General features: G+C 36.7%; 3 protein-coding genes across 4 annotated transcripts in view; 1 reads left to right on the forward strand and 2 right to left on the reverse strand.

The window, feature by feature from the left end:
* Positions 1-220: 220 nt before the first annotated feature.
* Positions 221-3,583, forward strand: c21h10orf53 (chromosome 21 C10orf53 homolog). Its single transcript, XM_051647572.1, has 3 exons — positions 221-335; positions 1,458-1,577; positions 1,665-3,583. Exons 1-3 carry the CDS (start codon positions 242-244, stop codon positions 1,727-1,729), a joined length of 279 nt encoding a protein of 92 aa, XP_051503532.1. The 5' UTR covers positions 221-241; the 3' UTR covers positions 1,730-3,583.
* Positions 3,584-3,705: 122 nt separating this feature from the next.
* On the reverse strand, positions 3,706-36,122 carry ogdhl (oxoglutarate dehydrogenase L). Its single transcript, XM_051647551.1, is given in 20 exon segments — positions 3,706-3,938; positions 4,024-4,177; positions 5,541-5,656; positions 6,450-6,521; positions 15,332-15,482; positions 19,682-19,810; positions 21,463-21,565; positions 22,649-22,801; positions 26,318-26,497; positions 26,618-26,746; positions 27,269-27,445; positions 27,548-27,638; positions 27,718-27,864; positions 29,225-29,379; positions 29,667-29,782; positions 32,849-32,930; positions 32,932-32,958; positions 33,570-33,737; positions 34,482-34,630; positions 34,633-36,122. Coding segments are annotated over 17 exon segments (2,055 nt in total). The 5' UTR covers positions 34,685-36,122; the 3' UTR covers positions 3,706-3,938; positions 4,024-4,177; positions 5,541-5,656; positions 6,450-6,475.
* A 4,059-nt stretch (positions 36,123-40,181) lies between these two features.
* Positions 40,182-72,089, reverse strand: part of parga (poly (ADP-ribose) glycohydrolase a) — a 44,783-nt gene continuing 12,875 nt past the window's right edge. For both annotated transcript variants that reach the window (XM_051647550.1, XM_051647549.1), the window contains exons 8-18: positions 66,119-66,211; positions 64,829-64,983; positions 58,046-58,125; positions 57,740-57,800; positions 57,397-57,472; positions 52,131-52,278; positions 45,018-45,096; positions 44,715-44,823; positions 44,349-44,454; positions 43,108-43,236; positions 40,182-41,182 (exon numbers count right to left, since the gene is read on the reverse strand). In XM_051647550.1, coding sequence (XP_051503510.1) covers positions 41,001-41,182; positions 43,108-43,236; positions 44,349-44,454; positions 44,715-44,823; positions 45,018-45,096; positions 52,131-52,278; positions 57,397-57,472; positions 57,740-57,800; positions 58,046-58,125; positions 64,829-64,983; positions 66,119-66,211 — 1,218 coding nt within the window. In that variant the 3' untranslated portion in view covers positions 40,182-41,000. The remainder of the gene's footprint in view (positions 41,183-43,107; positions 43,237-44,348; positions 44,455-44,714; positions 44,824-45,017; positions 45,097-52,130; positions 52,279-57,396; positions 57,473-57,739; positions 57,801-58,045; positions 58,126-64,828; positions 64,984-66,118; positions 66,212-72,089) is intronic.

Below are 72,089 nucleotides of genomic sequence, written 5' to 3' on the forward strand. Positions count from 1 at the left end.
TCTGAATGTCTGAGTATTTATTGATGTGTGGTCTAACAATTCAATTTGAATTTAACGTGGCTTGCATTTCTATGTGCTTGCTTCCTGTGACCTGTTTGAATGCTTTGTTGACTCTCAGTGGTTACTATGGAGAACAGTACACACACACAAATATTTAGTTTTGAGAACACAGCCTTTACTTGTGCTGGCTTACAGATTAACTGATTTGATAATAGTTTAAAACAGTCAAGGGTTAAAGGAAATGCCTTCAAATTCAGTGGTAATAATACAATATGGTCCATATGAGTCGTGTGGTATTGTCAAGCACAGGACATTTCGCCTGGCCGGTTTACAAGGTAAATGTTACAAAGATTTACCCTGATAAATACAGTGCAGTTATTGTTTCTGTAAACTATAAAACCATAACAAACTAGCTTATTATGTGATCTCCCGGAGACATTAAAGATCTTTTCAGTCATTTTGTTTATATTTTTAGTTTACAAAGTTGGCTGTTTAAGATTTTAAGTTTTAAAAAGTTTACCAAGTTGGTTCTAAATGCACTAGAGGTGATGGCACTGATATTAAAACACAAGTACTAGGGGCCATTCACACCAAATGCAGAATTCAGAACGCAGGTGTCTTGAGACGGGTTTTTAAAAGTTGTAGTTCTTTTTAAATGAATATTATTGGTTCTCAATACAAGTTCAGCTCAATCGACAGCATTTGTGGCAAAATACTGATTACCACAAAATATTATTTCGATTCGTCCCTCCTCTTTAAAAAGAGCAAAAATCGAGGTTACATTGGGACACAATGGAAGTGAATGGGGCCAATTTTTTGAGGGTTTAAAGAGAAATGTGAAGCGTATAATTTTTTTAAAGCACTTACATACATTTTTCTGTTAAAACTTGTGCATTATTTGAGCTGTAAATTTGTTTAAATAATACGTTTTACAGTTGTTTAAGGGGTTTGTTGACATTACATCATCATGGCTACAAAGTTGTAAAATTGGCTACAATTTTACACAGAAAAGGTTAGTAAGACATTTTATCACAAAATCATAACACGTATATTGCTTATGTCTTGTGGCTTTACTTTTAAAACAGTGAGTAATTTATTGTTTACAAATTGGTCCCATTGACTTCCATACAGTGCCTCACTGTATCCCAGATTTTTGCTATTTTTAAAAAAAGAGAAGGGCAAGTCAAAATAATTTTTTGTGGTAATCAATATTATGCCACATATGCTATCGATTGAGTTTAACTTGTATTGAACCCCGAATATTCCTTTAACATGACAGAAAACACAACGCAACGAAACGAAAAAAAAAAAAAACAGCGAGACGTAGCACAACATTTAAAGACGTCTGTCTCTTGCATGTTGTTTACATACTAGAGAAACAGTGTAAAAGCAGTGCAGATTAGCACAAAAACGTGTTCAATGTGAATGTCCCCTTACGTTTCCCCCCCCACTTCTAGCGGCCCTAAAAGACGCTGGCAACAAGTGTATCCTTGAGGAAACTGATGACTGGAATATCGTACAGCTCAGTGTCAATGGAGAGCGCGTCTACATGTGCAACATTACTGACCTTGAGTTTGGTAATTTGCGTCAACATTTAGATACCTCTGCATTCTGAGTGCTGGATGATATGGAATGTACTCATGTCTTTCAAACTCCTTTCAAAGGGGGTGATGGACGACTTGATCCGCTGTGCAAGGAGGCAATTGACGCAGTGAGGGACGCATTCTGAACATCGGGACTGTGGCTCACAACCAAGCGTGCTACCTACCTAGACAGCATTTTTGGGTATCATATGCACGTTCCGAGTCAGCTGACTATGGTGCTCTAAAAGACCATACTGTATATACAGTATAGGCAGTACTGTTTGAGATAGCAGGTGTGAGCACACAGGTAAATGATAAATTATATAACCAAACAAACTGTGAGTGACATGGTTTATTGAATTATTGCCAAGAAAGGTACATCATCCATCACAATTTATCAATCAATCATGATGCGTTAAATATATGATATTAAATATATGAAATATATGATTCTTTCCCAGAAATGTGTAATATATATGAAGTGCTAAAACCTTCTGCCCTTTACGCTATGTAACATTAAAAAACTTTAAATTCACTATTAAAGTGTCTAAATGTATACATTATAGCATAGAAAAATCAAGTACTTGTAACTGGATTAAATTACACTTTAAAATACTCATAATCAGATTACAGTTACTTTCTTACTGATTACATGTTAATTAGGCATCAGCAGTATATTGTTCATTATATGGAATTTGTTCTCTTTTATAAATCTTTTACATTTTTCACTAACTACAATATATGTTCAGTAACTCTTCGAGTGTTTTCGGAAGAGAGGGAGGGTTGTCAAACTGCATACAGACCTGATACTCATCATTAGCCAGCTGAAGATGGAGCGGTCTAAACCAGTGTTTGATCATTGGATGTACAGAGATAATTTCACTTTTAAGGTGACAGGGGAAAAAACATCACTGTGTCTAAACTCTTCCAAAGGTTAAAATTCTGTCAACTGCAAAGGATTCAACATCAAATTTAAAGAGGCGTTTGAAGATTTGTTTGCATGTTTTCTTAACCTAACTCCTGACAAACCCTTTTTAAGTATTATTTATTTGATCACTCTGTGTGTAATATAACCACGTGTCACTGTGTTTGGAAGGGTATTGTCCATCAAACACATCAAAATGCCCAAATACACATCATTACATATTCGCAATGTAATACAATAGATTAGCAGCGTAAAAAAAGTTTTCGTTTCGTGAATTGCTTTTGTACTCGGCTTCAAAATTTACTTTTGCTTTAGCGATAACTTTGAGGCCGTTTTTGTGACGTTGATTCCCAAATATAACTGGTCTGATCTATTACCACACAATGATGGCGCTTGTAAATTGCCGAAATGACATGACCACATTTGTGTAAAGCACCCCGGGAATGTGTCCATATTTCTAGAAACTTTCATAAGAAATGCAAGTGACATTAAATAAAAGAGTTAGGTTAGAAGTAATCCAAAAGTAATCGGATTAAATTACCCCAAAAATGTAATCTGTGAGATTACGTTACTGATTGCAATATTTGTGATGTAATTTGTAGTCAGTACCCGATTACAATTCATAAGTAATCTGCCCAGCACTGCCACGCACAATTAAAAGTAAAGTTTTAGTGTTACTTATTTCAGCTTGTGCTTGTTTGTTTAAAAGCAGTGTGCTGACAGTAACATTTCACTAAAAGATATTGCATCAATACACTAACAATTGTGTTTATTTGACTGATGATTGTTTTTTACTTTTTTGTAATTTGTTTACGTGTTTATAGCATTTCAAAGTGTTGACGTTATAGTTGTTCTTATTCCCACAAGCCTAAAATGCCAAAATAACCATAAAATCTAAAAAGGAAGCATATTTTGTGGAAGCTATAGAGAATATTGCCCCTGCCACTGAGAATATTTTTACTTGTCTACATGCCATCTGTTTTACGTCTCAGGATGAAGCCAAGTGTGACAGTTAAGAACGACAAATAAATGAATAAGAACACAGATTATTTAACACAGTTAAAGGATTTCTGGTGCAAATCTACACTTCGATAAATCAGCTATAAGGGATTTTTGCACAAATTGACACAAAACAGTACACATATTATTATCTCCTGTCATGTTCTATATTGAAAGTGATTGAACAATTTATTATACTTTGGTTAAAATGGAAACTTTATTAAAAACCTACCACATACAATATTGTGCACTGATAGCGAGACCTACATCATATGTTATAAATATTATTTTAACATCTGACAGCATAGCATCAAAAACTCCTGCCCTGGAATGCCTCAAGGTTAAAAGCAGTGTCCAGAACCTCTTCAGCTCAGCCAGATGAGAACTTGCTGCCTGTGGCAGGGGCTGCAGCAGGGTCACGGGCAACATGCCTAAGAGCGAGTGTAAACATTTCCTTTTGATACGTATAGATTTGTTTTGGCTGTACCATATCTATACCTGAATCCTGACACTCACCATATTGGATTCTTGTTCAACAGCACTGTGCAGAAGCATGGCTTACATAGTCATAGAAGCCCATGTTCTTATGCTCTTCTTGACACCATATGAGTTCAGCATTGCTATACTGCTCAAACTCAGCCTTGATGAGGTCAAAAGGGAACTCCGATATCTAAGAGGGGGAAAAGTACTTGATTTTGAAAATGTTTAAAGGAATAGTTCTCCAAAAAATTAAAAATCTGTCACAATTTTCTCATCTTCATGTTGTTTTAAACCCATATGACTTTTTCTTTCATGGACCACAAAAGGAGATGTTTATCAGAATGTTCAGGCTGCTCTTTGCCAAAGGGGACTGTGGCTGAATATTTGAATGTACTCGAACGAGAATTATATTTGAAAGCTAGGGCAGAGTAATTTTTAGTGAATAATGACTTAAATTTGGTCTGTTTCCTAATCAAAGCTTTAGTATTGCTTCAGAACACATCGTACTATAGCACATAAGTCATATGGACAACTTCAGTGGTGCTTTGTGCCATTTTTAGAGCTTGACAGCAGCAGTCTACATTCACTTTTATTGCATGGCAAAGAGTTTGAGACGGCTTGAGTGAGTAAATATTGAGAGAGAATTTGAATTTTTGGGTGAACTAATCCTTTAAAGTCATTAAAGTGATAAAATGATTTGTACCACAATTTTGTACCTGTGAACATCTCAACAAAACTGGAGCGGGCCTCTGGCAGCCTCAATAAGGACTTTGGTGTGAAAATGATCAACTGAATATGGATATGAAAATGTGATAAGTCAAATGAAAACACTGTATTTGACAATCAACATGGGGAAACTTTTAAAACAGTCTAAGGGGATACAAATAATAATAATAAAAAAAAAAAAAAAAAACACAGCTGTGAATCCAAGCAAAACAGTAAATTAAGAGCACTTTCATACAAAACAAACAATATCATCCCCAGATGCTCACAGTTTAATTTGCTCAGGAAGAGATTTTCTCATGCTCCACAAACCTCTGCATTTATCTACAAGAGGGAATCATTTTAGACAATTACAGTGGCTCCGAATCAAAAGAGCGTGGGGAGGTACTTCAAACTTTCCATCAAACCTCAGTCGTGTTTATAAAATCCATCAAAACTGCCACCAAGCCCTTTGCTGTTTACCACAGCAGCTGTGTTATTAATCTCATAGCTCATGGGTCTAAATCAATAAGCAAACTTAATACCAAATATAGCACCAAGTATTAGAACTCTCAATATGTGAATTACAAATTAATATAATTATTTGATATAATTAATATAAAAATAGCTTCATCATAACATTTCTTTGTTTTACTTTTGTTTTTTTTTAAATCTATTTATTCGCATGTTCAAATTAGAATTTGAATCCCTGATTTTCAATGTGTTCTCAGACTTCTGGACACTAATGTATATTATATCATGAATCATGTAAGGACAACATTTACATCATACAGTAAATCCAGTTAGATATTATAAATGCTGAATACACATAGAAGCAAAAAATGGCTTACTGAATGGTAACAAAATTTGCCTTCTTAACACATGAAAGTAGCTGGCAGGTGTTGAGCAGTTGACCACAATCCAATTAGTCATAGAGCTGTTGGACCTCGAAGTCTCCAGTGAATTCCTGAAATGAGGAAAATAAAACATAGCTCATTAAAGTGATCTATTAATAAAGCATTTATGCAGATTTGTAAAATCTGTAAAATTATATTTCGATAGATGTCAATTTTATTATTTGCATACATTTATACATATTAATATATTATAATTCATTTATATGTTAGTATATCAGAGAACAAGATAGCACAACGTTGTTGCCAATTATGATTTTCACATTACAAAAGACTTCCTTGACAGCAAAAGGATATTATTGTATTGAACTTTTGTTTAGTTAGTTTAATCCATACCTTGTTTAATGATTGCTTCTTGTAAATACTGATCAGGGTAGTAGTTGGTACCATTCATGTGTTTAAAACTAATGTCCTGCCTTTTGGACAGACATACTGCTAGACCAAATAGGAAAGCAGTGTTAACAAGAACTACATTAAAGGAATAGTTCACCCAAACATGAAAATTATTTAATTGTTTACTCACCCTCATGCTGTTCCAAACCCATATGATTTTAATTCTTTCAACAAATAAATAAAAAAAATTGATTTTATGATATTAATTATTTTTAATTGTATGGAAAAAAGATGCAATGAAAATGAATGGTGACTGAGACTAATAGAGAAAAAAGAAAGCCATATGGATTTGGAACAACATGAGGGCGAGTAAAATTTGACTTAATGTTTATGTTTGGGTAGACTATTCCTTTTAGCATCAACCAAATTGGAAATCAGAAAGTTCCAGTGAAGTGCCCACATTTTAATCTCCCTGTGCCATCAACATGAGGCAATGCAGGAAAGGCCACTTACCGGATAGCGATCAGAGTCGTCCTTGTTCATCTGCAGGAAGCGCTCAGGCCCTGCTGATGAATACTCTGGACCCTGCTCATTAGTACAAACACACAAGCGCTAATGAGACAAGGTCTATAAAACGGCACACTAAGCTAAATAATTACACTCATTTATTGGCTCAGACTAAATTTTATTAATCATTATTGATCCTAGTACAGCTATTTTGGCCTTTAAGGAGTAAAGGGTTTGAAAAAAATAAAAACAAGGTCACAATTAGTTAGGTGGTCAGTAAGACTCTTATAACTGTCTCTACATAACTGACTCTTAATATAACACCTCTTTACCGTAGCTTTGATATGGATTAATGGGGCAAAGGCAGAAATACTGGAAGTTAACAACCATAAGTGATTAAATCATACATGATATTTATGCTGCTGTCTTGTATAATTTAACTATATGCAAGTGGAGAAGCTTTAAGAAGAGCTTTGGTTCTAATCAATTTATAAATACAGTTATTCAAGTACAGTATATTTGCTGTATGAAGGTGTATAATGTACTCTGTTTACCAACATTGAAGTCAGAAGTTTACATACACTTAGGTTGAAGTCATTAAAACTCATTTTTTAACCACTCCACAGATTTAATATTAGAAAGCTATGGTTTTGACAAGTCGTTTAGGACATCTACTTTGAGCATGACATGAGTAATTTTTCCAACAATTGTTTATTGACAGATTGTTTCACTTTTAATTGACTATATCACAATTCCAGTGGGTAAGAAGTTTACATACACCAAGTTAACTGTGCCTTTAAGCAGCTTGGAATATTCCAGAAAGTTATGTCAAGCCTTTAGACAATTAGCCAATTAGCTTCTGATAGGAGGTGTACTGAATTGGAGATGTACCTGTGGATGTATTTTAAGGCCTCCCTTCTAACTCAGTGCCTCTTTGCTTGACATCATGGGAAAATCAAAAGAAATCAGCCAAGACCTCAGAAAAAAAATTGTGGACCTCCACAAGTCTGGTTCATACTTGGGAGTAATTTCCAAATGCCTGAAGGTACCACGTTCATCTGTACAAACAATAGTATGCAAGTATAAACACCATGGGACAACGCAGCCATGATGCCGCTCAGGAAGGAGACGCATTCTGTCTCTTAGAGATGAACGTAGTTTGGTGCGAAAAGTACAAATCAATCCCAGAACAACAGCAAAGGATGTTGATAAGATTCTGGAGGAAACAGGCAGACAAGGATCTATATCCAAAGAAAAATGAGTCCTATATCTACATAACCTGAAAGGCTGCTCAGCAAGGAAGAAGCCAATGCTCCAAAACCGCCATAAAAAGCCAGACTACAGTTTGCAAGTGCACATGGGGACAAAGATCTTACTTTTTGGAGAAATGTCCTCTGGTCTGAAGAAAAGGGTGAGGCTTGCAAGCCAGAGAACACCATCCCAACCCTGAAGCATGGGGGTGGCAGCATCATGTTGTGGGGGTGCTTTGCTGCAGGAGGGACTGGTGCACTTCACAAAATAGATGGCATCGTGAGGAAGCAAAACTGTGTGGATACACTGAAGCAAAATCTCGACATCAGCCATTAAGTTAAAGCTTGGTCGCAAATGGGTCTTCCAACAATGGACAATGACCCAAAGCATACCTCCAAAGTTTGGCAAAATGGCTTAAGGACAACAAAGTCAAGGTACTGGAGTGGCCATCACAAAGCCTTGACCTCAATCTGATAGAAAATGTGTGGGCAGAACTGAGAAAGCATGTGCGAGCAAGGAGGCCTACAAACCTGACACAGTTACACCAGTTCTGTCTGGAGGAATGTGCCAAAATTCCAGCAACTTATTGTGAGAAGCTTGTGGAAGGCTACCCAAAATATTTGACCCAAGTTAAACAATATAAAGGCAATGCTATCAAATACTAACAAATTGTATGTAAACTTCTGACCCACTGATAATGTGAAGAAAGAAATAAAAGCTGAAATAAATGATTCTCTCTACTAATATACAACACGCACGGTCATGTAAACGCAATAAACCGCGTTCCTTTATCGGCGTAAAGGCCATAAATGGCTTATGAATAACTCGATTGACACGGGTAGATTTTTGCACATTACGCCGATTTCGCATGCCATGTAAAAACCTTGAGGAACATAGCAAGCAATTTGTCATACTAAGTTCAACAACATCTACAGTGTTGTACTGCCAAGCTCTCAAGGTGGCTGGAGTAGTATAGGTGCTAGCGCAGAAGAAAGAGACAGAAAGAGACAGACTTATTATTATTATTTATTTATTTTAAGGCAGAAGTGTTAACTTACAACTTTATAAAAGCACTTACAGTACATTAATTCTTCTGTTAAAATGTATTATTTGAGCTGGAAAGTTGTTTAGACTCTGAATTAGCAGGGAGTAATACACTGATGCCTCATGACCTTTTCCAAAAGCAGTAATCACCACTTCCAGAGTATCTGCCACTTTAGGGGGGTGTATGCTACTCCCAAAAATAATACAGAGCAGGTGGCGCAGCTGTAAATACCTAAAGAACTGAGATCTGGGAATCCCAAAATGTTGAACCAAATTTTCAAAGGATCTCAACAGTCCACTCTCATATAGGTCACCAAGTGTATTAACCTCAACAATCCACTCTGGGGGGCCTGGGTAACTCAGTGGTAAAAGACACTGGCTACCACCCCTGGAGTTCGCTAGTTCGCTAGTTCGAATCCCAGGGTGTGCTGAGTGACTCCAGCCAGGTCTCCTAAGCAACCAAATTGGCCAGGTTGCTAGGGTGGGTGGAGTCACGTGGGGTAACCTCCTCGTGGTCGCTATAATGTGATTCGTTCTCGGTGGGGCGCGTGGTAAGTTGAGCGTGGATGCTGCGGTGGATGGCGTGAAGCCTCCACACGCGCTATGTCTCCGTGGCAACGCGCTCAACAAGCCACATGATAAGATGTGTGGGTTGATGGTCTCAGATGCGGAGGTAACTGGGATTCATCCTCCGCCACCCGGATTGAGGCGAATCACTATGCCACCACAAGGACTTAAAAAGCGCACTAGGAATTGGGCATTAAAAATTGGGTGAAAAAAAAAAAAAAATCCACTCTGACCAGCAGAAAGGGAATTATTAATACATAATTTTGGGTTCAGCCATATGCTTAAGGCAACATTTAAATAAATGTCCAAATTAAACACTCTGGACACTTATGTCCATACCGTGTACAAATGCGAGATAACGGGGTGTAACTTAACTTCTACGTTTTGTTTGATAGAAAGGCTTTGTAATGGCGAAATAGGGGCAAGAACTTCCTGTTCAATACAAAACCAGGGAGGGACTCTCTCAGGTGGAAGCCATAAATGAGCCAAATGTCTGAGACCGAATGCATAATAATAAAACAAAATCTTGGGTAGGCCTAACCCACCTTTGTCAATCGGCCTATGCAATTTACTGAAATGTAATCTGGGATGTTTACCATTCCAAATGAAGGACTTCGCTATGCTATCAAATTGCTTGAAATAAGAGAGGGGGACATCTATAGGCAGAGACTGTAGCAGGTAGTTGAATTCTGGAATACAATTCATTTTAATAACATTAACCTTCCCAATCATAGATCATAATGAAGCCCACCTGTCCACATCGCTCGAAAACCTTTTTATTAAATGGTCAAAATTAGTGCTGGGAAAAAAAATACCCAAATACTTAATGCGCTGTTTGGGCTACTGGAAGGCGCCCGGATGAAAAGCCGTTACCGGGCAGTACGCTGTCAGAGCCAAAGCTTCAGATTTAGACCAATTAACTCTGTATCCCGAGAACTCAGAAAAGGAATTAATAATTCTGTGGAGGCAAGGCATAGATCTAGTAGGGTCAGAGACGAATAATAAAATATCATCTGCGTAAAGCAAAAGCTTATGCGCCACACCTCCCGCCACCACCCCTGGAAAATCATCCTCCTTTCTTATTGCGGCTGCTAATGGTTAGAGTGCAAGACAGAACAATAATGGGGAAAGAGGGCAACCCTGCCAGGTGCCCCTATCCAGAGTAAAATAATCTGAAATTAATCCATTCGTTTGTACCGCCGCTACCGGGTGTCTATAAAGTAACTTAATCCAACCAATAAAAGTATTCCCAAACCTGTACATTTCCAAAATCTTATAAAGATAATCCCATTCTACCATATCAAACACCTTTTCGGCATCAAGTGAGATGGCAGCGACCAGAGTCTGATCATTCGCCACTGACCACATGATATTGATGAAACGCCTAATGTTATCAGAAGAGCTACGGCCCCAAATAAACCCCACCTGATCTATATGTATAAGAGATGTCATAACTTTACTTAATCGGTTAGCCAAAATTTTGGACAATATTTTAACATCTAGTTGGATCAGGGAAATTACACTCGCTTGGATCTTTGTCCTTTTCAAGAATCAGACTGATCCAGGCTTGCGTCATGGTTGGCAGAATCTTTCCGTTCTTTAATGATTCCGTATAAACTTCTAGCAAATATGGAGCCAATTCTGTAGCATAAGATCTAAAAAACTCAGCGGCAAAGCCATCTGGCCCCGGAGCCTTGCCAGTAGGCAAGGCCTTAATTACCTCGCCAAGCTCCTCCAAGGTTATCTCAGAATCAAGATAATTTTTTTGCTCTGCCATCAGTTTGGGAAGTTCTAATGGTTCCACATAGTTTCTAATACCCTCATCAGTGACGAAGACATGGAACTATAGAGATCAAGATAGAATTCTTTAAAAGCATTATTAAAGGATACCTATTATGCCCCATTTTACAAGTCTCAGGTGTCCCCAGAATGTGTCTGTGAAGTTTCAGCTCCAAATACCCCATTGATCATTTATTATATCATGTTGTAAATGCCTCTTTTTGGGTGGAATCAAAAACACGCTGTTCTCGTGTGTGTCTCTTTAAATGCAAATGAGCTGCTGCTCCCCGCCCCCTTTCCGGAACAGGGCTGTGCCTTTACAGCTCGTGCTTCGGATACTATAACAACAACAAATCAGAACCAATATGACTGACACCGTAAATACCGGAGTGTTTTTCAGCCATTTAGCAATGATGGATGAGCAACACAAAAATAAACAGTTATGACGTTAGCTATGCGCTATAATGAGACATGACATTTTAGGGGGTTGTCTTGCATCATGCGATTTGCAAACATTCACAAAATATAAAGTGCGATACTTACATCTTCAGGATATAAAGCTGAAACACGAACAGTTGGTACTGATCCATGCTTGAGAATCAAATATTTAGAAAAACCTGCTTTATATTGACCCTCACTCACAAAGCAGTCTGGTGTAAAATGATTTGCTCAAACATACACAAATTTTGGCATGTTTTGGGGAACATTTGGGGAACAAAACTGGTCCACTGTGTCTTCAGTGGCTCTGATGCAGGGAGTACATGAAGACTCTTATGTTCACTTTTACAGCCTACAACAGAACACGTATGACGCTTATGAAGCTGGGACATTATTCTTCTCACTGTAGCTGCTCCAGCGTGGAAAGAAATGGTGGAATGTGTGTCGATCACTCGAGAGGATCTATGATAACAGGGTAGAGTCCGTCACCAGTCGTGGGCGAGGCCTGCTCTAAAGTGACGTCACTCTACCATTGACTTAATGAAGGACATTTTTGGAGGGTTAAAACACAGAAATATGAAGCTTAAAATTTAATAAAAGCATTTACATTAATTCTTCTGTTAAAAATTGTGTATTATTTAAGATGTACAGTTGTTCAAATCATAATTTTTACAGTCATTTGAGGGCTTTAGGGTTGTTGACATTACATCGTCATGGTAACAAAGTTAGTAAGTGTTAGTAAGTGTAAAATAATGTTAACATGCATATTGTTTATGTCTTGTGGCTATTATTTTGGAACAGCGTACATTTTAATGTTTAAAAATTGGTGCCCATTCACTTCCATTGTAAGTGACTCACTGTTACCCAAGTTTTTGCTTTATTTAAAGAAAAGGATGGATGAGTCAAAATTTATTTTTGTGGTAATCAATATTATGCCACAAACGCTGTTGATTGAGCTTAACTTGTATTGAACCCGGAATATTCCTTTAAGCCTACTGTTGCGTCAAATCTCAGAACTGAGGCACTCTAACTTTTTTTTGTCCTATCAGAGGCCATGTGCGGCAGTGGAAAGGAAGTGCTGGGATTTCAGACAGGAGATGTAATACGTTTTGCTGGGTTACTCTGATGCGATGTCCAAACAAATCCAGTGCGATTAGACAATCCCTTAGTCCCTTAAATATTACAGTAATGATGTCCTGTGCAGGCCATCTCCAATTCCAATGTGTACATAAGCACTACATAATAATTAAATACTACTGGTCGCATTTGACAAATGTATGCTCCTCTGTTATATGCCCTTGTGAAATGGAGAATTTAACCACAAGCAATATGTTTGGGCTAATAGGGATCTGTTTGCTATGCTCATTTAATCACAATTGTGAGTCAAAGGTGGCTCTTTAAGTTAAAGTGCCCTGTCCCTGTGGGGCAGCCCAGGAAACAGAGTCTTGGGAGTAAACAGTTTCCTCTGTGCATCAGCTCTGTGTTGGTTTCATAAATCAAGGGACCAGAGCACAGTATTCAGTGCATTCCCAAACACAGTAGACTGAATCAATTACTCATCACCATTAACTCCCCAAGTAACAAGCAGAACCAGCAGACTGGAGCACACCAATATGTTCATTCCTCCAGCCTTGGCATGAGATGGGGAGAAACAAAGATAGCACCGAATACATCCACTTGCTATGAGCCTATTTATTAAAGTAGATTAACTGCACACAGAGGCTATTTTACTGACATTTTAGCTTTATTATGTTCAATCAAAGCCTCACTGTTTTCTAAGCAAAGCAAAACCATCCAGTGGAGCCCACTGAGGGAAAATCTAGATGTCAAAATTGTAAATAATGCCATGTGTGGTATGATAAATTCAGCTGCGGAGGGAGAATGCTGATGTCTCATAGTTTCACCGAGATGTGTACTGTTTCAAACAAACAAACCAGGCTGCCAATATTCCGTGCGCAAGTCAGAAACGAATAGATGTGGGAGGTATGTGTCTGTACTGTGGAGTGGCATCAAACGGGTTTCCTTCCGAAGCAGTACCGTGACGGCACCATGTGGGTATCTCTTTCTCCCTTTCCCAGAGGATACTGTCAGTGTGCCACAAGCTGACGTAATTTGTCAATGAGCTGACATTTTTTGCTTTTAATGGAGCCAAAAGTCAGAAAATATAAACGTCGTTATTTTCAACAAATGAAATCTATACTGCTCTACAGTTTCAGACTACAAAAAGCCCTCATATGACTTTCTTTCTTCCATGGAACACAAAAGGTTGATGTTCACCCAGCCTCAGTCACCCTTCAATTTCACTTATTAAAAAATAAATAAAAATACAATGAATGTGAATGGTGATTGTGACTAACATACTTCTGAACTATCCCTTTAAATTTGTAAAAGTGGTGCCAAGTTACAACCTGTTGTGGTACAGTTCATGTACATTGTACATGTAAATGTACATAAAGTACATTGCACCTTTTTGTCCACTTTGAATTTAATTACAGATTAAATTGAATAGAAATGGCAAAAATGTCTGTCAAGTTAAATGGCCGGCAAATAAGATGTTGGGCTCTATTTTCGTAAGTGCGCAAAGTCCAGCGCAGTGTGCTACGACCGTGTGTAATGTCTTATCCAATTTTCGTGAGAGCGCTACTTCTAAGCGCAATTATCGTGCCAGCGTAAAGCACAAATGGGCGTGGGTGAGAGTGAGAGTGTTTGCACCACTGTGGGTGTAGGCGCGCAAACTGTGGATGTATTGTTTGTAAATGAAGTGGCACAAAGTGCAACTTGCTATTTTCTTAAGAATTTGGTAATTGTGCTAAGACATTTCAATACCACCTCTTAACTCAGCGCAAAGTCCAAATTCAGTTCCTGCCTTTGCAGTTTGGAGATTTCACTAGCAGATACAGTTTATGTCCAAATTCTGAAAGTGCAGAACATCAAATAATGTCCTTGACGATCGCTGTTGAAGCCGTTTGTTGAATCAAAACATTATGAGAGTTTCTAGAGGTCGTTTTTTTTATATTATTATTATTATTTTTGTATTGTTGTTATGTTTAAGTCACTGCAAAAGAGGCCTATAGAAGAAGGAGAGAGTAAAATGTTTAGATTTGGTATGAATGTTTTGACCACTTCGTTATTTTGATTATATTTTTCGTTTTGTTTGAAGTGTAATTTGAATTCAGAAATTTTTTCGTGTTTCAATAAATGCATTTAATTTTTCAAAATCAATGTCGACCAGTAGAAGTGAAGTGCGTGCCAATACAATCACTGTTAATACTAGCCATGATTTGTGTGTCAGTAGATGAAAATGATTAATAATACTTACATTTTCTGTAATTTATGGGAGTCTATAGCCATATCCTGAACCACATTTTTCATGCATATATAATGAATGTGTCCCATTTAACAAGGACGCACAAAATAATGTAACATCATATTTTTATTCTTCCAATTCATTGCATACAGTCCATTTACACTAGCAACTTCTTATGAATGTACTGTCTTTGTTTATATATCTGGTGCTTGACAGGGAATGGACTGTACTGTATAATAGAATGGAGACGGTGCCGGAGAAGAACCTCCATTGACCTGATTAGCGCCTTGCGTGCGCAATTTCGCCAAACCCATTTGCGCCTACACTTAGCGAACGTTTGCACGAAAATACTAATACTTCATGGCCATGCCCATTGACTTTGCACTTATGAGTTAAGGCATTGCATTGCGCTTAGTAGACAAAAAATAGGGCCGTTATCTTTTTTACAGTGACGTCATAAATTGGACTGAATAGTTTCCATGAAATGGATTGAATGTCTTACCTAAATGTTCCTCTTTCCACATCTTGTCCACTGAGTCTCACATGAATACCATCCTTCAGCAAAGAGCCAAAAGCCAAGTACTCTGCCAGGGCCCAGTCCATTGTGCATTTTGCAACCATGTCAGCTTGGCCACGAAGGATACGTTACAAGCCTGAAACAACACAGATGCAGTATAGAAAAAGTATAGAAAGTATACAGTATATATATATATATATATATATATATATATATATATATATATATATATATATATATATATATATACACACACACACTACCGGTCAAAACTTTTGAAACACTCATTCTTTATTATAATTTTTTTTTTTTTTTTTTCACATTTTAGAATAATAGTAAAGTCATCAAAACTATGGAATAACATAAATGGAACTAAGGAATTATGTTAGGTTTGCAAAGGTGCGGAAAATTTCCGGTAAATTTCCGGAAGCTTTCCAGAAACTTTCCATGGGAAGTTAAGCTAGGGAATTTTGGAAATATTGGAAAAAACTTTGGGAACTTGGCTATATGCTCCTGCATATTTGTGGCATTCTTAACATAGGTCTTTGCACAGTATTTGCAAATGTACACAGCCTTTCCTTCTACATTGGCTGAAGTGAAATGTATCCACACATCAGATGGTGCACGTGGCATTGTTCTGTAGAATAAGATTAGAAAAAAAACTTGTAAAAAACACTAATGCAATGCCATGCACAGATATATAAATAGTTAGCTAAACAATTGGAATATTCTGGAATGATACAAAATATTTTACAAATGATGCTGGACAAATGAATGAATAGATGAACACTCCTCAATCACCATGCTAAATCAAACTATAACCATCGTTCTTGTCAATGAAATGGTGTTTGCTAGCTTACATTTAGCATCTGATTTACTGGCTAGCTAGCTACTGTATAAACACATTTTTATTTAGTATTTGCTAGTTAAACTTCAATACCATAGATCAAATATATTTACCCTAGTAATATCATCAAAATTTACTTGACTGGATGTAGATCTTGGGCTCAAATGCAGTAGTAGTGTGGCTTCGATAGTCCTGCTGTCGTAAGTAGCCTGCAGTAAGTAGTGTGCTGTGTGCATGTGATTGAGGAATGCGTTGTTTTAACCAAGATTATGCTGCAAGATTTTTTTTCTTAAACTACATTTAAGTTCCCTGTTATAGACTAACTTGCAATTTTGCAAATTTCCAGTTTATTCCCATTAATTCCTGTTAATTCCCATGGTTTCCAACTTTTAAAATTCCCGGAATTTATCCAAAATAAATCAAAACTGCATTATATTTTAGCATCTTCAAAGTAGTCACCCTTTGCCTAGAATTTGCAGACATGTACTCTTGACATTTTCTCAACCAACTTCTTGAGGTATCAACCTGGAATGTTTTTTAAACAGTATTCAGTTTTTTAAACTCAGTATCTATTCAGAGTTCCCATCTATGCTTTTCTTTATTATTTGGTCCAAGTCATCGATTTTTTTATTAAATGTTAGTTTTATAATGAAATAAATTAATATGGTGGCACAATTATATTTTTGTCTACAAAACTAATTTCAAACATTTAAGCATACGCCTTCAGATCAAAAGATTTTTAAGATCATGAGAAACATTTCAGTCAAGTGTTTTAAAACTTTTGACTGGTAGTGTATATATATATATATATATATATATATATACACACACACACACACACACACACACACTGCATATACTGTATATATGTGTTTGTATAGAAAGTCACCACAACCACAAACTTGTACCTTTTTTGTGTAATACTCTAAATAATTATATTATACTTGCTAAAATAAAAGTAAATTTAATGAGTCTTGTTCCACTTTTACTACACACAAAATCAATAGAACATTCTTAATACTTTATATACGTACTGTATTTATTTCCTTTTTGGCAAAGACTGGTCATTGTGTGCATGTGACAACAGTATCACAAGAGTTATACAAATGTTGACTGCATGGGTAGGTGGCAAGAAGAATACAACTGAAACAAAATCTTAATTTAATGTATTTTCATTTTGGGTTTTAGGGAACCAAAATGGCATGCTTTTGGGTCCATTCACAATAACATGTTTCCCAGGGCCAGATCTGTCTAAGATGGTGCACAATAGTCAGCACATAGTCTATCCGGTATATTCTGTCAGCTGTTCAGAATCAAAACTATGACCGATTCATCTGAATCATTCGTTTGAGTCGGTTCTTTTCAATGATTTGTTGAAACGGGTTAGCTAAATGGCCTGTATTGCTTAAACTGCGGTTCAGTTTGAATCACTCATACAGCTGACTCACATGCTGAAGAGTTTGGTGCAGTTTAACACTCTGTAAAACAGTGACTTTAGAAAATAAAAATAGTGCAGAATAAAGTGGAATATTTGCCTTCAACAACTGAAACCAACACAGAAGCTTTTTGTTTGCCAGTGAAGAAGAAAGTATTTTTAAACTCAACTGCTGCATGTGCAGCTTTGAAGAACTCTGTACTGCAAGTAAAGACATTTCCACCCTAAAGAGTATTAAAACAGTACCATAAAAAGTACCATATTACCATGGTAGTACTCTGGTCTTCTTTGAAGTACCTTGGAGTACAATGAAAATAGAGTACGGTATATGAGTACCAAGGTATATATCAAAGTACAAAAATATTACCATATGATACCATCACGGTACCATGGTAACATGACAGTAGGCTATTATTTTTTTATTTTTTTTCCCATTATTATTATTAAAATGGGATTTTGAGAAAGTCCAATAATACTCTGCATAAAACACACACAGAAACTGGCAATAATTTTCATTTCTGGGTGAGATATAGCTTTAAGCCTACCCTGTTCCTATTTTGGAACACTAAGAATATGAGTCCTATTTTTTTTCTCTCCTATTTTTTTCATCATTGGTATAATTTTCTGCTTCGAGGTTACAATATGTGATACCATAATGTGTGAAACAGTCTTAGATGCATTCTACTGTCCCTGCTTTTGAGAGGGAAAACAACAATTGCCGAGAGCTTGCAAATCATGAAGTCAATCCCACAATTAGTTCTGGCAGGTTTTTCTTTCAGAATATCCCACTGGACTGATGCACCGCGCTGTGGTGGGGAAATGCTTTTGCCGGTGGGCTGGTTTGATACTCTGAGGTAGCTGTGCTTAGAGGCAAGCTATAAAGAGTTTCGCTGGAGGGCTATGGTGGTTAGGGTGATTTAGCAGAATTTAAGGCTGCCAGACTGGAGTCAGCTCCTTAAATGCAGTTGTCCCTTAGTGCTACTCCATCAATCCCCTATAGTTCCCCTGTGTCCGCTGTTCACGGAGTGAATATTATGACCTGTGTGGAGCAATGAGACAATCCTATACCACAGAAATGCAAGCATCATCTGTCAGGGTTTTGCTGATGTTCCACACCATTACCACCATCATCCTGCAATGCTTTGATGTCAGTTTCCAGTGTTTTTTCCCTAGTGGTGAAAGCTTAAGAGCATTTAAGATATACTGTAATCTGCAGTTGATGAACTGATATATCGTCAGAGGTGCTGGAACTGGAGGGGCACTGCCTACAGACTACAATTTGTTATAGTTTTAAACACCTGATATTATTTAAAACAGGTAAAATTTGTCAAGAAATGTCAAACAGGTAGAGTCTTTCCACTGACCTGCAAGATTTCTGGGCCGACAGAAAGTTAATGAGAGTGTGCTCAGATGAATATTTACAGTGTACTGTCTCATGTTCGTACACTCCAATATAAGGTAACATTGTTTATTTTATACATTTTAATTTCTAATCATATCTTGATGTTAAATTGCAGATATTACAGTTTTGACATATCAGAGAAGAGCAAATACTCTACTACAGACCTGATCTTGATATCAATACATTTTTATGATGTGAGTTAGGATACATGTGCTTACAATAGCAACATCAGCACAACCTAATTCATATTCATGAGAATGTATCTTGAATTATAGGAGGGGCCTTTGGGACTCCACAACAATTAGTAAATCTAGGTGTGTAACGGTGCTTCAATTGTTGTTGATGTAACACCTTAAAGCATTTCTAATTAATTATTAATTTACCTTTTAACTAATACTTCTATCCAAAGGGACAGCCCCCCTGGAGCAACCTGGGAATAAGTGCCTTGCTCAAGGGTAAAAGTGTGATAGTTCCGGGATCAGCTCTTCCAGAGTTTGAACCTACAACTTTTCAGTGATCAACCCAGAGATTAAACAACTAGGCTACACCACCCACAATCTAAAAGATCATACTTTTAAATTTGGGATTGTCAGGAAATAATTAATTAAACATTGACATTAATGTTTGCCTGTCACAATACATGAAACTCACCACTATGAATGGTGAAATCCTTTAGAGGGACTGAACTGGCTACCTCACCAATGTGCTTGAGCACCTCTTCGTTTAGTCCAGTGGGAGGGCAGCTCATGCTCTTTGGTTCTCCATCTGGTGTGAAGAAGTCTTAAACACAAAACAGGGATATAATTATTGCTGCTTCATATAGTGCAAATTCACTTTATATTTTTACTGAAGAGCCTGCCATCTAGGGTCTAAAATGAACTTTTTGCAATGCATGCTACTAGTGAATAAACAGAGAAAATGTATAGTTCCATAAATATTTCTTACTGAAAATGTATTTTGCATTATTTTTTTAATAAAGATATATGTGTGGTTTTTAAACTCTGGGCACTTTTAGCCCTGTGTCTCATTAAAACCTTTTTCATACTCTCACTTGTTTTTTGTTTTTTTTTGTCTACTTTTTTTTTTTTTTTTTTTTTTTATTGTCATTTGTCATTTTTGTCATTGTTTTCTGAAAGTCATGAAAAATACCAGTGAAACAGTGAAATTTTTAACACATCTCAAATTCTGCATTGTGTTAAGCAGAATTCTGTAATGGAAATTAAATTTTTGAAATAAAATGGCAGGCTCCTTTGTATTGCTAAGGCTAATTTCATAGCATATATTTTATGTATCTTACATACAAAAAATTAAATAATATTTTTACACGTATGCATCATTTGGCAAAATTACAGCTTGATTTGAAATTATGCTCAATAAAATATTTACCTTGACTTCACTTTTCTCATATTTCATCACTGACACACTGGTCGACTTGGTTAACAAGTACACTAACTTTAGAAAAGAAAAAAGTATTATAAAAAACTTTATTGTTTACTGTGGTAAAATGATGCTACAACTTTGGTCGTAAATTTTTTTAAAGTAATAAAATTAATTTTCACACAATAAATATTGAAATTGTTTATGTTTATTTAACTATTTTTTTACATGGCAATAGTTTTAAACTTTTAATAATTTGTATTTATTTGTTTTGATTTTTGATTTTCAAAGTTTAATATTGAAAGTCTAAGTCTGGGACAAGGCTAAAACAGTAAAATCTACACATAAAAGACATTTGCAAAGTAAATCTTAAAATTATTATTTGAGTGTACTGCTAGTCTCTGTCTCTCAGTAAAATGGAACTTGTCACAAAAACGTGAAGACTCATTGTGATTTTGTTTGAAATATTTTATTGAATATTTTGGTGGCTTAATGCAAGAAATTTTCCACATGAGCCACCACATGGAAATCAGGAGACAAAAATATTTAGACATCCTAGATGAACTTCTAATGGGAAATTTTCCACTGAAGGTTGCTAGATGATGCACAAGTCGCAATATATTTGTGTATATTTGATTTGAATCACTCATGTCGCCTACATCAGTGAGGGTCAGACTATCATTTTTGCAATTTGACTTAAACTTGGTGAGTTTTATTAACTTGCTAAAGCCCATTTTTACTCTCATTTGGTGCTTGGTTTGTGTTAATTTTAGACCCTGCTGCCACCTATAAAGTCCTCATTAAAGGGATAATTCACCCCGAAATGAAACTTCTGTCATCATTTACTCACCCTCATGTTGTTCCGAACCAGTGTTTTCTATCTTCTGTGCAACACAAAAGGAGATGCTAGGCAGAATGTTAGTCTCAGTCACCATTTACTTTCATTACATCTTTTTTTCATACAATGAAAGTGAATGGTGACTGAGGCTGATATTTTGTGATCCACAGAAGAAAGATTTTTTTTTCATTTTTGGGTGAACTTTATCTTTCATTACCTGGCCATGGTGAGTCAAGCCAGTGGCGGATGTGTAGGATCTTCTCATCCTTAGAGCTGGTGTATGCCTCCTCACAGATCTTGTCATATTTAGCAACTTCCTCCTGAAAACAATTCATAGTATAGCGATAGCCCACTTCTATCCACCATCTTCATAAAAAACTCAGACACATGACACATTTGTGACAAGTTATTAATTAATGATTCATGGCACCTAATGTATGTGCTACGGCGTTGAAAAAAACAGTGAGATTCAAGTCCCAATTTATTCTCTGAGTGAAATCCCCTGAGGTTTGTCAGCGAGTGAAGAGTGACAGGGATGCAGTTGTAAATAAAATGAGCTGTCGCTGGGCGAGACAAAGTGTCAGCTAGCCGCACTGGAGGAATAGTTTGGTCGGAGGATTGTGGTTTCTACGGCAACGCAAATCTGAGGGTAGTTCGGGGGGCCGGGATGGGTAGCTCTGAGCCCAGGGAATGAGATCCTGGGTCAACGGGTGAAGCATGAAACATGTCATCACCAGAGCGAAAAGATAAAAGGAGTTTTCACACATCTGTCAATTTAACTGCATTTTTCCGTTTAAAGGTTATGCGGGAACAGGACCTGTTGTTGAAATTAGCTCAGGCAATTTGTCAGCTTAAGAAGTTGTATGGAAAAGTTCAGTACTAATGCGATGCCATAATTAATTTATTCAGTGAGTAAAAGTGTCAAATAACAGGACAGTTACTGAGATTAAGCGAGTAGTATTTGGCTGCTCATGTGATTCTAACATGGCAGCCCCCATGTGCGGACCCTCTCCATGTAGAATAAAACAGCATTCATAAGGTTACTGATATGACTGGAGTCTTCATTTTAATGTGAGTGCTCATGATTTCCTGCATACATTGCAAAATTACAGTTCATGTCTTTAGGAGTTAAACTTTTTTAATGAGGAAAAAATGACTGAGTACACCTTTAAGTGTCAGGAAACGATACACAAACCGCACAGGAAACACATCACTTCCTAATAGCCCAGGAAAACAACAGATGTGGAAAGGGTGGCTTAGCTTTGGTTAAAGAGATCAATTAGGATGAACAGTGGGAGTAATAACCCCAGGTGGATGTTTCATATTACAAATTAAGGACATATGGGCATTTCCATATTACATGATGACACAATAATTAGATTTTCATAGATTGAGACACAAACCTCAAACTCTTGCAGTGTTACCACTCCCTCAGAGATGAGCTTGTCTGCATACTTCTTCAGCACATGTTCCTGTTTGTGGATCTGCTTGTACATGAGGGGTTGAGTGAACATGGGTTCATCCATCTCATTATGTCCAAACCGCCGGTAACACACCTACACAATACACAAGTAACATTTATGCACACAGTATATAGAGGCTCCAAAAATATTTGGACAATTTTGGCCCCTTAATTCACATTTAAATATGTTTGAATTTTATTGCATTAGTTAACAAAGAAATCAAACCAAGTTGCATCTGCAAACAAGTAATGCTAGCTTTTTTTTCTCAGAGTCATTTTTGCAATTACTTTTAACCAACTGGTCCCAAGGTTATATAAAAAACTATATTGTTTTATAATCTGAAGCCTAACACTTCAGATTATATTCTTAATAGGGCTGTCAATCAATTCAATTTTTTTATTGAATTAATTAAATGGTGTGCCGATTAATAAACTGAATTAATCACAATTAATCACATATAAAATATTAGCTGAGAAAGTCCCTCAAATAACAATAATTCAATATATAATGATGAAATAATTATAAATAGTTATATTTAAATAATTACAATTAACACACACACACACACACACACTATATATATATATATATATATATATATATATATATATATATATATATATATATATATATTATAAAAACTCAAAAGTTTACATACCCTTGAAGAACTGGTAATATATGTACCATTTTTAAAGAAAACATGAGTGAGCAGGCAAAACACATTTATTTTATTTCTTATGGGATTCATATTCAAGAATGGTACAATCATAAAACAAAACATGGCAACAAATACAAAAATGAAATGACCCCTGTTCAAAAGTCTGCATACCCTTAGTTCATAATTCTGTGTATTGCCCCCTTTAGCATCAATGACAGCGTGCAGTCTTTTGTAATAGTTGTCTATGAGGCCCCAAATTCTTGCAGGTGGTATAGCTGCCCATTCGTCTTGGCAAAATGCCTCCAGGTCATGCAAAGTCTTTGGTCGTCTTGCATGAACCGCACATTTGAGATCTCCCCAGAGTGGCTCGATGATATTAAGGTCAGGAGACTGTGATGGCCACTCCAGAACCTTCACCTTTTTCTGCTGAAACCACTGGAGGGTCAACTTGGCCTTGTGCTTAGGGTCATTGTCTTGCTGGAAAGTCCAAGAGCATCCCATGAGCAGCTTTTGTGCAAAAGAAAGCAAATTGTCTGCCAGTATTTTCTGATAACATGCTGCATTCCCCGTGCCTTTAGAGCTCACACACCCCCAAAACATCAGTGAGCCACCACCATGTTTCACAGTGGGGTTGGTATTCTTTTCACTATAGGCTTGTTGACCCCTCTCCAAACATAGCGCTTATGGTTGTGACCATAAAGCCCTATTTTGGTCTTGTCACTCCAAATTACAGTGTGCCAGAAGCTGAGAGGCGTGTCATGGTGTTGTCGTGCATATTGTAACCGGGCTTTATGGCACTGGCTTCTTTCTGGCAACTCGACCATACAGCTCATTTTTGTTCAAGTATCGTCGTATTGTGCTCCTTGAAACAACCACACCGTCTTTTTCCAGAGCAGCCTGTATTTCTCCTGAGGTTACCTGTGGGTTTTTCTTTGTATCCCGAACAATTTTTCTGGCAGTTTTGGCTGAAATCTTTCTTGGTCTACCTGTCCTTGGCTTGGTATCAAGAGATCCCCGAATTTTCCACTTCTTTATAAGTGATTGAACAGTACTGACTGGCATTTTCAAGGCTTTGGATATCTTTTTATATCCTTTTCCATCCTTATAAGGTTCCATTACCTTGTTATGCAGGTCTTTTGACAGTTCTTTTCTGCTCCCCATGGCTCAGTATCTAGCCTGCTCAGTGCATCCACGTGAGAGCTAACAAACTCATGGACTATTTATACACAGACACTAATTGCAATTTAAAAAGCCACAGGTGTGGGAAATTAACCTTTAATTGCCATTTAAACCTGTGTGTGTCACCTTGTGTGTCTGTAACAAGGCCAAACATTCAAGGGTATGTAAACTTTGATCAGGGCCATTTGGGTGATTTCTGTTATCATTATGATTTAAAAAGGAGCCAAATAACTATGTGATGACAATTGGCTTCATATGATCACTATCCTTAAATAAAAGGCAGTTTTTTTGCATGATCAGTCATATTTTCAAAATCAATGCCAAAATTTCACAGTTTCTGCCAGGGTATGCAAACTTTTGAGCACAACTGTATATGTCGGGTATATACCATGGTCTGTTCGAATACTCGAATACTCAATGCTGATTAGCTGGAATGCGTGCATCAAGTCATCATCAAGTCATGCAGTGCAGTCTTAAATTCAACTGTGAAGTGCTACAGGAAACACGGAAAAGACAATAGTGTTCATCGATCAGCCCTGTATTAATCACCCATAGTGCTTGTGAGGAAAGTATGGTTAGACATTCAGCTGTTTTGCACAGGGGGGGAAAGAAGCTAACCAGGACCCATCAAATGCTGCTTCCGCTGTCCGGCAAGATGATTTATATATTAATATGTAAACGTAATCTGCACTGCTCAACATGTGCTACTAGAGCTAACAGCTAGAAGATGCCCCGCTATCACGGCTAGGTGTGTGTTAAACAATTTTAAATGCACTTCGCAGAGGCAACCACACTCCGTTTGGTGTCGGGTGGTTCTTTGCCTCCACGTTGTGCATTTAAAATAATTTAATGCACACCTAGCCGTGGATTATCCCTTACATATATATATATATATATAAAAATAGTATTCAGATAATTAAAATGCATTACATTAGTGTGGCAGAGGAGTTAACCACTGATAATACAATACAAAAAGTGACTTTAGAATCTAATGTATTGTTTATTTGCATATTATTAAACATAAGCCAATCATTGGCCTACAGTTCACAGCAAACCGTTTTGCAATTGAATTTGTCAATCAGTCCAAGTTTTATTATTAGGGCTTTTCTAAGGAACCATCAATGTACACCTGCATCAGATGGATGCTTTTGGAGAGTCTCACTATGGTTGCGTTGTGTCATAAACAAACTATTTTTAGGTCGCTGTGTCAAGTTAAACATAGTTTAATACTTTGAAAAACATGTCTTGAGATCCCTAAATTTAGATTTGCACTTCATCAAGCTGTGTTATGAACGCAAGAATGCGTCCTCGTATTGTGCTGTTTGCTGAAGTGTTGGTTTGTTCTCTGTATAAGCTGCGCATTGCCTATACAGCTGAAGTTTCGCTTACTGCCCCCTGGAGAAAACGGGTGGTAGTTCAAGCATGAATTGCTCAGGAACTTTCCTTATTACGGTCCAGGGACATGATTAATTGCATTCAAGTTTTAAACACGTTATTTTTTATATAATTAATCGCACTGAATTAACGCATTAAATTAACAGCCCTAATTCGTAAGATTTTTTTTGCTTAAATAGTGTGCTTGTGCTATATTTCTTAAAAAAATAAATGCCACTTGGTTTAACATTTTGTTATCGAATGCAATATAATGTGCTTTTCTACATTCATAACAATAGATAGGATTCTACATGATTCTATATTGGAATATACCACTATTATTTTAAAATTCAGTGATATTTCTAGTGATAAGTAGGATGTGTCTTCACAGTATTTACCAGGTCTATCACCACATCCTTGCTGAATGTATTCCTCCATTCTTCAGCAACCCTGCACACATACATCACAGCTTCTGTATCATCAACGTTGACATGGAAGATGGGTGCGTTGACCACGTGAGACACATCCGTTGGGTAGGGAGAGGAACGTGCCATTCGGCGATCTGTGGTGAATCCAATCTGGCAACAGAAGATAACACTCATCAATCTAAAACATACTGAAAGGTCAGGGTTTAAGTGTTTTGCTGAAATTAGTCCTCTAGTCAATTCTAATAGGAAAAGCTGATGTTCGATTTTAACCTGATTATTGACCACAACGTGGATGGTGCCATGGGTGGTATATGAAAGGAGTTCACTGATGTGAAAGGTTTCATAGATGACTCCCTGACCAGCAAATGCAGCATCACCATGCCTGAGAATGGACATTACCTAGGGGACACAAATGCAAGTTATATTCTTTTTATTTAAAAGACAATTCCTGGTTTGTATTATTTAAAAAATCAATATGAAGGAGCCTTCATACACAAAAAATATGGTTATACAGTATTCTGCATTGGCTCATCTTAAAGGGGACATTTCATGAGGAATCACATTTTCTCTGATCTTTTGAGATAAAAGAGCTTGGTGTACTGTTAAATCACACTATAAACTTTTTATATTTATTTATAATTATAACTTTTATATTTATTTACATTTGTATATTTATTTACTTTTTATATAAATGTATATTATATTATATATTAATCTATAATTATAATTAATTTATCATTTCTACATTTTCTTAATTGTAACTAAGATGCAAAATTGACATTCTAAATCTCCGCAACTTTCTGATTTTTTACTACTGTAACATTATAAGTGGGCCTTAAGGATTTAAAAAAAATAATTAAATTATATATATTTTTGTTTTCCAATATGACCCCTTTAAAAGATCAATGTAATCCAGGATACCCTTCTCCCTTCAGTGTCTCTGTAGAACTGCTCTGCCTTGGTCTTGCCCTGAACAACAGGGTCCACTGCCTCTAGATGAGAGGGGTAAGCCATCAAAGACAGAGTGATATTCTTGTCTGTTTCCCTGTTGATTCGTTCATGGTACATCCCCAAATGATATTTCACATCTCCAGAACCCTATAGAAGAGTAAAGTGAAAAAGTACAATAGGAGGAGAAGAAATATCCGATGAAATTCGATATGATGAAATAATCTGTGATCAGATGAAATCGTATATTACCTCATCTGCAGCCTCAAGTTTGGGATCAAACTGGCAAAAAATCTGGTCCAAATCTTTGCAGACTACATTGGCCAGTACGTTCACTCGACCCCTGTGTGAATCAGAGGTTGTGTTATTATTGCTTGGGTGAACTCATAAAGGTAGGATGAGATTGAATGGACCAGGTTTACCTGTGAGGCATGCCCATAATAACACTTTCTATACCAGCTTCGCTGGACTTATCAATGATCATCTTCAGGGCAGGGATGAGTACCTCACAGCCTTCCAAACCAAAGCGCTTCTCTGAAGACCATTTGCGAGCTAGAAAGTCCTCAAATCTGGAACAATAAATCAAGCTTCCATATCAAATTCCTCCAAAGAGCAAAACGTTTTTCTGATTTGACATTATATATCTCAGGGTGTAAATAAGGTAGCTCCAAAACTGCTATTGTTTTGTTCCCAATCATGTCAACTGTAGTTCAGTAAAATTTTGTGTTGATACGACAAAGCAATCAAAGCATTACAAAAATAATTTATCCTAGTGTCCAAAAAAATTTCCAAAAGCCTCTCCAAACAAATAAAATGTATGCTCTCGTATTTTATGTTCTATTTATTTTTCAACTTGCAATGTAAAGTACAGCTTCTAAGTTTTAAAACGATACCTATTTTGTGTTGGTCAAGACTGTATTTATTAATATTATGCTAATAATTTTTTTCTCGGCGGGCCCACTGGCGAGCCCGCAGGCCAATCCGAACTTGAAAGGTTGAAGGATAAGTTTACCCTTAAAATATGAAATTATGAAATCATATTCAATGTTGCTTCAAACCCGTATATTCTATGTTGCTTCAAACCTGTATGACGTTCTTTTTTCCATGGAACACAAAAGGAGAAATTTCAAAAGTCTTCATACAGCTTTTTTGCAATATAATAATAGTTAATGGTGAATCGGGGCTATCAACCTTCAAAAAGAACAAAATAACACCATAAAACCACTGTTAAAGTAGTCAATATGACTACGTGCACAATATTCATCATATTTGATTTGGGCGCTGCAAACAGGAGGTGACCAATGATTTATTTTGAGAGTGAATAACAACATAAATTTCAGTCTGTTTCACTCAAAAAGTGAGCGTATGGCTTCAGAAGACTTGGAATACATAGTGTATATTGTACTTGGTATATATAGTGAATATAGTGATAGCCAATATTCACCATTCACTTTCATTATATGGCAAAAATCTGTGTGAAGATTTTTCATATTTTTAATTTGTGTTCCATGGAATAAAGAAAGTCATAAGGGTTTGGACCAACATTAGAGTGAATAAATAATGACAGAATTTAAATTTTTGAGTAAACTATTCCTTTTAGTCCCAATCACACGTATAGTGATTTGCAGCAACAAAGCCACCGGAAATCACTCATTTTCAATGAGAGATGTTGATATAAACATAAACAGCTATTGTGATGTTGGCATGTCTTATCCAAATTAGGGTGGCATTTGGGGCAGGGCTAAAATCGATGTTAATGTCAACAGGGCTTTACTAAATTAAAAAGTAAAAATACTCTATTTGAAACACACATTTTCCCTTCTCTCATGAAAAATTATAACCATGGCTTGCTGAAATGCTGTTGAAGCAGGGCAAAATGAGTCTTCAAATGAGGAAAACAAGAAAACAACACTTTTTCAGGATGGTTACCGTGTTGAGCGAACAAGCCTATCTAGTAGGGTTCTCTTCTCTCTGCCAGAAAATGTCATGATTCCCGGAGTTTCGAATTTCTGCTGGATCCACTGGCATTGCTCCATATTTTTGATAAACATGAATTCCACCCCAATATGACCACAGTAAGATGTCTGGAACATTCAAAGCAAGTTCATTCTAATGTACGCATATGCTCATTAATTGGATTTTATGCATTAATGCATTCATTATGTATAATTAAGAATAATTAAAACCAACATAATATAGGCTAAGTGATCATATTTGCCAAAATTACATCTTTTCAGAATAGCTGAATGCTAAGAATTAGTGAATGTTACATTTGAATCAGCCCAAGCACAAAACCAGCTAATGAGGAATGAGTAAGGAGTGTTTCCACTCAAATACTAGGTGATATCACAGATATCCAGCCAGTTCCCACCTCAAGCCTGTGTATGATTTCTCTCAGTGGGAGTGTGCTTTCATTTCCCCCAATGAATGTGGTTAGTGGCAACTGAAATGTCTTATCCAGATCAGATTCTTCCAAGCCATATGACGCTAAAGATTAAAGAGGAGAAACATACAGTATTAAAACCAAAAACAGAACATATAATGAGACTGAATGATTGAGGCTCTTTTGAATGATATAAATTTGAATTCATTTGAATAAAAGTCTTTTGAAAACGATTGAAAATAACTGTGCACATACAAGGTTGGTTAGCAATTGTCATGCCAGTCTCTTGCTAACAAGTGTTATGGTAATACTCTGGAAACAGCATGGTAGTGTGCTAAAATATTTATTTACGGAGCTCACACAAAAATTAGGTTTAAAACATTTCTTTTTAAATAAATATTATGATTTCCAATGTATGAATGGCATATTAGACATCATATGCAAATTCTAATTTACATTACTATCAATTTCATGGTTAGCTAAACCCCTAAATGGCAAAACAAAACCATGCAATGCAGGCAAGCATGGTGGTTTGTGATGCATCCTATAGATAACACTGGGATCTATCTGTAAGACTGGGTCTCCTCAAGAGCGGAACACACACAAGAGGAGACAGGTGCAGATGTAATTAAAGCCACAATACAGATTAAGATGGCAGCAAATGGAAAGATACATCATGCTGAAATTAAGAGCCTTCTGGTCCAATACACGCACTCATTGGCTGTACTGGGAAAACCTGACCTGACCGACACAATGAAAGTATGCAGAGGTAAAAGAGGCATGTTTTGAGAGGTCTTCTCCCTGGCTATTACTTTCTCTCTCTCTCTTTCGATCTGTTGTGAGAACATGTCCTACATCCTTCTATTTTGCTGACACTAAAGGCAATAGAACCCGACAGGAGCAAAGGGGAAGATTTATGGCCCTTTATCTCAGATAACATTAACCTGTGCTTGCGATTCAGTCTGGGGCATAGCTCTCCCCTCCAGCCCCTGTCGCTGTCTCAGACTGGGGAATCTGTAATAGCTGAATGAGGAATTGTTTGGCTGACCACTTACACGTCTACACCGCCTAAAACCAGACACATACACGCTCCCTCTCTCCCTTTCCATTAATCTAGTGCTATAAGTCACCAAATAACCAAAATGCAAGGACTGGTACAGGCAGTGTTATTAAACTTCATTACAATAATCTTGATCCTTATATAATATGAAGTGCTATCAGCTCTGATTATGAGGCTGGGAAAGCAACTTTCAATGGCCTTCGGAAGCCGTGAGCAAAATCGAAAAGACTGATCTAAAAGATTAAACACAGGAACTGCACAGCAACAATTTTATGTCTACAGAGAATTAAAATATTACATACATTCAGCATATTTTATGGCTAATATTAAGCATTTTAATGATATTGGGGTAAAATCTGTCCTTTGATGGATGGTCCAATAAGGGTGTCTTCACTTTGCAATAAAAGAGCTTTTTTCCACTCATCTCCAACAATCAAATTTTCCTTTCATAATTAAAAGGGAGATGTTTGCAGCGGATGGGCGCAGGCTTGTTGCTACAGTGACGTATAAATATAGTGGCTGGGGTTGGCAAGTTCAGTCACCAATAACATTATACAAAACTTGGGTAGTAGCTCACACTGCCAAGTAGTGCACTCTGTAGTTATAAATAAAGAACTGTAGCACTGACACTAGACACAACAATAAAGACAAAGATTGTATGTGTATACAAAATAAAAAACAAAATAAATATATACATATTTTTAGAAGCCTGAAAGCTTTAATATACAAAATATTTTGCAATAATTAAGAGGGTTTCTATATAAAGAAAAGTGTATCACTCAGCAGTTGCAGTATTGAATGTTGGTGTGACCCACACAAGAGAGGGGGTGGTTAGCAGAATATAATAACACTCTTAAGGATGAGCCCCAAGCATGGAACCACATCAGCATTTATGTTTTTAGAACAAAGAGCTGTTTTTAAGTGGGGCAGTGTAATTATGGCTGAGGGACACAAGAGATATCAACAAAGGTGTGAGTTATGATGTAAAATAGGAATACATATAGGGTACAATGGGGTTAAAGGCACTACTTAAAGAAATGGGGGGGGGGGGGGTACATTTCTATTTGTTGAATATTGCTGGAGCATACTTTGTGTGAAAATAAATAATAAGAGAAGGCTGTTTTGGTAAAAAATATTTTTGCCATTGAGTAATTAAAAAGCTTATTCAAAATAACCACTTCAGAAAAATGTATGCCATTTATTGTTAATTTCAATCACATTTGGCATTTCATAACATCTCAAGTGTTTTTTAAACAAATTAATCTCTATTGTAATTGGATCAGTCAATGTAAGCCCACTGTGAACATTCTTCATAACAAATCTATTCACCCCACTTAAGAAAAAACAATCTTTTATGGGGGCCTTTAGCAATTTATTTATTTGGCAAGTAATCTTGCAATAAGCTGGATAATGAACAGTCAGACAGTAATTTTCGCAAAATAAACACCATCGGAACTCTGACGAAAGCAGAGGTGCAAATCAGCTGTTAAGTGATTTCTTTCTTCTCACATAATAACAATTATTTTACGCAAATCAATATTTCATGTCAATTTCCTTATTTATTTGGAAAGAAGTCTTGTAATAAGCTGGATAATGAGTAGTCATCTGGTCATTTTCGAAAAACAATAACCAACAAACCTCCTACGCAAGCCAGAGGCAGAATTCAGTAGTTCAGTGATTTCTTTCTTCTCACATAATAATGCAAATCAATATTTCATGTCCATTTATTTATTTATTTGTTTATTAGCCGTGTAATAAGCCAGATAATGTACAGTCAGCCGGTTGTTATTTGCAAAATAAACACCTTCAGTGTGATACAAGACCCCTCCACTTTGCGTCACCATGTCGGGTTTTATTTTGCGATAACAACCGGCTGACTACATTATCCCTTTCTTAAATCACTTAAATCAAATTACCTCTAAATCAGCATATGAACCCGATTATCTCAGAATCAGGAAAATGTTTCAGTGTACAGAGACAAAGAGGTGTTTACGGAAGTGCTTTGGGGAAGGTTTTGGTGGTGTTTTGGGAGAAAATCAAATCAAAAGTGCCTTTTACCCTGGGGGGCCTTAAGCCCCATTGTGGGGAATATTCTGATTGGATATCTCACCCAGCTTGTCAATGGACGTGATCAAATCTGAGGGAATGAAGGAATCCAGATTGACAGTAAGGATGCCAACAGGGTCCAGGGTCCAGCCAGGCCACATGGTGGCCACGTACCTAAAGGGAGAAAAATGCGTATTAGAGAGATGATTAAACTGAATTTGGTATCTCCATAGCCAAAGCAGAGTTTAAACACACATCAAAATCAAAAGCACAACTGAGCAAGGAAGTGCATTATTATAGCTGACCATACAAACAAGAACCAGCGTGACACATGACTAACAAATCTCATAGGAATTCACACTAATTTGAACATACATTCCCAACAGGCTGACAACAGGAAATTGGAAAAAAAATTTGGCTTTGCCAAAAGACAGAATTTAATAAATCCCTACGATACTTCATCTAATTAATTAGAGGAAGCAGGGAAAATGTAACCACCTGTTTTGATGCAAGCAATCTCTTTGATATTTTGATTTTCAAAATGGAAAAAAGACGGTCTAATTAGGTTAGAACTAATCACGTGATTTGCATAACTACACAGGGACACTATAAAATGTATGGATTTACAGGCACCTCTTTGATTTGTTGTGGTCCACTTCAATGCTAGTGAATACGATTTCTTTAGTTCTTTTTTGTGTATACTTTCATCAAAATAATGTAAACTTTCCCTTAGATTTTAATTTAGCTTTTAGATCCTATGTGTAACCCAGAGCGACTCACTTTACCTGATATGCTCTGATAAGATTGTGGACTGCTAAATGATCCTCCACCACCTTTTGTGACATGGCAGGTGTCTGGGACATGCCTCGCCCTTGGAGTAGTGTGGAAAGACGCTTCTCTCCTGTTTCCTCTAGACTGCTGGCTTTGGTGTTACGGAAGTATGCATCCCAAGACTGTTACAAAAGGGCATATTTCAAAATGTCAGATTGTCTTATTAAATAAAGGGTTATAAATAAGAGTTTAAAGAGATAATTCACACACACACACACACAAAATGAAAATTCTGTCATCATTTACTCATCCTCATGTTGTTCCAAACATGTATGACTTTTTTATTCCATGGAAGACGTTAAGCAGAATTTCCAAGTTGCTCTCTTCCGTTCAATGGAAGCGGATGGGGACCAGGGGCTGTCAAGCTCAAAATAAATAAATAAATAAATAATTTTTTTCAGAAAAATAGCCAATATGACCTGTGTGCTATATTCCAAATCTTCTGAAGCCATTCAATAGCTTTGTGTGAGGAAAAGACTGACATTTAATTTGCTATTCATTAAAAATCTTGCCTTGAAATGCTTGCTTAACCTTGGTGGTCACCGCCTGGTGGTCACCAAAGAGCAACTTAGACATTCTGCGAAAAATAGCTCCTTTTGTGTTCACCAGAAGAAAGACAGTCATACAAGTTTGAGTACATGATGACAGAATTTAATTTGTTGGTGAACTATCCCTTTAAGAGACATTTGATGTTAAGCTAATTTTTGGAATGTTTCTTTTGGAGCACAAGAAGGTTTACAGATTGGGAAAATTACATAATATGAGAAATTAATGATAGTATTGCAGAGATGTCTTAGCAAGCACACTAGATCTCTGAAATGGGACATCCAGAGAGTTTGAGTGCTTTTAGTAGATGTTCACTGCACTTCATGAACATTTTTGTGATCCTCCAGCCAAGCGTAGTACATCTCCACAACGTAGCTGGAGCTGCAGGCTGCCAGTGAGGGCTCAGCAGTCCTGGTTGAACAGTTACAACGTGGGTCAAAAACTCACCTCCCTGAACCCACGTGCCCCTCATCCATTTGCTATTGCTTCTCAGGGCACCAGCAAGGGGCCTCAACTGACTCATATCTGCAAAACTCAGTAGATAGGATACAGAAAGGTAATTAGTATACAATCAACCACTAGATGGTATTTGTTCTTAAAATCTACCATAACTAATAACTTGGGAGCATATCTTATACATTCTGGGTTAAGCTCAGTCGACAGTATTTGTGGCATAATATTAATTACCACAAAAAATAACTTTGACTTGCCCATCCTTTTCTTTAAAAGAAAGCAGAAATCTGGGTTCCAGTGAGGCACTTAAAATGGAAGTAAATGGGGCCAATCCATAAATGTTAACGTTTCAAAAGTATAGCCACAAGACATACACAATATGTGTGTTAACATGATTTTAGTGTGATAAAACCGCTTACTTACCTTTTCTGTGTAAAGTTATAGCCAATTTTACAACTTCGTTGCCATGACGATGTAATGTAAACAAACTCCGAAACCCTAAAATGACTGTAAAGATGATGATTTAAACAACTTTACAGCTCAAATAATGCATGAGTTTTAACAGAAGAATTAATGTAAGTGCTTTTATAAAATTATAAGCGTCATATTTCTGCCTTTAAACACTACAAAAATTGGCCCAATTCACTTCCATTGAAGCGTCTCAATGTAACCTCAGTTTTTGTTTTTTGATTTTTAAAGAAAAGGTCAAAATAATTTGAGGAAATCAACATTATGTCAAAAATGCTGTCGACTGAGTTTAACTTGTATTGAACCTAAAATATTCCTTTAATGTTTATACATTGTAATATATTATTTATAATATTTATTATACTGTATTCTATTATGCAAGATATTTTCAGATTTGTTATAATGTATAAACTTGGTGTGTATATTACAAGATTATAACCCAATTTTTAAATAACATTTCAAACATTTTTGAAATCAGAGATTTTACCCTAAAAAGATCAGCTTAGACCATCAAACCGCTTAGTGCTGGTCTGGCTACCTGTGGAACGAACCTTTACCCCTGTCTCTCTTTCAACATCTCATCCTAATTCATGAAAATGTTCCTCCTTGATGCTGTATGTCCTCTGTCACGCGCTATATGGATGAGCTCATTGGTCTCTTTTTTACGCCGGATTTTTGTCAGTAATTAGCATCCATACTAGAGCCAAAAATATACTATAGCGCTGTATTAAAGTGCTCTATCTACAGTATCTGTGCCTCATGTTCCGGTCATTTATGGCAAGGGCTTGTAGACAAAGCTCGGCCTTTATCTCAACCTTTTCAATGACATATTGATTTGAACAGCACAAACAACCTTTCTCCAATCACTTCCAATATCCGATAACCCAGTGCGCATTTATGCTAGGCAAATATATCAGCGGTAATATATATATACCGTAAAGATGCATCGATTGGACGGGTTTGTTTACACCTTTTCCGCAACACACATCGAGGTTATGTTACCGTTCGCGCGACGCAAGCAACGTTTTTCAGTGTGGCATCTCTACGTCATAACAAATAAATGTCACCTTGAGCTGCGCGCGCGGAGATGATCCGCTTCAGTTCAGCTGCGGTTTGATTCTGGGTCGAGTTTCTTTTCTCCGTACTATAATCTCTTCAACGTCAAATCCGTCCCATAATCAGCATGTACTGTAGGCAGTGAGCGTGGCACTGCAGTTGTTCAGTCCTTGAGCTCAAAACTGCATCTGTTAACGCAGCATAAAGGTTTACGGTAACATATTAATTTTCCATATTTTACTTTTAAATCAATCTTTGTAAAGTTTTGCTGTTATATAGCACATTTAGGTTTTTATAGCCTGAACTACATCACTCCAGTGTACACATATCCAGTTACCTGGAATATATAGGCACAATAAAGCACCTGTGCTGTGAGGTGACTCTGGAAGGGGTTACAATTACAGAGCAGGGTGACCCATACTATTCATACTGAAGGGGGAAAAACATATCTTAAGACACTTGAAGATCACAGGCTTACCTGAATGCTCATATGGCATGTTCTGCACTGCTTTAACTTAATGGGATTTATAAAAAGGTTTGTCATTATACAGTTTATACTATATTAGTCAATTTACTCAAACAGATGTAGGCTGGGAAGGACTACAGATAAACATGCTCTGCTCTTGATAAACACCCTTAAACCTATGTTATTCTTCGAAAACCTGCCATGTTCTCAATGCATTTTCCTTTTTATATATAAAGATTAAACAGTAATTATAACTTAACTTATAAGTATTAAATCTGGCAACCACTGTGTGTTTAAATAAGTCAAATACAATATTTATAGAAATTACAGACATCAAATGAAGTGGTGCCGGGGTCTGATAATGAGAACATTGATATTTTCAGTAACATCTGATTCTTAATCATTTCAGACAATTACGCTCTCTAAATTTTCTGAGGGGTTGTGCAGAATTCACTTGAACATGCAGTTTCAGTTATCCAGTTTGATGTTCTTTATGTTGCTGGAATTTAAGCCTTCCCTCCCCCATAGTACTTTCAAACTAGCTTCATCACTCTTGTAGTGGCCAACAACCAGAAAAAGAAAGCATTGCCATCTATCGTCACTTAGTCACTATCATGGTACTATCAGTAGTAAAGTGTACTTGATTAAACTTCAGCGTTAAGAGAAAAGGTGGGAAAATGCATTAGTTCAACATGTATATATACTGTGCAACCATATAGAGCAATTTCGACTCTTAATTAGAGTTAACAATACTGTATATGCACACACAATTAGTGAATTGGTTATTGAGTAGCACTATTCATGCTATAATCACAAAAAGTGCCACATAACAGCAAAATGTACAAGGTAAATTAAGAGAAAGCAGCTCTATTAAAAATAAAAAACAGTACACTTAATTTCATTGTTTACAATCCATCTGTGTTCACTTAATCCAATTGTGTTGGGACTATGTGAATAATATTTGTTGCTTCAATGTATTGTTGAAATGAGGCAGGGGATTTCCAGCACCTAGCTTGCTTTGTAGACATGTAATATTTGAGTTTTACAAATTGTTTAAAAAAAAAAAATGTATAGCATTTTATATATATATATATATATAATGATTTAATGACTTTAAAAATGTCATGTGGTGCAACCATCAAGTAAAAGGTATTAAAACAGTTTCCTTACACCTTAAATAAATGTGTACACAACTTCATCAATTAAAAAAAAGTTTTCAAACATACGTATGTTCAAGGTGAAAAATATTTTTAATTCCTTATTCATTTAATATTCATTATTCATTTTATTATTCATTAATTTTTAAGTCAAGAATATCAAGAAGTTTTCTCATGTTTGCACTAAACGACCTGAACCAAATGTGCATTCTCATTAAAATGTCAAAATATTGATATTTAATGATATGACAAAATAATGATTTGTTTTTAAATCTTCACATACAGTCTTGTGGGTCTAAAGATATCTCCGTTTTATGATTTTTGACACATGACAACAACATTTCTACTTACATGTTGGTTGCACCACATGACTCTGATTTGGTGGACAAATGTTTTTCAAATATTAATAATATTTTAAAATAAAATTGTTTCACTGGATAAAATAATAAATAATAAAATAATAAAAAGATTATTTAGCACAACTCAAGCCAACATTTATTTATTCAAGAATTACAGCTTTTAATGAGACTTTGATTATTGCATCACATTAAATTTTTTACTTCAAACACCAGAAGAAAAAAAAAAACATCACGATGACTTTGAACTCAGTAATTGAAAATATGTTTGTCATAGAAGAGGTGTATTCAAGTAACTGTTCTGTGTGAATTGCATTTGTAATGTATTTTTGAATAAATTATTAGACGCAGACAAACAAAATGAGTGTCACGTCATTGACCCGGTTACCATTGTGTAGAAGAGTGGAGCTGATTGTTAAGTCAAGGTTGGGTACATTACTACTGAAAAATCAGTGTGTACTGCTTTTCTCATGAAGTAAATACTTAAGGATCATAAGTATAATGATTGACTGGGTTCTGTAAACTCTCAGCAGCGCCATACTTGTTATACAGCACAAAAAGATTTATGTAATACGCTAATGTGTTTGTTACTAACTAGCAACAAGCTGCAAAGTTCAACAGAGTTATTTGAACAGATCAAATTTAAGTGAGTTAACTCAATTAATTTAGGTTTTCGCTATTTGAGTGGAACCTTCATTTTAATTTCATATCAAACTAATTTTCATTCTGTGGAACCAATGTCCACAATTGAAGTTAAAATTATTGTGGTGTTATGCAAGTTATTAAAATGAAACATTTACATTTGTCCCTACAACATCCTTTTTTGTATTGCTTTTGATCAACATGTGCAAAAAAAATAAAATAAAATAAAAATGGCCTTATAACCAAGTGTAAGTAACGTCATGCAATTATGAGTGAAAATGCCATTTTGTTGCTCTCTGACTTCAGCTCTTGAAATAGATGGAGCTAAGAGCCTCCCTTTCGAGGCATCTTATTAAAGGAAACAGTCATTACAATTTTTTTATTTGCTACACTGTGCCAACCAGTTCTTTCTGAAACAATTGTTGACAAGAAGGTAGTGCTTCTTAACTAATTTCACTGGCATTTAAATTTCTATTACAGTCTGACCCTTAATGACCTCTGTATTTAAGAAAAATGGGAATACAGCATCTGCCTTTCAAACAAAGTGGATTTGTAAGGGACCATCTTTTGGACAGTAAGTGGTACTTGTGCTGTAGGATTAATTGATAAACATGTTTAGAAGCATTTACAGTTGAATAAGACCAGCAAGAACAAAGCTGGAGTCTAACGATCAAAAGAGGACAATCAGCTAACTTCAAATTAGGACTATAATTTAAGACCTATGGTAGATAAAAAAAAAAATTAAAAAAAAATGTGCTTGCTTTTGGTGACTACACACTGTATTAGCATGAATGTAATAAGTCATGTCGAAAAATCACAGGCACATTCTGTATGAATCTACATAATGCTTGATACATCTTTAACCTCACAATAACAAATACCATGGCAAAGACTGTAAGGGCAATTTCTCATTATGATAACTTGGATGCATGGCATTGCATTTGTAACTGAGCATAAATAATTGAATATTTAATCAAGCAAAAGCAACATATTAGCTCTACACTGATCTATGCATCTACTCACTGATTGTACTGCAAGACTGTTGCACTGTTTTACAATGGGGTGGATTAAGATGGGCTCTATCACTTCAAGTACTGTATGTATTGGAAATAAAATATGGCCTGTGTGATTTATGAAGGACTGATAAAGCTTTAGCATGTTTTTTCATCGAAGGTGTCCTTGGAATGCTTATAGCCAGAAACAAGGAACTTATACAAATTAAATAATATTTAAAAAAAAGCCAGTTTGTCACATTTACATAATCAGATATTTTAAACAAGATGACTAACATTGAATAATTGGGCTGGCTGGCTGCAATATCCACAGAGAAAGTGATCAATTTTTCTGAAATCCGAGGTATGCGAATTTTTCTGCTAAAATGTAAGAATGCACACACAGTAAACGTGAAAAGGTAAAGCCGAGAAGTGTCAATCAACCATTTTAATGATCAAATTATAATAAAATAAAGCACACAACATATCAAAATATTCTCTAACTTTAAATATCAACCCCATTTCTTAAAGGTGCCTTTAATCAAAACAATAAATGAAACAGTAAAAACCTTGACCATAATGAATTGCTAAAAATGCCATGCAGAGACTATATCCTGTATGCTTTCCCAAAATTTGATAGTGTAGCAGTTCCATTTGTGTGATTATACATTTTTTCAACACTTAACATTTCCTTTACATGTCTTTTATTATCAAACATTGTTAAATTTGAAAATTTCAGCAATACCTTCCCATTCCAACTATAGCAGAAAAATCTGAGAGTCTTGTGCAAATACATTTCAAAATCAAGTGTCACAGGGGAACTTACTGTCTATTTAGAGGTTTTCCATGCATATTTTTTAAAACATCTCTACAGACTTTATTTTGAATCAGTGTTAGTGCCTGGATAAGAGCAGAAAAAAATAAAACTGTCTTGGGTTACCTAACTCTAAATTGATCATTTAATTTCACAAAATCATGCAGAAAATTTGAACACAGGAGAGATTTTCTTGCATCCCTTGACCAAACCTAAATGATATTCAACAGATAGAAGGACTTACAGAAACCAGTGTGACTTTTGCTGTACCTCCAGTCCCCTTACTCAAAGTGACTTACACTTACTGGTAGAAAAAAAGGCATAATGTGCTACCCTACAGTATATCACAGAAAATCACCTAAAATGTCTTTCTAAAGGAGAAGAAAGCAGCAAGGCATTTTAGACTGTGTCATATCAGTTAGTCGTTGGCCAGCATTAATGGCAGTCTGCAGGAGAGGGGCAAGGCTCAGTGGGCAAATGGCTGTTGCTCGGGACAGTGCTGGGGTCTGGATCTGTACTGACCTGCTCATAGATGAATCCATAGAGACTGACGTCAGGCCTCTGGGCATTTTTACTCACCATATTAGAGTACTGCTTTAAGAGGCAGTACAGAGTGCCTGAGAGACAGAGAGAGAGAGAAAAAAAGATTTGAGGGATGGCGAGCATCATGGCGTCAGTCGCGTCCAGAGCCATTCATAAATCACAGAGCGCAAGGGTATACTGCTCGCTCCACTTTAGTACAATAGATGGCTGAGAGCGTTTTCTCAAAAAGGTTTCAATAAATGACAAACAGTGGGGTCAGCTGAGGCTGAAACTCACAAGACTGAACAGGCCAAATGGTATAATTTAATTTTCTAAAACAAATGGCTCCATGTTGTAGCATAAAAATGACCACTATTCTGGGGAAGTCAGTGGTTCTCAAAGTGTTGGGCAGAGGGTGGTGTGGAAGACTGACCCATTCTCAAAACTCGTTGACAATACACACAAGAACCAATATGCGCAATGCTTATACTTTTGCCTGGCACTGCAGCATGTCCAGCGACGGCCCATGACGAGGGTGAGAAATGTTCATTTTTGGGTGAGCTACTACATATGAACATTGCTCCTGCAGCAGTATCACATTTTATTTATTCTATTTTTGCATGTTTTAAAAATATACGGGCACAATATATAGGCACAATGAAATTTTTCTGGGGCTTAAAGTAAAAAATTTAATGTCGAGCAACCGTCTGGAGATGGTTTCATTAAAAGCTGAAATTCTTGAAAAAAGAAATGTTGTGCTGAATAATCTTTTTAATATTATTTCATTTAAAAAAATTCAGTGAAACAATTTTATTTTAAAATATGATTATTCATATTTTACAAAATCAGAGTTATGCGATGCAACCAACATGTAGGTAGAAATGAAAGAAGGAAGTGCAGTTAATCCTTTGAAAGCATTTTCTTTTCAATCATTTTAATATATATATATATATATATATATATATATACACACACACACACACACACACACACACACACACACACACACACACACAGCCAAAAGTTTGGAATAATGTACAGATTTTCCTGTTTTGGAAGGAAATTGGTACTTTAATTCACCAAACTGATCACAAAGTATAGTCAGGACATTACTGATGTGAAAAACAGCATCATCACTATTTGAAAAAATTCATTTTTGATAAAATCTAGACAGGCCCCATTTCCAGCAGCCATCACTCCAGCACCTTATCCTTGAGTAATCATGCTAAATTGCTAATTTGGTACTAGAAAATCACTTACCATTATATCAAACACAGCTGAAAGCTATTTGGTTCATTAAATGAAGCTTAACATTATCTTTGTGTTTGTTTTTGAGTTGCCACAGTATGCAATAGACTGGCATGTCTTAAGGTCAATATTAGGTAAAAAAATGGCAAAAAAGAAACAGCTTTCTCTAGAAACTCATCAGTCAATCACTGTTTTGAGGAATGAAGGCTATACAATGCTAGGAATGGGCCAAAAAAAAAACAAAAAAAAAACTGAAGATTTCATCCAAAGGTGTACACTACAGTCTTCAAAGACAAAGGACAACTGGCTCTAACAAGGACAGAAAGAGATGTGGAAGGCCAGATGTACAACTAAACAAGAGGATAAGTACATCAGAGTCTCTAGTTTGAGAAATAGATGCCTCACATGTCCTCAGCTGACAACTTCATTGAATTCTACCCGCTCAACACGTGCTTTGAGTATATGTAACACCACAGAAAACAGAGCTGCGAACATATAGTAAGTGCAACGAGCAGACTATTTATTTATTTTTATGAAATCACAGACTTTGCGGTTGGATAATCACACTACGTCAATTGTGATTTCTATTTTTTTTTTCCCGATTAATCGTTCAGCCCTACAACAAAACAAAACCAAACTAAAAATCAAAACAGAAATCTGGGAAATTGCCACCTTTAAGAACACCACAAAAACCTACAGTAGATTATTAAAATGTTTTTATCATGTAAATCAAAATAGTCCAAAAATGGACCACATGTAGCAGGCCCCTTACCCACAGTGATGTGTCTGTCTTTGAGAAAGGTGTGTAGGTCATGCACGTCACTCATGAGTCCTTCATCTCCGAATGTGAAGTAGGCCACGTCTCTACCTGCCTCAGCAGCAGCCATCAACTGCAGCAGAGCTGGAAGGACAAATAGAAAAGGTTGACAGTAAACAACAGTTCCACTGAGCCTAAACCATACACACCATTTAGGAAGCCTTTCATTTACACCAGAGCAGTATATTGACAGTAGAGCCATATTCTTTTGCCTTCAATGTAGAATTTACTGAAAGCTTCTCTACACAGGAATGACATGCATGCAATGCAGATTACCCCTCACACCCCTATTAGCACAAGGAAGGTTCAATCAACCACTGCATAATGATAATACATTCTCGGAGGAACTGCTACCATTCCTGATAGCTTCTTAACCCAGATGACTAAAATACGACGGCATAGTGTGGATTCTTTTGGTTCCTAGCTGTAGAGAAAATGATTGACATCTTATTTGTTTTTAAAAGGTAAATAATCCATGTCTAACAATCCCTATTAAGGGACTCAATCTTAGTCACCCTGTTTCAAATTGAGTCTAAATATTTTAAATATTTAATGAGGTCGAATGCAGCCCACTGATGAATGAATATTGTTCAAATGAGAGCAACCAATTACAATGGGTAATCTGTACAATAACCAGCCATAACATAAAAACTAAACAGATAATATAACTCTAAAATAACTCATTTAACTCATTAGGTGCACACGCACACACACACACACACAGATTTCCAAATGCTCCATGGTTTCAACAATGATGAACTATCAAGGACTGGAATAATCTCATGTATCTGACTTCTATACTTACAATAGAAAACAATCAGATGGCAAAGTCACAAGCTTGCAAATTTAAATATATGGATGAGGCTTGAAAATAATATGTTGCACTTTTAATGGAAAGTATAAATGTGTGTCAGCTAATCAATAACAGGAAAGTGGAAAAACATGTCTTAGACAAAACAACAAAAAATAGATAGACAAACAAACAAACAAAAATACCAAACAAAAACAAAACAGTTGAAAAATCTACTTTTAAAGTTAGGAGGTTGTTCTTAAATTCTTAACTATCTACTTAAACTATCAATGATAATTCAGAAACTACATGCATGATTTGAGCCAGTCTAATCGTGTTGCATCACTTTGTGAGGAACAAAAGATGATCAATGCACATTATTTTGCATTCTCCAACCTGCACATACCTTTGAGTCTCGTGTCACCTCCAAACACACCGCATCCCCAGTTCCCTGTGGCAACAGAAGACAGGTTCTGAGGGTTGACACCAGGTCGCATGAATCCGCAGTATGCCTAGGAATGGAAAACAACCTTATGTCATTCAGAAACAAATGCAAACACATAATAATCACCATAGAATGCAAGAGGCTGACAAGACTTGTGTCATGAATCATTAAATCTTCTAAGCAACACAGACTTGGGGATTCCAGGCAAGGTTAAATAGAATTAAAGGTCATTAGAGCATGTCAAAGGTCAAAGATTTTCCTTTTCATGTCATCAATGTGAAACAAACCCTCTTTCCTGCGTAATTTGGGACTGAACCATCTGCTGACCTTGTTGAGCTCTCGGGTCATTTTCTCAGGTTGAAATTGTTCCATGAAATGTCTGTACTTCAAAGCGTCCAAGGCCACAATCTCGGTGCACCTTCTCTGCCAATCATCCCTGAGCACAGGAAAATATGTTTTTTTATTGAAGGGTTTCTTCATTTTTTTTTCTTTCCTTATTTTTGCTTTGCACAAATTTCAACTTTAGTGTCTTAATTGCTCTGTTACACTTATGAAAGCTAGCTACATTTTGAGAGTAGGGATATGAGAGGTATGCTTAGGGTTAGGTTAGTTATCCATAATTGTTCTTACCTCGGCGTCTCATCTTTGTGGTTTTCTTTCCATCTGTAGCTCTCTGCATATCCAGAGTACTTACTGTATTGTTCTGTGCCTAAAGGAAGAGAGAAAAAAAGAAAAAAGAAATCCATAAATGTTTTAGATTATTCAGAGTACAATTCAGAGAAGTTATTCTGTTGACACAAAGAAAGAGTCATGACTAAAAACTCTCCAAACCATCTATGCAAATCTGAGTACTAAATTTACTCACGATGATTTAGGTTTTATGATGACCTGTCACTTTATAATAATTAAAACTACTTTAAGAGCATCTTCTTGGTTAAGCTGGGCCAGGCTGTTCCATCTGTGAAAATGTTGTAATACCTCTTAATCTGCTAGAGGACACAAACGCATTTCCTGATAATGAAACCATTATTTACAACTCATTAGTGTGCTTGGTCTTTATTCAAGACAAACATGACCAACAATTCACAATCTGAATTTTGTAGGTCTGTGGAGGGTTCCATAAGTAAAAATCCCATTAATATCTCCATAGACAAAATACAAATTCTAGAGATAACAAATAAACTTTTCAAGACAGACATACCATAAGCTCAGAGGTCATTTAGCGATGGTATTTGCTTCTGTAGAAACCAAGTCTGTGTCACAAGTCGACTTAAATTTTTTTTTTTTTTTAAAGTCTCTCTATACTCTCAATAAACTTTTTTATATTTCAGTATTTTGCAATGAACTTCTAACTTATCATATTATGCTTATAGGCATTAACTAATTTGCAATGCTTCATAGGATGAGTATTTAATTTCCTAAAAAAACATGTTAAGTATACAGTCTTGTAACTCTGTCTTTTTTCAAATACTTTTTTTTTTTTTTCCTAGAAACAACCATTTTGGTATTATTAATCTCAAAGCTAGTTGGTTTGCTTCAAGGCTTAGATCTCTGTTCAGAATAATTGTTTTATGCCTATGCAGACAATCAACGTAAAAAATCTCGAATCAAGGCCGCTAAAAAACTGGATGTATTTAACTATAATACTTATTGGTGAGGTCAACTGGCTAGAACTGTCAAAGCAAGAGCACAAACAATGGAAAACGAACCCAAGTATCACATTTCAGCTCGCTTAGTGGACCTGTTTACATATTCTACACAATTTTCCTTCTTTAATGTGATTTTTAATTGCATAATTCTCTTACTTTCAGGACACTAAGCTGAAACCACTTCTATAAAGTGACCAGATCCGGATGTACATAAAACCTCCAGAAATTGGCAGAACTTGCACCACTCGTCAACTATCGTGAATACCTCCAGAATCCTCTTCCCTCACCTTGATCCAATTTGTGTTTGTGGCCAGTTTCAGTGGCACTCAGACAAAGAGCAATCACAAGATTAAAATCCAGTCCCTGTACCAATGCCTCAGCATTTCTGCCAACTCTACTGACGCAGAAAGAGTGCATTAAAGAGCCTGTGTCATGATGCATTACTGGCGGGATATGATTTGCTGCAAAGGCGAGTTGCAGTGCAAAAGAAATGGAGATGACGATGAATATTTCGTTTGTTGTAATAACTGTGATGGAATAGCTGGCTCCATTAGAGCGGGCCGTGCCCGCAGTCATTCATTGTGGCCAGAGGTAATACAGTTAAGTGGAGAGAGGGGGCAGTAGGGGTGAGAGAGAGAGAGCATTATTGAATGAAAGAGAGAGAGATGACTAATATCTGAGATTGATTCCATGTGAAGGTATAATGTGTCAGGGTGGAAAGCTCCCAAGTTCACATTGACTTTGAGGCTGATTTTCAAAATTATAACTCACTAGCACAGCTCTGACAAAGACTATTCAATTGTGTGCAACCACTTCTCGCACCACAACAAGAGATGGGGATTCCGGTTCTGATTCCTATTAATGATTCTGGTTCCTTAATGGTTCCATTAACATTCCTTTTAGTTTTAGTTTCATAAATTATTTTAAAATACCACAAATTACAACAAAACTTATAGGGCCTCATTCATTAAAGTTCAGTAAATATAAGAGTCAATTCAGAGTTATTTGCACGTAAAATGAAATGTAGAATGGAAGAATCTTCAGAAAAATGTATAGAATGCCTGAAGAAGATCTTTGACCGAAATGCTGCAAGATATTACACATTAGCAAGCTATACAACAGTGTGCAGGCTTTTTCTTTTTTTTCACTGCGATGTGTTTGTTTATGGGTTTAACAGCATTTTCGTTGACCATACATTATCAACTGAACACAATTTACCAATGCCTATACTAAATTATGAGACCTAAATTATAGAGCTCATATAAAAAATAAAAATAAAAAAAACAGTCACGTTAGATGCCATGAAATCAAATTTCCTTTTTCACTCCATGTCAAGAACTTCTGCTGAAAAAACGATAAGCAGAGTTGGGAAAAAAAATCTATAAGCTACTTTGAAAAAATAAATGAAAGAAGTTCAAGCAGCAAAAAAATATTTCTAACTAAATATAGTCTATTGTTTAAAAAGAAAACAAAGCTTTTTTGCTCTCTCTTTTTTTTTTTTTTTTTTAGTAATTAAATGTTATTTGTTATGGTTAATTTCACTCATTTAAATATTAGTTAAGTTTTTCAGTACTTATTTAATTACACATTTATCAAAATGTAGTCAAGGCAGTTTGCCTGAAAGAACACAACACGTTTGGATGTCTTACGCACGGTCGAGAGCACATGTAAATTTTGCTCGTATCAACTAATGTTTTGAAAATACAAAAACATTCATAATCTGAGAATTTATGTCAGAATGGCTTCGCGAATAATTTACACAAAAAAAATCGTTCCGCTCGTGTTTCATGAATGAGGCCCATAATGTGTACCTTTAGGCACACATTGACAAATCAACAACCATCCAGTTATCACTCTGATTTAAAACTCACAAGCCTTAAGTACACATAAAACAGTAACAGTTCTTTGTATTAAGGCTGAAACAATTAGTCGACATTATCGACAACGTCGGCAATAACATAGTCGAAGAGTCGTTTGATCTCATTTAACGTAACATGAGATCACAAACTCTAATGATGACACATGAGAGCAGCACTGCAGTTCGCACCTGACTGAGGAGAGGAAGAATTACACGGCTCACAGTCCAGACTCACTCTAAACCTTCCAATCAGCTTCAGATGATGTAGATCGCAAAGTATGAGGGAATTATAATGCAAAAATACAAAAGTAAATACAGAAGCACTCTCGTTGTGGAATAAGCGGAGCCGGAGCTCTTTAAAGGAAACACCTTGGTGTTACATCTTAAATGCAGTTATATTTAATGTGTTATAGCTTTATTAAAGTTTAAATAATAAGGAAGCAGGTCATGTGAATTACTACAAACTCCGAAACTTGTCATTTCTCTGTGCGGTCAGCACCAATTCTATGAGTTGTACGAATGTCCCGATCTAAGGGGGAGAGATTGAAACTGCACCCGGCTGATGCACGCTCTGTCGAGCGCGTGCACTTAATGCAGCTAGATAATAACATGATGCTTGCGACTTTTTGAATATATGTGTCACTGTGTGCTTCTTATCATGAAGAAAACTGGCAATACGCAGCTTTATTAATAAGAGAGAGTTTGTTTTTTTATGAGTTGAAGATGGATTGAAGTGAACAGAAAGGTGAGACAGTGTAGTTTTCGCCCCATTATACACTGCAACAAAATAAGTTTTTGATTTGTTTTTGTTTTGGCTTGTTTTCTGATATAAATATCTAAAACTCCTTTAAAACAACGTACATTTTCATTAGCAGCTACGAATACTGCAGAAGAAAAAATTGTTATCTGAGAATGTTGAATATAATATTAAAAATATAAATATTTTAAAATATCTATAAATCCTTATAAAAAAAAAAGATGCACTCACCTGAGAAGCAGCATATAAGATATTTAGACTTGCTTTTATAGAATAGATCTTGAATAAAAGTATATTTAGTCTTTACTGCACTCGCAGAAGTATAAACAAGTGAAAAAATACACTTATATACAAAATACACTTATATTTGTCTCTTAAAGCAAGTCTAAATATCTTATATGTTGCTTCTCAAGTAAATGTATCTTGTTTTAAGGATTTTTAGACAATTTTAAATGGAAAACAAGACAAAAACACTTGATAACAATGGGATTTTTTGCAGTGAATTTCTTTACTGAATTCAACTTAAAAAGTATTTTTTTCCTCAGAGTTATTATTAAAAGATGATTTTGTCCTCTTTATTGTTAGTAAGCACGTTTAATACAACCTTTTAAGTCGGGGCTCAAGCTTAATAATCAGTTAAGAGCTAATGATTAATCGTTAGCTCTTAACCGAATTAGTCGAATAATCATTCTAATAATCATTAGATTAATCAATTATCAAAATAATCGTTAGTTGCAACCCTAATTTGTACATTTCGATAGCATACAGGCAGGAAAAACAAAGATACATGGTGCATCACTGTGCCAACCTTGGAACTTAGAGAATTCTTTCATAATAAATAGAAAGAGTCTTTAGTTATAAATTTCAGTTTTTCCATGTTGTCGCTTATGTCACTGCTGGCTCCAATTTCCCTTAAAAATACCCACAATGTAGAGAAACCTGTACTAAAGAGGCCAGAAAGGGGTGTGTGTATTGTTATGAAATTGCAGCAGCGATAAGAAAGGAGCAGCTGGTCTCAATCTGTAAAGGAAGTGGAGAGAGAAACTGATGTGTTTGCAATGTATCGGATGCAGGACACTTACTCATGACCTGGGCTCCTCTCCAGTGCTGCCACTCAGTCAAAGGGCACAGTTCATAAAGGAGGAAGAGAGTGATAGAGGAATCGTGTAAAGATGCAGAGAGAGAGAGAGAGAGAGAGAGAGTGGGAAGAGGGAGAGATATGTAGTGTAAGGAAAGGGGGGTTGTCAGTTGACGTGTTGACTCAAACACAGTGAGTTGGAGGGTGAAAAATAGGGCAGTTCAGCTTGGGAGAAATAACAGGGCTGCCCTGAGTCCAGCGTGAATCAATGTAATGGATTTACGTTCAGGAGGAGAGGGGGGTGTTAGAATGGAGCCCAATGAATACAGAAGCCTCATTGAGCAATGGCAAATTACTTGTGGCAAAAAAACAGAGAGGTCTTCTACTCACTACATGTAGTGTTAAAGAACTGTGATTATAGCCCAGATTGCCTTTATTTGTGTGAAAGAGAACTGAATGATAACAAATCTGATCTCATTCTAATATGGTCTATGATTACTCTTCATTATCTTATTGTGTGGTCAAAACACAGGCAACAACTCTGCCATACAAAGCCAGGATGCAGTAACTACACCAACAATGAAATTACATTTTTTTGTCTAGCCAAATGTGAATTATAAAATAGTCTCAGTCCACATTTCTCTGAATCAGAGCATACAGGAGATTCGATTTAGGTCTTAACTCAATTTCAACAAAATGTTTAGTTACTATGCTTTGCAGGGCAGATTAGCACCTATTATACAATTGTTAGGGACCCACTTTATATTAGGTGGCCTTAACTACTATGTACTTAACCATTTGATACAATGTACAGTACTTACTATGTACATACATGTTGTTGCATTGTAATTATATTTAAAATAATTGCATTTAATTACATTTGTAGTTACAAAGTTAACTTTACCCCTAACCCAACCCTTACTCCTAAACCTACCTGTACCTCTACCTCAGTAGCAGCAAATGTGGGAATTTTGCAGACAACATGTAGTTACACAGTAAATACATAGTCTTGTATGTATTTAATGTTAGTACATAGTAGTTAAGGCCACCTTATATAAAGTGTGACCATTGTTAGTTCTGGTACTCCAAACTGCTTAGACAAATGGTGCTTCAAGGGTGCGTATATTTCTTAGAACAGCACTGTCACGCAACAACTGACCCTTCTTTGGCTTCTTTTGAAATGACTTTTGTTGGTGAAAATAAACAATATAACTGGCGATATAGTGTCATATTAACTTCCTGTTCCCTCTCGCAATTGTGTTTTTGTACAGAATATCAGTTCTGTATTTTTGTCTTGTTTTCCAGTAAAAATATCTGAACATCCTTAAAACAAATATTTAATTGAGAAGCAAAATTAGATAAGAAACTAAGTCTTGTTCTCAGAGAAATCTAATCATTTTTTTTAGGCTTATGCTTACGGGAAAAATATACTTATAAGTGTATTTTCCTTGCCACATTGGCAAATAGTTTTTCCTTGTTTTAAACATTTATCTAACTAAATTTATTAAGAATTCCCTGAAAACATGACTTATCTGATCTCATTTCACTTTTCAATTGAAAGTATCTTGTTTTAAAAGATGTTTAGATATTTTTACTGGAAAACAAGACAAAAATACAGAGTAAGAAAAATATTTTTTTGCAGTGAGCATGACTGTGTCTACCTGTGTCATAAGCTGGGTTTCCATCTAACAATTTTTATGCACATTTTCAAATTGCGCACAAGAAATCCTGAATGGAAATGTCTGATATGAGAATAAACTCTCAAAATTCGCATAAGAGGAGGTGGATTTTCTAGAGATTTGCATGAATTAAAATGTGCATTAAGGTGATGGAAACAGTTTATTCACAAAATTATGACGTGTTTTACTTTTGACCATTCGATGTGTCTGGCTCAACGAAAGGTCTGACCTTGGCACTCAATTCTTCGTACATTGCCCTTGGCATTCGGAATTTTAACCCACAGTTAGTTGCTCCAATACAACAGTTGCTCCAGTCCTGCAAATACAACTCTGCCCGAAGTAAGGAGGTCATTCAGCTGCTCCATCAAGATAAGGCAAGCTCCCTAAAGATAATGCACATGACGTAGTGGATGGAAACGTGCAACGTTTCGTACGTTTCTTTAGTCTAATTTTTAGAAATGCACTTAAAAAATGCTAAACATTTAGATGGAAACCAAGCTATTCTTGCTTGTGTGACATTGCTAGATTATATAATAAGCTATAGGTTTATCTAAGGATAAATATGTAATATTTGCCCAATTTTTAGAAAACAGATGTTTGAACAGATAGGAGGGAGGAAACAGGCACTTCAATGGTGGGTGACATCAATCAGACAGAGACATGTGAGGGTGTGGAGCACAGACGGAAGGGAGGAGTGGACGGTTGCATGTGTGTGTGTTGACCTGTGATGATGAGGCACTCGTTGTGGTCCAGAGCTTCAGTGAAGAGGCGTGATACAATGAGCTCAGGGTTGATGAGGAAGCGGATCTCCTCCTGGACCAACCCCAGACCTGTCACCCCTCCACCCACCAGCCTGTTTGCAAAGTCTACCTGCAGCACAAACATCCAGAGAGAAAACATTCATCAGCAACAAACAGCCCTGCTCAGTTGCTCTAAAAGGTCAAAATATCTTCACAATTTCACCCTTGAACACAGTGAGAAATGATGTTACGGTACAGAGATTTACTATTCTCGTCTGAACATTCAACTTGTCCGAATGTGAGGAAGGTTGTTTGCCCAGCATGTCACGAGAGATTATAGGTTCAGGTAAGGGACAGGCAGCTAAAATGCACAGGGGTGAAAAATAGAGTGCTCTGCACGGCTGTGCATAAAGCTAATAATTAGGAGTAAACTGGAATTGAGAATTTTTTCAAAGTAGTATATTTTTCCCCTTACAACTACTGAATTATGCTTTCCTTATATTTGTGACAAACAGCACAAGTCTTTGTGTCACTCACAGCACCATATACGAGATTACACAATCTCTGTCTCTAAGGTCAAGTCCACACTAATACTGTATGCTTTCACTTGAAAACACATTGATTTTGCTACATTTACACCTCTCATTCATACTAGAACACCGTCTTCCTCCACTGAAAATGGAGACTTTGTAATTGCTCTCCAGTACCTCAAACTTTGAAAAGTGATGATGGTAGGAAACTGAAAACTGAGTTTACAATCAAAAACGGATAAGTGTGTGCGTGGAACTGCAGTGTGAAACTGTACCCGTCACAAAAATATGAAGACGGTGTGATTTTGTTTCTCATATTTTCGTTTAGTGGCTAAATGCGAGGCATATTTCACATGTGTCGCCACATGGAGAGAAATCTGATATTTTTCATGGAGGCAAAGTTATTAGATGTGAGTCTTCTAAAAAAATAAAAATAAAAAAAAAAATAGCAAAATGTGAAGCAATGGTCACTGACGCATGAGTACATATACACACAATAAAAAAAAATACAGCCTCTTGCAGTACAGGCATAAACCATGTTTTATGTTGCAGTTCCTAATGATGTTACTGGCCAACTGTAATTTTAGTCACTCGACAAATTTGGCACTTGGCTAGTGTTAATACTGGATCGTGTGTACAGTTTCTGTGTATGGGAGACATTTGTGTATTATCCTTGTTTGTGGATAAGGATTTTTGGTATGATTTGCTTATGATTACCAATGCGTCCCATTTCATTGTGTTGTTAGAATTGTTTTCTGTCTTTGTATGTTGATAAAATCTCAGAGCCTGCATTGACACATTCAGGACTCCGGTGGTTTCTGTCCACTGTGATACTGCAGGTTGCTGCCAAGGCCAAACCCACTCCCTCTGTATTGAATAATGGATCTATTAAGGATTAGCTATTAGCCACAGAGGTCAGATCATTCTAACAAATGAGTATGCATGTTCACAAATTCCTGGCTGACTGATTAATCTGTTTTCTAATTTAATTATCTTGTGGTTGCAAATCAACATATTTAAATTTATGAAACTGTGTCATACCACTGCACATCATACTGCATAATACTACTATATAATACATTTTAATATAGTATACGTTATATTTTTGTATATTATAATGCCGTTTAAAAGGGGTCAACTTGTGAAAATGCTTCCATTTTGTGTTTGTATCATTTAATAGTCTTTTTTATCATTACAAATTATATTATCAGCATAAAATCTTGATTGAAAAGTTGAAATGAAAAGATACCCCTTTTGATTTAAATGACAACATTCATTCGAGATGGCATGGACACCACATGTTTGTGCAAAATCTGATGATCCATGTTGTTCCAGCATAACTTGAGAATGTTTCAAAAATCATCTAGTATGATTCAGTTGAAGCAAGGAAATCAGACCTTCAGTACAAAGTAGCTAAAGGGATAGTTCACCCAAAAACGAAAATTCTCTCATCATTTACTCACCATTTCTTTTTTCTACTGCAGGGTTGCTGCAGAGTTTTTAAAATCACATTTTAAGACATTTTAAGACCTTTTTCAAGACCTGAACAAATAAAAATAATACCGTATCTACATACCAAAACAAACCCACACAATCTCAAAATAAATCATGCATCTTACTTAAACAGACAGGGGCACACATTCAACATGGCCTTAACACTGCTCATCAGTAAAACAGGGTAGGCTATATGCAAGTTTAAAATACTCAATAAGCGTTTTCCACATTTATATCACATTAAAATTGGTTTATGTACCATTATATAAATAAATACAAATTAGAGGTCGACAAATATTGGATTCTGCTGATACGATAATGACCATTAATTAATCTTCCAGTAGTTTTTTTTAAATTGTTAGCCTATTTTCAATGTTCTTAGTATTTCCTTCCTGTGATGGGGAGGGTCAGACAGAGGCTACAAGAGTCCAAATGTAATTAAATTTCAGATGCAATTTATGGTGCAACCAAAATACCAATAACTAGGGGAAAAAAAAGAAAAAAGATTGGATTCATAGAGCGGAACTTTTAACTTTGAAGGCTGAAATACACAGAGGACTCTTATTTTGAAATGTTTGCGCTTCACTGCTTCCAGCTACTCATTCAAACATATATGGGAAATAAAATGTGCACTCCTACATTGATCTACATTGTATTACAATATAAACAATTAAAAGTAAACATTGTTATTTTTCATCAACACTATATCATCATCATTAACAAGTGATCATTAGTGATCACTTATCATACATTTCTGATATGGCCTAATGATTGTGAACTGCTCTGAAACAGCTAGAAACACTCAAGCCCCCGCGTGCTTGGAGAAAATTCAACAGTGCCTCGTTTTCACTTTGAAGGATGCAGAGCATGCATTTATTTAATTAAATCATATTCTTTTGAAGTTTGATAATCACATTAGGTCATATCACGATTCCTGTCTTTCCACCTCCAAATTTAAGACTTCTTTCAATGATACGACTTTTGTTGTATCATTAAAGATATTTAAGAATATTTCTGACCTTAAATTTGGGAAAACTGAATTTAAGACATTTTAAGACTTTAAAGATACATGGGAACCCTGTGCTGAACACAAATATTTTTAGAAGAATATTTCGGCTCTTTAGGTCCTCACAATGCAAGTGAATGGGTACCAAAATTATAAAACTACAAAACCACATAAAAGGCAGGATAAAAGTAATCCATTTGACTCCAGTAGTCAAATACATGCCTTCAGAAGCAATATAAATGTGGGTGAGAAACAGATCAATATTTAAGTCCCTTTTCTTACTATCAATCTCCACTTTCACTTTCCTCTTAATTGACTCAAGTATTGATCTGTTTCTCTCCTACACTTATCATATCACTTCTGAAGACATGGATTTAACCACTGGAGTCTTATGGATTACTTTTATGCTGCTTGTGTACAGCAGAAGAGAGAAAGTCATACACATCTGGGATGGCAATGGGGTGAGTAAATGAGAGAATTTTCATTTTTATCCCTTTAACAGAGTAAATGTCACAAACTTGCTTGTATAACTTAGAAATAGTGAAGTATGTTAAATATTTCTTATTAATTTCTTTATTTCATGTTTGTCATTTAAACATTTAAACTTTTCAACACCATAAAGCTTTATTTTTTTAGGTTTTGAATCCCAGGTTTTTACATTTTGAATCCCAGATTTCAATGCAGACTCACAACTAAAGAACCGCACTATATATTATATACATCATGTGCAATATTACTGTACAGTAAATAAGCATACCAGTAAATGCTTGACTTGTGGAACTGTTCAATTATTTTGTCAAATGCGTTTATTGTAATGCATTTTTATTTTTGTGAAGACCAGGGGAGTGTGAGCAGCAGTATTAATATAGGCCCAGGACAGCTTTGAAAAGGAAAACAGGGGAAGCATAGGACCCCTTTGAGGCTGTGTGTTTGCGGGCTGTCAGGCCGGGCTCACTGGGCCACAGCCTCCTCAGTGAGACGGAAGAGAAAAGGGGAGGGAGGCTGGCAGGCTGCCAGATGATCTCGCTGATCAGGTCACTCAACTCCAGCTCCTACTGCCCTGTCTCTCCTCAGCACCACTGACAATCTGTCATCCCATCCCACCCTTCCGGAAACATCCGTCAATCAGGTAGGCAGGACCCGGGCTCCTGGGACCTCCCAGGGCTGTTCATGTGTGCCCATCAGCTGTCAGGGTGTGGCCTGCCCCAACCAGGGAGGGATGGGAAGAGGAGTGTAGGGCAGAGGACCCTGGCAGTCAGACTCTGCGCTGAACCAAAGCAGTGCAGGGAGGGATATGATCGGGCCGAGGGATCTGCAGAACCTCAGTCATTCAGGTCAAGATTGTGATGTTTTTGTTGTTTTATTTCATTGCACGGTGCTCATATTGGGCACTGCTGACAAAGAAGTCTCACCTAGTCACCCAAAGGCCAGACAAAGTCTCAGATGTGTTTGAAAGCTTAAATAACTTTCAGTTTGGGGAAAACATGTCTTTTGTGCTCTCGTTGAGTGGCAAACAACTTTAAGTGATTCACTCAAAGCTGGAATAGGATGAATTTCAACTTGATTGGCATTGAAAATACATTTATATTTGAGTTGGATTCTCAGATTGGAATATGGAATTGATTGTCACTGTAATAAATATGATACTTGATGTTATTCAATTCATAAAACTGCAACAATGATTTCACCAAATAAATTCAAGCCCTTAGTGTTACAAATGTTTAAAACCAATTATTTATCTGGGTTCCCACACCTTTTGAGCAATGAATTTCCATTACTTTTCCAGTTGTTCATGATTACTGAATAAAGTTTTTTTTTTTTAAATCATTCCATCACAAAGAGTGATTTCTAGGCAATAAAATATATAAGAGCTAATCCCAAACATATTTACCACTGAAATTTCCATGACTGTGTTCATTTCCATTTGAATAATTTTCTAGGCCTCGAAATCACAATTTTAATGTCCCCTGATATTTACAGGTTTTCCATAGCCCTGTTTATTCAAGTACAATTTGCATTAAAATTGATAACCAACAACTATGCAAATATGTCTTCTTTGAGAAAAAGGATGATAGAAAAGGTCTTCTGTGTCATTCAAAGTAAGCGTTCATACCTGACAGTTGTCACGGCAAAAATTACTCGTGTGTGTCATTCAAAGTAAGCACTCATACCTGACAGATGTCACGGCAAAAATTACTCATGTGTGACATTCTCTCACCTGAAGCATTCCATAGCCCTGATCCTCTATAGTGCCCTCACAGGTGATATGAAGACGGGTGAGCTGTGCCTTGGAGCTAAGGATAAATAAATAAATAAAAAAAAACAACAACAATTGCATCAAAACACTACAGGCAAACCATACTTTTAAGCAAACTGGCCTGCACTGCCAATGAAAATAATTGGCTAAAGTGATTACACAGTGCCATTTATCAAGTACAAAGTGTTTTTAAAGGAGTAAAATCAAATTCAAATGTCAGGGAGCCTTTTTTCACTATATGCAATTGTTTTTAACACTATATGTTATTTTTCAACATGGAATGTAAATATGTAAACTTATGTACCTTTCCCATTTTGGAAAACTGCTCAGACTCTGTCTTGTGAATGTCACAAGGCCTGTGGGTGCTGAAAAAAGTAAAATAAGAAAACATATTATTATAAATAAATATAATATATATATATATATATATATATATATATATATATATATATATATATATATATATATATATATATATAGAGGAGAAAAATCTAAAAATAACCCGTTTAATATGTCAGATCAATGCATACACAATGATTATAACACAATAACAACATCAGAGCTTTAAGTGGGTATTTATACAGTTCAGCATGTCTGCTTTCAGACTTACTTGATTCAGTGACTCTTCTGAAATAGCACAGCAGAGTTTTGAGTTTCTCAATCTTACGTGGGGAGGAACCTTCAAACAGTCTAGAAAAAGACAGAGATACACAAAAGGGTTTATTCTGTCCAGAAAGAAGCAAATTTAATCCACACAATGTTCATATTCTTATAATATATTCATAAACGGCCATGAGAGGGAGACGTTTAGTTCATAAAGTCATTGTGACGGTTATGAGCTTCAACACAAACTTCGGCAGGTTAGTGCGTCATTCTTCAGGACACGTGAGTGGAAAGAAGCCTTCCGTGTGATCAGACTTTGCCGCTCCATCTCACAAGCCCAGTTTGCTCAGCATGTTTCCCTGTGATGGACTCTCTTTTCGGACAACAATGATGCAGACCCATGCCTACGGGCTCAGTACTGCGCTCGTGTCCCATTTCACAAAAGACCACAGAGAATGAAACACTGGTTCACTCCCTTAAAGGCCATTAGGGAACTGCAGGCTTGCTTTTAAAAGTCCCAAATAGCAAAAGCCTTAGAGTGATCAGCAGTGATTCCCCCCAACCCCACCAAATGGCTTTTTTCTATTTAGAATACTGCAGTCTTCAATCTAACCACCTTCCTCTTGCATTCAACTTTCTTATCACTTGATGTACATGGAATAAGCAGGAAAAAAGGGTATAGAACAAATGAAATGACAAAAGCTGATGCACTAAAAGCCCTTAGGAAGAAAGACAGAGTACTCGTTTATTGAGGCTTTCTACATATAGCCTTGATAGTGGAGCTGATTTTATGTTATGTAGCCTGCAAGGCAACCTGTCATTGACGGAAGATAGGCACTGAATGGGGGAGATAATGTTTTGTTAGAAACAGATTGCTGACTTTTAATGTGTGGAAATAAAAACATAACTATATTAAATTCATATATCTGTAACGTATACAACAGAGGAAAAATAATCTATAAATTTGATTCACAACAACATAAGCTAGGGATTGCTGGGGCCAAACTGACAAAAAAAAATCCCAGTACCTGCAAAACTACTGCAATGAATACAGTGGATGTATGACAAAAAGCCTACATGAGCAGAAGCGACAACATCACAATCAGTGCAAATTCAGTGGCTCCTAAGAAAGCTGTAATCAATCTGAATCTGAAACAGTGACAGTTATTCAAACCTCATTTATGGATTAATATCTTTGCAGTTTTTCCGCAGAAAAGCAGGTTTTGATGTACACATTTCGAAACTAAAGTAAATGTATCTTCAGCCAGCCTATATGTCATTTCCCAGAGGGCAGACTTTGACAGGTGTGCCAAACAAGCAATCTCTAAATTGCCTACTGCTTGATAGCACCAGTGCTCAAGCCAATGAGTAAACTGATGGACAGTCACTCAATTAAAGTGGGCTGCACCATAAAGAGCCGCATGTCTGGGTCCTCAGCTGTCTTGCTGAAACTTGTTTTCTGCTGCATGGCTAAAGAAAAAAAGTACTGTGGCAGTACTATGGAAAAGTGATGGTAACAGATGTTAATATAATACAATAATGCTCAACAATAATGATGTCACGAAATGTAATCATTACATGTTAACATGACTTTAGTGTGATAAAATTAAGGATTTACCAGCATTATGGCATTTACTGGAACTACTGTATGTTGTCATGACATCCAAACTGTAATATTGGATATATTTTACACAGAGAAGGTTAGTAATTTGATGTTAACACTAATAATGTTTACGCGTTGTGGATATACTTTTGAGACAATGTGTATTTTAATGTTTATTGACTTGCCCCATTCTTTACTACTTACTGCCCAAGATTAAATATATATATATACACACACACACACACACACACACACACACATACACACACGAGGGATGAGTTGAAATTATTTTTGTGGTAAACATTACGCTACAAATGCAGTCAACTGACCTTAACTTGTGTTAAACCTGGAACATTCCTTTAACTTATAACAATATACTGCTAACAAAATTAAATGTATTTTTAGTTTAGTGGTGGAGCCAGTTAGTACATCTAAAATACTGACCTGTCCACAGAAAAAGTCCTTATTGTTGAGACTTGACTTGTAATACTTTGTATATGTCACTGTACTGAATGATCACCATATTTACATACCATCGTAGTTACATGGTACTTTAAGAAATTCAAAGAACACCATGGTGTTGCTATAGTACATTTCCCGAAGAAGAAAAAAAACTCAAAATGTTACCCATGGTACACAATGATCAGCCACAAACAAAGTGAATAACATTTATTATCTCATTACAATGGCACCTGTCAAGGGGTAGGATATATTAGGCAGCAAGTGAACAGTCAGTTCTTGAATTTCATGTGTAGGAAGCAGGACAAATGGGCAAGTGTAAGGATCTGAGTGACTCTGACAAGGGCCAAATTGTGATGGCCAGACGACTGGGTCAGAGCATCTCCAAAATGGCAAGTCTTGTGGGATGTTCCCGGTATGCAGTGGTTAGTACCTACCAAAAGTGGTCCAAGGAAAGGGTCATGGGCGCCCAGGGCTCATTGATGTGCGTGGGGAGCGAAGGCTAGCCCGTCTGGTCCGATCTCAGAGAAGAGTTACTGTAGCACAAACTGCTGGGAAACCTTGGGTCCTGGCATTCATGTGGATGTTACTTTGACATGTACCACCTACCTAAAGATTGTTGCAGACCACATACACCCCTTCATGGCAACGGTATTCCTTGATGGCAGTGGCCTCTTACAGCAGGATAATGCACCCTGCCACATTGCAAAAATTGTTCAGGAATGCTTTTAGGAACATGACAAAGAGTTCAAGGTGTTGACTTGGCCTCCAAATTCCCAAATGTCAATCCGACTGAGCATCTATGGGATGTGCTGGACCAACAAGTCCGATCCATGGAGGCCCCACCTCGCAACTTACAGGATTTAAAGCATCTGCTGCTAACATCTTGGTGCCAGATACCACAGGACACCTTCAGATGTCTTGTGGAGTCCATGCCTCGGTGGGTCAGATCTGTTTTGGCAGCACGAGGGGGACGTACACGATATTAGGCAGGTGGTTTTACTGTTGTGGCTAATCGGTGCATATCCAAGAAAATATGGTAATAACATGATACTTGGATGCAGAGTAGGATGCAGGCACGCAGTCTGAGTCCCTTCTCTGTGTTCACCTGAATGACCAATTAGGCTTAATGCTGATATCACTATTTATCTAGAGCACTTTACTTATGTCCAGCAGGGAAGATAAAGCCAGAAACAAAGCAATGGCTGCAAATGTACCGGTAAGCCAAATGTACTATACAGCCTCCTAGATATATAGAGGATCTAAATATACGTACTTGAAGTGCCTGGGGAATCAATAGCCATCTCAGCATGACAGAGTAAAACTGAGGGCTGCAATGTTCTTCTGCAAGCGAGTGTTACGATGAACCACCAGCAGTTCTCTCAAAAAGATTTAAGGATTTTATTTCTCACTATTTCCCACCTTTTATTTTTTTTTTCACCTGCATGAAAACGACTTCATTTAAGCAAAGAAAGATGACACCTGTCTGGCCTAAACATACATCAAAATCTCATCGTGTTGCATCAGAACTTTTATAAGGATGTGCAAGTGCAATATTAATTACATTTCACTCACCATTATCAAATTTGCCCCAATTAGGGCTGAGAAACTAAATTCGAATTTTTACCTTAAAGTTTATCCAAGCACCACCTAGAAGATGGGCATGTTCGGGCGGCTCTGTAGCACATCCCTTTTGAGCTACAATCACCAAACTTTGTACACATATAGATCTCATCAAGCCGGACAACTTTCGCACTGACAGTCATAAGCTCCACCCAACAGGAAGTTGGCCATTTTGGATTGTTTGAAAAATGCATGCTCTGGAATTTGAAATCCTTCTCCTAGGGATTTCATGTTACAGGTAACAAATGTGGGAGACATCATGCCAAGACATTGACAATGCTAAATTGTGAACGGACTTTTGATAAATCGAATGGTGTGTTGCCATGGTGACGTGATAAAGCAACGTAAAAAAAAATAGGAAAAAGGAAGAGTGTCATATCTTGTGTGTGCATCGTGTGATTTACATCAAAATTGAGCCAAATGTTTGGTCTTGAGGGCTGATCACACTGATGTGGCTATTTTGGGTCACAGTTGTAGCACCACCAACTGGCGGAAGGAAGTGTGGCACTTATAACAGACTTTGAAATATCCCTCTTATTTTTACCTGAATTGCTTAAATTGTTTTTAGAATAATGTCTAGACAGTGCAGATTTAAAATTCTGAAGGGATTTTGATATCTTATATACTGTTGCCATGGCAATGCATTAAATGCCATTATTCCTTTTTATGTATATTCACATGTTTTTGAGGCGCTTGGCATGCTTGAATTTTCATATTTTGCACACACAGAGTTGTAGGCCATTACGCCTGGGCAAAAGTTGACACATGGGCATGGCTGGGGAGCTCTGTAGCGTCACCTTTTGACAAAAGTGGTGGGGTCAGTTTCTTCTACGGTCACCAAACTTGCTACATATATTGTTCTCATCCAGCCGGACAACTTTCAAAATTACAGTCACTAGTTCCACCCAACAGAAAGTTGGCTATTTTGGATTGAAAGTGCATTTTTTGAAAATCTTGAACTTTTAAATACTCCTCCTAGAGGATTCATACAATTCTCACCAAAATTGGTCAACATGATGGGAAGAGTTTTAGTTTCATATAATGTGATTCCACATTTTATGTTATGTCCATCTGGCTTGTTGTATGGAATCAATAAAAATTGTTAATAACAAAAATAACAAACATCTCCATGATCCTGCTCATCAGAGAAAGATATTCGAGGAGGCACGGTGACAGAAGAGAGATGGATGGCCACTCACTTCGCATCACTCTGTCTTGCATCTCATTCATTTGTTTTAATCATCCTCTAAAGGCTTGATTTAAGTACTGTGCCACATGAGTGGTTTTGTTGTGGAGCCGCAATTTAAAAGGGGAGAGAAACTCCCACACGTTGTCTCTTTTACACGTTGTATAACGAGGAGTTGCAAAGTCAACTGAAGTCTCATTTTCAACATCAGTCAAACTGTCACAGTCTTGAAACTCTTGCAGGAACAACATAATTTAAAATCCTTGAAGTAACAATTCACTCAAAACATTTACTAATCCTCATGTTGTTCCAAACCTGCATGATCTTAAATGAACTTCATTGCAAAACAAAAGGTGATAATCTTCCTCTCCGTTGAAGCTCTGAAATAGATGACAAAAGTCGCATAAACTGAAAAAAATGGCATGTCAATGTCACTGATGGAAAATGGCATTAATTCTGTAGCAATTGATATTACGTCTGAGATTTGATCATTTGATCTGAGAGCTACAGTGGTGGGTGAGATTTTCAATGAATAATGAATTCATTTATGGTCTGTTTTGATACCAAGCACTCATATGACTTCTGCAGACTTGGAATATATTGTATATGGATGGACTAGTTTTATGATTTTTTTTGTGATCAGTTTTGGAGTTTGACATCCCCAGTCCCAATTAACTTTCATTACATGGTAAAAAAGCATCCAGGATTTTATTCAAAAATATACCTTTTGTGTTCCAATGGACAAACAAAGTCATACGGGTTTGGAACAATATGATGGTAAGTAAACAGCGATAGAATTTTCGGTTTTGGATGAACTATTCTATTAATGGTAGTCCAAAGCATCACTGCCCCCTTACGGATGACTTGAATGCATGATGTACTCCTAGGGCTGGGTGATATATAGAATATTCAAGACTCTGAGGGCAGTTCACATGCATTGTGAAAGCAAAGTGATGCAGGTTCAAACATTCACGCATTTCCAAACATTTTTAACTGCTATGTTACTAAACAAATCTAAAAACACAGTATCTCAAAATCAAGGAGATAACAGCATTTCACCAGATTTTCAACGAGGATCATTATAATTTTAAACTATCATTTTTGCATCAAATTTCACTTTCAGTTTTCTGCCAAAATAAAAGCTCCAGGTGAAGGTGAAATTATAATATGACACACCCATATTACTATTGTATAAAACAATTCTAATCCTCAATCATAATAATAAATAATAATTTAGTAATATATTATAATAATAAACTTCCCTGGGTCCCACAATAAAAATTCAGTATTATAATAAAATTCAACTGGTTTCCAAACAAGTAAGTGAAAGAAGTACTTTTAGATGTATAGTTTTTGCACACCATATTCATTCACAATAAAGTTTTAGTATGTTAAATTGGCGCATATAAATGAAAATGAAAATTTCTTCCTTGTGTTCATTTAGTGAAAAACATGCCTTCATTATTTAACTAGATTTTTATTTCATGCATTAAACATATTGAATATACTTTGCTATAATGACTTTTTGGTTGAAATGGTGGTTTCTCTAATATACATTATATAAAAAAAAAAATCGCTTTAAAAATGTAACAGAAATATAAAACGTCCAATGCAATGAAAATCAAATTGTGAATTTATGAATGTGTGAGAGAGATTAAGAGGATCTTTCACTAAATGTACTACCTATAGCAGGCCTTAACATGCCACATTAAGGAGACAAAATTCATTGTAAATGTAATAGAAATGGACTACTAGAAAATGGGAAGCATTATTAAATCAAGTCGTGACTTACCTCAGCCTACACATTAACTGAACTTTGGATGGAAAACTAAAACCTCAGACAATCAATAACTAGACCTACAAATATGTAAGAGCTCTCTTGAGAAGCACCACAATCTTGTACAGAAAGGACATAGTACCTGTAAAAATTGATCTCAGGGTAGTTGAAGTACTCAGACTTGCGTGAGTTGCGTCTGGGAAATGTACAGAAGAAGGCATTGGCAAGAAGGCAGGCAATTTGTTCCTGTGACATGGTCAAGGACTGATTCATCCTCAGCTTAAGCAGCGGGATTGGCTGTGGAGGAAGGGAGGGAGAAGCAAAGATAATTAGTTTAGCAACTGACCAAACAGGGAGACAGAATTACATTAAGCAAATGGCCAGGAGTAATTAAGGTGCCCTGCTGTATTCCACCATCAGCCAGCAGCATTTGCGCTGAGGGTTATCCATCTCTACTGATTGGACTTAAAGACTCTTAAGGGCAGTAGAGATGACTAATCAGTGCAAATATTAATAAAACGTACATAAATAAAGAGTGTGGCTGAGCAAGGACAGTCTAAAGACATTACTTTTTAAGGGGAAATTCTTGACTTTCTGAAAGACAAAAGCTTGTGCAGGACCTTATATAAATGTTTTATTTGGCTGATCACGTAAGAATCCCCATTTAGGATTTAAATGTCAATGTTGTCATTTAGCAGACACTTTCATCCAAGGCAAGGTAGTTGTGTTACATTCACTTACGACACATGCAAGAACCAATGGCATCAATGATGTAAAACCTGACACGACTTTGTCTGAACACGTAAACAACATTTTAAAGCTTCGGAGGGGTAGATTTTCAGGGAATAAAGACCTAGATTTGCCTGTTCCTTACACAAAGCAATCACGTCTTCAGAAAACGTAAAATATAGAGCACAAGTCAGTTGGACTACTTTTATGGAGCTTATTTGTCCTTTTTGAAGCCTTTAAATTGGCCATGGAAATTTGGGGAAATAATTCCTCAAAAGTGGGATCCCTTTATGTGTTTTTTTTTTTTTTTCTCATCTGTCTACATTTATTTATTTACTGATTCTGTCTTTTAACTTTCTGTTTTCTGTGAAGCATGCATGTATTCCTAACTTTAATTGCCCTGTAGGGATTAATACATTTGTAAACTAAACAGTGTTGTTTTGATAGCAGAACACAGGCTGATGGACGGCTTTATTTAGCTAACATTAGTTCAGGTCCTAATGAGGCCGCTGCTGCTCATGTGGAAGTGTCCTTCACCAGCCACTGATTTTACACTGCAGCACTTGGGTCCTATTGACCTTTACCAGCCAGACATGATTAGTACTATTTATCTACTTTTACCCAAAACCTCAGAGCCTGTCACAGCCTGTGAAAGACAGCATATGCTTTTGTGTATACACTTTGTGTGTGTTGTTTGCCTTACCTGGGTACAAATCTTGGGCACATTCAAAGTCAGTTTCACCATTGCTGGCAATATAATGTCAAAGAGATACTGCACTTCACAATTCTCCAGACCCTGCAAGAGAGAGGTTACATATTTTTGTTTTCTAGATTTGCTACAGATTATTCACTTAGTTGCATCACAGAAATAAAGAAACAAGTTTCTTCAATTGAACCCACTGATAGTGGCATTTATTTGCACATGCTGTCTGCATCATTTTAGTGCCCGATTCACAAAAAGGAATAATGCGAATCCAATTTGTTTTTGCTGAACGTAATTCACATCTTACATGATGGTTCGGAGTACTAGGTTGTGAAGAATGTAGCAGACTACAATGATCTGGCAAACTTAACTGGGACTGCCCAGTATCACTCCAACACTGCAAACCAGGCACCTAAATTGGTTCTTTAAAATACATAAAAGTACGCTTGACTACAATGCATTTGATATACACTGATGAGCCAAAATATTATGACCACCTGCCTAATATGCTGTTGGTCCTCCGCATGCTGCCAAAACAGCACCGACCCGCCGAGGCATGGACTCTACAAGACCCCTGAAGGTGTCCTCTGGTATCTGGCACCAAGAGATTAGCAGCAGATCCTTCAAGTCCTGTAAGTTGCGAGGTGGAGCTGCCGTGGATCGGACTTGTTGATCCAGCACATCCCACAGATGCTCAATTGAATTGAGATCTGGGGAATTTGGAGGCCAGGGAAACACCCTGAACTCTTCATCATGTTCCTCAAACCATTCCTGAACAATGTGTGCAGTGTGCCAGGGCGCATTATCCTGCTGAAGAGGCCACTGCCATCAGGGAATACCATAGCCATGAAGGGGTGTACCTGGTCTGCAACGATGTTTAGGTAGGTGGCATGTTTCAAATTGACGTTAACATGAATGGCCGGACCCAGGTTTTTCCAGCAGAACATTGCACAGAGCATCACACTCCCTCCACTGGCTTGTCGTCTTCCCAAAGTGCACCCTGATGCCATCACTTCCCCAGGTAAACGGTGCACACGTACCACTTGATGTAAAAGAAAATGGGACTCATCAGACCAGACAACCTTCTTCCATTGCTCCAAGGTCCAGTTCCGACTCTCGTGTGCCCATTTTAGGAGCTTTTGACGGTGGACAGGGGACATCATGGGCAGTCTGACCGGTCTGCAGCTATGCAGCCCCATATGCAGCAGGGTGTGATGCACTGTGTGTTGTGGCAAATTCCTCCCGTGACAATCATTAAAATTTTTGGTGACTTGTGCCACAGTAGACCTTCTGTCGGTTCTGACCAGACAGGATAGCCTCCGCTGCCCTCGCACATTGATAAGCCTTGGGTGCCCAACACCCAGTCGTCGGTTTGTCCCTCCTTGGACCACTGTTGGTAGGTACTCACCAATGCTGACCGGGAGCAACCCACGAGCCTTGCCTTTTCAGAGATGCTCTGACCCAGTCATCTGGCCAAAAAAATGTGGCCCTTATCAAAGTCGCTTAGGTCTTTACTCCTGCCCATTTCTCCTGCATTAAACACATTGACTACGAGTACTGATTGTTTGCTTACCATCTAATCTTACCAGACCTTGACCTGTGGCCTTGTTAGGAGATGATCAATGTTATTCGCTTCACATGTGAGTGCTCATAATGTTTTGGCTCATTGGTGTTTGTCTGGATATATGCCCAGTTTTAAATGACTGCTGCCATAATCTATTCTAAAATAAGCATAATTTGCAAAAGAGTTGTGTTTGTGTGGAAAAGAATGATAATTACTTAATTTTAAGATGCTTAGTGCTGGGTTAAGATGGATTACAAGGGTTAATGAATAAGACACAGGTTTGTGTGTGTCCCTCAATCTTATGAAAGACTTCAGTGCAATGATACTTTTGTTCAGAGAACAATTCATAAAATTGACCAATACCAATTAAAGGCTGACAACATTACTATATTATGTCCTCAAACTAATATACATGGAAAAAAAAAAAATCAAAATGTCAACTGTCTGGTACAAAATAGAATAAATAATGAACCCGTTTCTGTATCCATTTCTCTTTTCCTGAGGCCTTTTTCACCTTCTCCTAAAACACCATTTAATGGAAAACAACTGTCAGAAAGCAGAGCCATATTGTTGAATAAGACACTTGAACCCAGCTGTCAACTTGTCATAAAGAGCATTATTCAAGTGTCAGATAAATCAAAATGATTGGAAGTCATGCTGTCAGGATGACATCAATAGGTGAACAAAATTATTTGCATCCAGGGCTGCTGGCTCACGGCAACAAACCAGGTTGCTTTAAGCTTTTGAAAATAAAATGCATAGAACATAAACACTTCATGCACATTGGTTAATTTACATTTATGCATTTGGCAGACTTAAAGTGCATTCACGCTATACATTTTATCAGAATGCGTTCCCTAGGAATCGAATCCACAGCCTTGGCATTGTTAGGAGCATGCACTACCAGTTGAGCTACATAAACACATCAAATGCAGTATTAACCTTATTAGTAGAATTACCAATGAGCAATTACAGCAATTGTTTTATCTCTTTCCTTTGCCTCGGGCCTCCACAAAACTGTACTCAGGGAGTTTCGCAAATAGAACCTCTTTGTTTGTCAGTACGGTCAGAAAAAAAAATACTACTCATATCCGGAGAGGCAGTAACAAAGCTTGATCTATTGTGCAGAGGTTATAAAAACATAATTGTGAGATATTAGTGGAGCTCCCAAAAGTTAATGATATCACTGAGGTTGAAATAAAGATGAGAGTGAAAGCCCTCACTGCACTTTTCCTCTCAGCTAAAATACAGCAAATCACAGACACCATAGATCTCTGATCAGGCAAACAGCATTGCTTTGCAATATTCCATACGAAGCAGAGGGTGTCAAAACCCAAAGGCTGGCTCAGCAACCTTAAATAAATAAATACGCTACTGTTTTATCATCACACAGATTTACAACACACTTATTTACAAATATACTGGCTGCGATTGGCAGCATGCTCAGTCATGGGCGCATTTCATCAAGGTTAAGGGGCATGCTCGACTGATTAAATGGGATTCCTGGAACACATGCAAATGGGTTGAGGAAGGAGAGGCACTGCAGGGCTCTTCTGGCCAGGAAGCCTCAGCTGAAAATTTAACCAAGGAGCATTTATACACCCGCAAAGGAGGCTTGACTAAATGCTGTCATAAGTAATGACCTGCTTGACATCGTAAAGTGCTCCTCTGGGTCTAATGAGTGAGGAGAGCTGACAGGCCCGATGGGTCTGAGTTGAGGTTGCAAGAGTTAGATCCCACTAAATCAAAGTGCCTTCCCCATTCCCCCTTATCCTGCCCAACCAGAACCTGTTAGATTAACACTACAATCTCCATCTTTCAACCAATAAGAGCGCTTAGGGTGTACAAGGTCATTATTTTGTTGCTTGTTGACTTGTTAGTGGATACAACTGAAATAAACAGAGATTTCGTCATCTACATTATATTACATATACATAACAAATCAGTCATTGTTGGGAATTTCTTTTTAAAGACTTTAGTATTTTCCACAGGGGTGTGTAGGCGTAAATCAGACCCAAAAGGAAAGAAAACGTAGTCTCAGCCACAGACAGCACACTCTTGAACAACCCACAGTCCATTTGCTAATTGTCTGATGCATACTGCACTCAAAACTGTAAAACACTTTCTGTTTCTGGCAAGCTTTAACCTGACTGACTAGCTTTACGTAACTTCCGAGAGTAAGGACACACAGATTTTTTTTTCCTATCAGTGCGCCTGGAAACAAAGTCTTGTTTAAAAGGTACCAGGTTGATAATCTGAATGCTTCTGATGATAAATTAACCACTTAAGAACAAATCACTAATCATTATTTTAACATTATTTTCCATGTCCTTCTATTATTGTGGTATAATCTATTTCAGATCAAACCGTACTAAACAGCACGTAAAAACAAAACAAACTGTCATTGGGCACTTTACATGTCCGTCAGACTGCCAATACCCATCTTAGTGGGTTGGTCTTGGCCAGAATAAAGTTGCAATGTGGACCAGACCTTATGCTGTTTAGTCAAAGGTCTGGCTGCGCAAGACTAAAGAAAGCTAAATTGTATTATCATCCAAAAGATGTCGAAGTTTAAAAAAACCAGCTAACTACAATTGTCTAATTAAGGTCTTATGAGTAAAGCCCAGTGTTTCACATGTCTAAAGGCAGCCCTTGTGAAAACAGTTCCACTAATAACTTGATTTATTTAATTTGCACTGTTTTGCTGGTCAATATGCTTACAAAAACACACTGTGTAATGGTTGCTGGGAATTCCCTCCCTTCAGAGACAGTGAAATGAGAGGGTTGCAGATGTGAAGGTGTTTGTGGAGGGCTAGTAGAATTCTGTGCACTGAGCCAGCAGTGTGAATTTATCAGAGCCCACTATTTTGACACTTTCATTTCAGGGTAAAGCTGAGGCTCAACTACAATTTAACAAGACAGGCTCTAATTTGTATTTTGCCTCTTTCCATAGCCATTACACCTCCGTTGTCAATCAAAATAGCAGAGGCTGTTCATTGTGTGACAATTAGTCCAATGGCCACTGACAGAATTTTAATATCGTCAGAGAGGCTTTCCATTTCCACGTTATGGGGATGGTATCGTGCTACATCATGGTTAAATACAGTAGCAGTGAATTAGAAAATGCAACACCCACCCAATTGTACACATAAACATCTATATTTAAATAAAACAAATCTGGGTTCATTTTGACCAATGATTCTCCATAAAAATCATTTTACAGGAATTACTGGAGTGGATTTCCATTTGTATGTCAGGTACCAATCCTGGGAATTAATACATTTAAATGATCATACTCAGTGTACAAATGTCACCAATAAAACAAACAGAAAATGTCCAATGATTTAAATGTGGCTTATCAGCCGATTCAGTTTACTGAGCTTCCATCCCCCATGCCCCTTGAGGAAGACCACTTTGTGATCCATAGGAAACAGTTATTAACTTATAGCATTTGGCGTCCAATTAGTCACACAGGCAGTTCCTCTACAGTAAGTGGAAGGACTAATATGTTTGCTGGCTTGTGAGCAAGTTTTAATCCACACAAGCACTCACAAATAACAATATCTAGCTAATTCATTATTTTAGAGCAAACCATAACAAGAACCGCATATATTCACTACAGAAATTTCAAATATTGATTACTTAATATTTTAATAAACACCATGATTTTTGCAGGCCTGATATTTCCAAGTTTTTTTATGATTAAATAAACCCTGAATGATTCCTTGCCCTGTTATGTGGTCCAGTGGTCCTGGAATCTATAATCTCCTGTAAAACATACAGTTTTGACATGCAGTCCATTGCAAGCACACATCCTTCTGACTTGCTACCGTTGTCAAATAACCGCTGTTCATGATGTTTCTTTTAATATCGCACATTGAAATATCTAGTCTGACATACCAGTGCCCTCTGTTGATGATAAAGGGAACTAAAGAACTTGCTTGTTCAACATAGCAGAAAAGCATTTAAATGAAATGTTTCTGCTCAAAATTATAAAGTCTAATACAGCAAAGAACTATATAAAGAGTTCCCATACCATATGAGCCACAAATTTAAGACTTTTCCAGTCATTCATGATTACTGGATAGATTTGTAGAAATCATTTTATTGAGAATGCACACACAAAGAGCAATTTCTATCACATTAAATACTTTAGAGCCAAGCATAACTCCACAAATTTCTAGTGGTCAACCGATATGGGTTTTTTTAATGGCTGAAGCCGATATCCAGGGAGCAGGGTGGCTGATAAAATGCTGATACATCACACAATTTAATATAGTAAATAACATAAAAATAAAATGGCTAAAAAATGAATAAATTCTTATTTAGCACTATATTTACTCAATTTCACACTAAACTTTAACTTTGTAAAAAATTATCTAAAAACATAATATTGTATTTTAAATG

Source organism: Myxocyprinus asiaticus, chromosome 21, assembly GCF_019703515.2.
Source record: "Myxocyprinus asiaticus isolate MX2 ecotype Aquarium Trade chromosome 21, UBuf_Myxa_2, whole genome shotgun sequence".
NCBI lineage: Eukaryota > Metazoa > Chordata > Actinopteri > Cypriniformes > Catostomidae > Myxocyprinus > Myxocyprinus asiaticus.

Bases quoted from the DNA above. Each gene is read 5' to 3' on its own strand.
- c21h10orf53 (XM_051647572.1), top strand. From the start codon at position 242: ATGCCTTCAAATTCAGTGGTAATAATACAATATGGTCCATATGAGTCG. The intron at 336-1,457 runs GTAAATGTTACA...CCCCACTTCTAG, and splicing joins TCGCCTGGCCGGTTTACAAG to CGGCCCTAAAAGACGCTGGC. The intron at 1,578-1,664 runs GTAATTTGCGTC...CTCCTTTCAAAG, and splicing joins CATTACTGACCTTGAGTTTG to GGGGTGATGGACGACTTGAT.